The following is a 61,071-nucleotide window of genomic DNA, read 5'->3' as shown; positions in this document are numbered from 1 at the left end:
GGTGACTGACAATTTTATGATGTTGAATAACTTAATTCTGATGTATATCCCACAGTTCTTCTCTAATGTGTGACAGGGGATCGATAAGGTTTCATTTCTTCTCTATGTCTGGATGTTTGTCTCTGTATTCAAGTGAAAATATAGGATGATTCCTTTGGAGGGTTTAGGTCAAATTAAAGTCTTGTTTTGTAGCTTTATCTGTGGTCCACTGCATATCTATCTATGTGTGTATATAAATATATATATAACTATATATAGACTGCTATAAACATCATAGAAACAGAATAATAGCCAACATTTGATCTAATTTAGAGATATTGGATTTGTATTTGAAACACCAGTTATGATCTTTGACATTTAGTCTTTCTATGAATCAAATCACTACATTAATATCATGAAAAAGCACTAATTAAAAAAAAATCTATGTCTTATTTACAAATATCTACATTAGATAGCAACAAAACCCTTTAAATTAGTCACTGGGCAAGCTTCCCTCAATGAGGTTTTGTATCTTCAGTGGTGTGATGTCATGGTAACGTTCAAATGGTAATGTATTCTGAACTTGAGTGATAGTGCAGGTGATCTAGTCCTCATCTTGCTCCAGTAGTTGTCTTGGAACCAAAACAAATGGACATACTTTAGAGCACTTGAACTGCAGTTGCTCGAACCTGTCGTTTCAAACAAAGTGTTTTTTAAATTTATCAAGCATTACGTGCCTGAAAGATTTTTCTCAATCTAAACACTTTAATGTTTAGTATATTTTACATCCTGAAAACACTATTTTTCACCCTTACAGTTTGTAACATCGGGAAGTGCACCGAGGGTGTTGTCTGCTCCAGGAATGTTGCATGAGTCCTCAAGGACCCTTAAAAAAGGAGGTTTGGTGCACTCTCTTTTGTACCAACACGTCCTGACTTAACTCCCTCCTTGCACCGCACACTATAGTTTATTCAAGTAAATACACTTGTATTTCATAAAGCTGCAGTTGTTAACATTTCCTAGACAAGTAACATAGAACAGCCCCCCATGGGAAATAAATCATGTGTCTAATTTCATCATATAGTATGCCAGTAACCAGCACTCAAATTGCAGGGAATGGTGTCTGATGCCGGCTGGAAGGATGGAAGAGTTGTTTATGCATCCGTGCTCTCAATCTCATTTTTGTGTTCAACCCCATCACTCAACGTGAAGCATTCTTTTTATTCTCACTCTTTTATTTTGGATTCAATAAACAAGTCTTTTGCTTTATAAATACAGAGTGCAAGATCAAAAACGAAATGTTTGCTGTCAGGGCCGACTATTGGCTTTCTTTTGATTAGTCCGGGAAACCCCAAATTACTTCAGTGTTCGGTCAACACTGGGATGTTAGTGAAGTTCTGAAGTGGGATCCATTGTCCAAATCCATGTAGTCCTAGATGAATTTCCATCACAATGGTCGGAGGGGGCAGTCAGTGACAAGATAAAACCAAACCAAGTTATATTAACCGAGGTGGAGTTTACTTTGTCAGAGTTTTCAGAATGTTGACTTGGAAGGAACAATGTTTTTGACTGTTCTACTGTATTGTCCTTGTGTCATTTTGACCAATGTCTGGTAAAGAATACTCAAAATACTGCATTGATTTTTAACTGGAACCAGGATTTGCTAGGAACCAGTTAAACAAACATAGTTATATATATATATATATATATATATATATATATATATATATATATATATATATATATATATATATATATATATATATATATATATATATATATATAATGCTTTAACAATTAAAGTCATTTAGCAAACACTTTTATCCAAAGCGACTTACAAATGTGGACAAAAGGAGCTATCAAAACCAACAAAATAGCAATAATATGCAAGTGCAGAAATCTGTTCATCATCATCTATTCAGTCATATCTAATCTAGTTGTAGCCTACATTTTCTACAATTTTAAATATACTTTATTAATTGTAAATTATGTTATAAAGTCTAGAAGGGAAGTCCTCACAAATAAAATTTCAGCAGAATGTTAAAAAGTGTAAATATATAATATACTGATTTATAAAATTATAAATTATAATATATAATATACTGATAATATTTAGTTTTACATTTCATAAAATGTTCTAACCATCGTTGTAGCTCCAAACTAAAATCCACATCGTTCGTAAATTAGGCCTAATAGCAGAATGTCTTGTATTAAAATAAATGAGGTATTGGGAAAATTTGTTTCTCAGAGATCTTTAATAGATTTTTAACCAAAGTTGTCTCTATATTTATATTTTCAATGGAATGAATTAATGATGAATGAATGAATGAGTGGTCAATGAAACAAACATAAGGTTAACACCACAGATGTGTTAGCGCTACAGAAGCGTTAGTTCCATGTCAACAATAATTTGTCTTATATCGCCACCTTGTGGTTGTTCAATCCGCAGCCAAGATGTTTTTTTTTATCCATTTTCTAAATCCGTATATCATCATTAACCTACAAGCCATGAATCAAACAATAAACAAATCTGATTAGACTAAAGTCTAAAAGGATAAAAGAATGACATAAGACCTTGGCTCTTGAGAGTTGACTGAAAAGTGATAAGTGAAAAGAAAAAAACTCTGAATGCCACAAAGACAGACAACATCTCTACTAACATGATGGATATGCTGCTAATGAGCCCTTCAGCCCACAACCGGGAAACAACAGGTGGCGATTAGAGGAGATAGATGAGAGTGTTTGGAAGCCTGGCTCTGATAAGTGATTCATTACTGTTGCCGAGAATGGCAAGAGAAATTTAAAGAGACAAACAGGAGAGAGACGCCAATATATTTTAGTGATACTGCAAATTTAGGTCTAGAAGGGAAGTCTTCACAAATCACATTTGAATAGATTATTTTAAAAATGTATTAGCCTGTAATATACTGATGTAGATTATATATTGTGGTCTGTGGATGGCTGAGTGGAAATAGTTTGAAATAAAATGATAATAGATTTTTTTTTACACCAACATTTTTAAACCATTTATATCATGAAAACAAAATAAATGTAAAGTAAATAGGCAATCAAAAAACTTTTTTTCACTGTTTATTTAAAAATTAATAAGAAATCCCAAAGGTAGCATCTGTCTGTAATCATAACTCGCACATATTGTCAACATAGTAAAACAGGAGACTGATGAATGAAACTAATAATAATGCAAAACTGGTTTAAATGGAAATCTATTTCATTCAATTGTAATTTCATATATCAATTACAAACAAATGTAAAATCTAGAAAGTATTTATCCCTTTTCCTGCCCTCATAGTTTTCTATTTAATACTTATGTTTCATTTACATAAATTCTCACAGCATGTATCCTTTTAATCAAACAGAAATATAATAATGTGCTTCAGTAGTAGTATAGGTTTGTGTATCAGAGTGCTTAAGACACTTTAAAGCTGTCTTGATGTGACTAGTCCTCTCGTAAATATGCATCTGGCACGTCTTCATCCTCCATTGCAGTGCTGAGAGCATTTTGTAATCTCTCACTCTCTTCAGCTTTTGAGTCTTCGAGCTGTTTCTCAGCTTCCTGCATCTGCTGTCGAAGATGTTCCACCTGGGACTGTGTGAGCTGCAGATTGTTCTGTGCTATCACAGAAGCTTGGTCAGCCCCTGGTGAGGACAAGCATGGTTTAGCTTTTCTCCATATGGCTAAAAGTGCAACTAAACAAATGACCACCAAGTGGCAGCAGCTAGTGTAGATATCTACACTAAATCATACTTATTTCAAAGTAATATGATTTAAATTCATGTGCATTATGGCTCTATAATAACTGACAAGAAAACTTCTTGTTGGCATGCCCTGTGGTGACAATAAAAAATAAAAAAATCTGTATATTTGGTTCTAATATAAAGGTTAATGTGACACTGAAGACTGGAGTAATGTCTGCTGAAAATGTACAGGCCTTCCCATCACACGAATAAATTACATTTTAATATGCATTTAAAAAGATAAATTATTTTTAATGTAATATTTTATATATCATAATATTTTAATCAGTAAATATGACTTCTTAAAAAAATATATATATAATTTATAAAATAAAATTATATTAAATATGTGACCATAGACCACAAAACTAGGCTTAAGTGTCAATTTTTGGAAACTGAGCTTTATACATCATCTGAAAAATGAATAAATAAGCTTTCCATTGATGTATGGTTTATTAGCATTGGACAATATTTGGTCGGGATACAACTATTAAAAAAACGGAATCTAAAGGTACAAAAAATAATGCAAAAATCGCCTTTATAAATTGTCCATATGAATTCTTATTAATGCATATTACTAATCAAAAATGTAGTTTTGATATATTTGCGGTAGGAAATTTACTAAATATCTTCATGGAACATAATCTGTACTTATATCCTAATGATTTTTGGCATAAAAGAAAAAGGGTTAATTTTGACCCATACTATGTTTTTTTGGCTATTGCTAAAAATATACCGCAGCGACTTGAGAATGGTTTTCTGCTCCAGGGTCACATATTATATAATATAATAATAACACTGATATATTTTTTATTCCTATATATATTAACCAAAAAACTTGATGTTCAGAAGGGGGGAGTGGGTGGTTTAACAAAAAAGACTTAAATGCCTGTTCCAGAAAATGAAAGCTACCTGCATTGAAAGCCGCCTCTGCTGCCATCTTCGAGAGATCGATGGCAATCATCCAGCAGGATTCAAATCGTTTCAAATCATTTCTCCTCTCAGTTACCTAATTAAATGAAAAACAACTTTGCAATCAATTTAATTCAAAAGAATGTATATAACCAGTGTCACAAAAACACAACTACCACTAAATACAGCAAATGGTATTTCTAATTTGAAACCTTTTGAACAATAACTCTGTAACAATAACACTGTATTTTTCCAAGTCATTACCTCCTTACGCCTACTAAGAATGAGCTGCCAGATTGCATCCTCGTCTGCAGAAGAAAGTTGGCTGATGGAAGCCACATAGTGCTCGTGTAGCCTCACAAGATTGTTTACAGCCTAGAGAAGACAAGTATGTCGGTTTTGTTTTTGCAATTTTTAATTAATCAAGAAAATGAAAACAAATATTCCTATAGTTTTGATTACCTTAATATAACCTGTTAAGGAATCAAGCAGTGCTAATGCAGTTTGTGAGAGGTAAGTATTAGCACTGTCTGTAACAAGAGATGAGGCTCTCCGCACCAGATCTTCATGGGTCAACGTTTCTGGTTTCTAAACAAGACAAAGAGGAAAGAGTGGTTAAGAGGTTTGTCGGATAATAATTTAGTGAAAAGAGGATTTTAATTGTTTAATTGCAAAATTACTGACTTTGCACACACGTTGTAACAACTTTCCCAATTATAATTTTTTTTTAAATAATTTTTGTGTACTTTTGGGGGCATGTTATACTTGTTATAATAGTGGCATCATGACCAGCCTGCAAAATTGCTTATAAATTTCTCAATATGATTTTTATTTTCAAATAAAATTCAATCTTTTTGTGAACAAATTATTATTATTTTTTTAGCACAGGTATTGCATTTCTTATTAGAATAAATTGTTTGCAGGCCTCATCTGAGCTTAAGTGCCTCAGTTTGTGAGTAAACATATATTATTCAACAATATTATCCACAAAAAATACCTTTGTTTCGCTTAAAAACTAAGGTGCATAACCTCAGATCAGTGAGACCTACAAACAATCAATACCAAAAAATATTCTAAATTAAAATAAAACAAGCTAACAAAAACATAGAATCCAAGATTTGGTGGCAATAAAGCATAATGTGAGATATACAAGCACAATTTTAAAAGTGTATTTTTTGACAGGGAATATACTAAATTAGGTCTTTCAGTATAGCAAAAAGGTTGAAAATGTCAAACCTGAAATTTCTGCGCTTGTGTACTAAATATTAGCAGCTATCACTATTAAAAAGTTGTCAATATTCCAACCACAGTATTAATGGCGCAGACCTGGATGAAAGGAACCGCACACAGAGCACCGGTGACACTCAGGCTCATCCAGTTCTTCCGGAGGAGTCTGCGGCTGCTCGGACAGGAGCTTCCTCTCCTCAGGGAAGCTGCACAGCTACACAAAACACAATGACAAAGCGCATGTCAAAAACAACTCACTCAGTTCAAGGACAACACATCATATACACGACCGTTTAAACACATGAGGATTAAATAAAATAAGCTACAAAACGAAAATAAGAAAGTCATAATAAAACTAAAATAATAGGGTTAGGAAGTAACGTACAACAGCAGTCAAAGCATCTGAGCGAATCTAAAGACGTTTGTTTAACGCAACTGTTGTTGAGTTATTTATTGCGACGGATCAGAAACCACACATATACTACAATCAGGTTTCATGAAATTAAGTACGTACTGAAGAATGAGACAATTAAAAATATTACACACAACCTCAATCCAACAGCAAACAGTTTCCTTCTGTACGCCGCCATACTTGTTGAGATTAAGAAATGAAATTCTCCCTCTATCGGTGTTGACGGAGTATTGCACCCTCAGATCATGTTTAATAATAATGAGACTAATTTTTTAGAGATTTAAGAATATTTTATACATAGCGAATTACACTACTACTACTACTAGTAGTGCTGCTACTAGGCAGTATAATAATAATAATATTAATTATTATTATTGATTATGATGATACTGCTTAAATGATAACCTTAAGAGGCCTATTCATTCTAATAAAATTTTATTTTAGTCTGTGGTTATTAAAATGTTTTGTCAAAAGAACCTAATGGTAAACATTACAAGATCCAATTAAAATGTTGGGTTGTTTAAACCCAACTTTGGGTCAAATATGGTCTAACCCAACCCAAATTTATTTTTTTTATTTTTAAAAGCACTATTAGTATAATCTCATCTCTGTGGAAATGCCTATTCCCAAACAATCGTGTAAAAACAAACATATTTTTCAGCACATAAATAATGAATTAACTTTGAGGCAAAGGGGAGTTCCAGTGGGGGTGTTTGTATTGATACACCAGAGCTTTCAAGTCACAAAAAAATGCACTTCCTTTTCTTAAAAATCAGGGAAATATAAGGGAAATATAATGACGTGTTTTGAAAATGGCAATGACATTTCATGAATGTCATCATGGGGTGTTTTTTTTTTTGTTTTTTTTGGTAGTAATAGATCCTATCAAAACTTTTTGTCAATATTAATGACATTTCCAAAAAGGGAACTAAGTCTGTTCAAAGCTTACTTGCCAATTATGAAATACTCTTCAAAGCTCTGCATTGTTTGTTTGTATTTATAAATAATATATTCTAATGAATGTTCTTTTATTGTTAAGTTATGAACTATGAAAAAATAAGGCACAAATGTAAGGTCGATAGCACAAACAGAATTATAAATAAATGTTTTATTTAATTATGTACACTCTAAAAAAAAAAAATGCTGGGTTAATAACAACCCAACCTTGGTTATTTGGCAACACAGCGCTGGTTAAATATTGGACAGAATACATGCTGGTCAAGAATCAAATGTCGAATTAATCAATGAAACAAAGGCAGTGATAAGTAAGACATGTTCCTGGATCAACATCTTTTGTTGATCCTGGATCTACATTACTATTCAAAAATACAGACTTAACCTAATCCCTACCCCTAAACCAACCTTACTTATACGTTATTCGTAAAAAACAGTGGAAATGCTAGCTGATTAACACGGGTGTAGAAGCACCTAAACCTGATTATAAACCTACAACTGACATTTCCTGAAAAATAATCTCTCAGTTATGGGACTCTGTGATATCTTAGTTGGAGTTATCAAAGAAGTCATTTTATACCGATTATATGACTTCATTGAATGTGATGGAGTTTTTGCTTTTTATTGTTCATTCTCGCCAAATGTTTCGCCAAGTTCTCTTATATATGGTCTAGTACTGTACTGTATTCATTATAGTAATCCTACTAACAGCACATGCAAACAACACTACACTCATAAAAAGATGGAGAGCATAAAGCCAAAGCATGTGACCAAACAGAATGTAGTGGGATATCTTCTGAAAAACAGGAGGGTGAAAATCGCCCTGTTGACATAGAGGAAAATGACTTGGGATCACACACAGGAACACCTTCAAATGTGCATCTCGATCCACCAGTGGTACAGTCTGATTGAGAGTAGATTTAGATTCAATGACATTAGACTTTCAGAACAGTAGGATATAAATGTATTCACCATACAGTTGTTATAACACACTGACTGAATAATACTGCAGGCTACAGTGTTCTTCTAACTGCAAATCTCCAGGCTTGCATTTTCTTGAAGGCACAGAGAGAGAAAGATCAGAGAGCTGTCACAGCATCATACTTTCTGATGTTCATTCATGTTTAAACCAGTAATTATAACTGATAAATAGGAAGAGATGATCGGTTCACGTGCCACTTGAGGTGCTTCAGCGATCTGTCAGAAAGTGACAGTGAAATCTGGTTTGAAAAGAATGGTTTTATAGGAAAATAAGCCTATAAATTATTTTAATATGTAATAAAAATTATGTGCAAAAAATTATACAATACTGTCAATTGGGCAAAAGGTACTAATATGTAGGCCTATTTTAGATACTAATATGTACTATTAAAGTACTATATTTTTAAAGTTGCCACAAAAGTGATGCAAATCAATTAAAGCATCACACTGTCTATACAGGACTGGACATGCAGTCAGAGTATGATATAAAAGATGAGGTCTTATGTATTTGTAAACATCAACAAATGACACCACTTGTGTCCAATGCATTATAAGAGAATGTCAAATTCGTTTCTTGTGTATATAGTATTACATTCAATAAGGTTAAATATATGACTTCTATACATTTATCAATATGAATGTGTGTATAATGTATATGATCAATTCACAGTATGCCCATCTTAAATCAATACTACATCACTGCTGCAAAGTGTAGTGTGATCAAGGCCTAACAAAGGCTGAATTTAATCAAAATAAATCAAATGTATTCAAATCAGAAATATTACTAATAGGCTGATAGAATAAATTGCGCAAATGCATTGAAAAGGAGATACTGCAAAACATTGAGTTGCATTGAGTCAAACAGTATAGATCAACTCTTTTAACACACACAGACAAGAAACTGTTCATAGACCTTTACTGGTATAAAACAAAGTAATGATGGAAAGATGCAAGTAAAATACTATACAATATTACAGAGCATTGAGCAACAGCTATGGTGTAAACTCTCGTAATTGCATAAGATCAGTAAAAGAAAAAGCTGCAAAGCTTGCTCAAACACATTACATGAGTTTTGTTGATGAACATAATAAACATGCCGCATTAAAATGCTTTAATTGTTGCACATTTATTAGTTTGATTTTATCAGTCTAGACTGGAAGCTTGAAAGTAAACTGTAAAATTTCAAACAGTTTTCATAATACAGTACAAGATTAAACAAACAGACAACAAACATTTCAAATCTCATATATGTGGTCATTGCACTTGCAAATATTGTGACAGGTTAAATATGTTTGTATAATACATGCAATATTTTAGTGTGGTTGATCTCCAATATCTCATCACAATACAGAATCACATATTTAGCAATTCTAAAGATTTTTAGATAACATTCTAATAGATTTTATACAGTATTTAGGTTTTTTATTAGTCTCCTCCAACTAAGTGTATATCTGTATTACAACTATTGAGCTTTTTGAAACCAAAAGTGAAGTAGTATTTAAATAAACAGCTGAAGGCCTGGTCTCTCAGACCATATATAAGAGGACTTAAACATTTAGGGAAGATCAAAAACACTACAAAGCAAAAATACATTACATGTAATGAAGTTATATAGTCAGTATACACATAAATGACTTCTTGGATAACTCCAATTAATATAGAAGCAGCACAGAGTCCAAGTTGTATTAGATGCAGCAGAACAGTCTTGTTGGCTTTTTTGGCCGACGCTTTATCACTGGAGGCAGTTTTAGCCACAGCTGCTATAGAGGCGTAAGTAAAGATAATAACAAAACATACTAACACAAAAAATATACATGTGAAAGCTATTTCAAGTTTCTTATAGATCTGAAGTCGGAAAAGAGTGGTTCTTGAACAGAATAAATTCATCACTGTGTTTGTAGAATCAATAGCATAGAAAATAATAATCTCAGACAAGCACTGAATCAAACCCATCATCCATACAACACCGATAGCTATGTGAATTCTTCTGTAGCTGGTGATTTTTGGATGTCTGAGAGGAAAGCAGATGGCCACATACCTCTCCAGTGACATTAAAGCCAGATTTAGTAAGGCTACCTGATAGAGAGCTTGTGCAGCCGCAAGCAGAGTGATACAGAGATTTTTCATTATAGTAATCCTACTAACAGCACATACAAACAACACTACACTCATAAAAAGATAGAGAGTATCAAGCCAAAGCATGTGACCAAACAGAATATAACGTGAAGCCTCCTGAAAAACAGTCTTTTTCCTCAAGGTGAAGATCATGACCCCGTTGACATAGAGGAAAATGACACATGGAGTCACACACAAGAAAGTTTTCACCGGTGCATCTCGATCGAGCAGTGATACAATCTGAGAGAGGTTCAACGTAGAACCGTTAAAAGCCGACATATTTAAACAAAATAAGACATGAAGATGTTGACCAAAGATGTTGGTATAGCACACCCACTCAGAATAACACTGCAATCTACAGTGTCCTTGTAACCTCAGATCTCCAGGCTCGTGTGTTGCTGAAGCCACGGAGAGAGACTGATCAGAGTGCTGTCACAGCATCACAATTTAAAAATGGTTAAACTCATTAAATCATGTACGTGTTGAATCCCAGTGGCTGTTTAGTGTGTCTGTGGGGGCGGATGGAAAGGGGAGGGTTGTGTCTGTGTGTGTTCCAAAAAAATAAAAAATAAATAAATGAATAAAAAATATTACAAAAGCATGTGTTGTGTTATTTTAGAAACATTTACTTGTCTTGCACTAAAAAAAAACAAATATATATAAGTTTGGGTTGTGAGTGGCTACAAATTCATTACAAATACATTTTTTTTAAATAAACAACTTAAATATAATTAGTTAATAGTTACTTATTTCCATTAACTCAGTGTTGTTGGCTGAACATAATTTCAACATAAAAATGATTGATGCAAACTATTGCATTCATTTTGTTGAGTCCAAACATTTTTTTTAGAGTGCAGCACCCTGTTGCTATTATTTTAACAGTAAAAAGTTCTTAAAATTTTGACAAATTTGATTTGTTTTGGTCATTCTTCATTCTACCCATACAATAAATGATGCAAATATTTTTCATTTTTAAGCAAAACTCAGAAGAGCATGGATAAAGAGGGCATGAAGTGGAAATTGGTATCAACTTTTCATCGGGGATCCAAGTATAGAGCAATACTCTAATGGAATTAGACGGCTGAAATCAGTCACACCTCTACTTTCTTCCAAATAATGCACATTTCATTCATATTATTATAAATACAGGCCTATAGTTCCAGCACATTTTTGTTTATATTAATTATAATTTAAATCAGACTACTTTTCCAATTGTATTTCTTTAACCATCATCTCAGATGTTATGTCAAAATGTTATGGAGTTTAAAATCAAAAAATGACTTTCTGTTACAGAACAGGGCATTGATTTCATGTAGAGGACATCAGGACTTAAATCATGTTTATCAGGCATTTTAGGACACACAACAAGTGAATATGCAAATAAATTATACATCAATATTCCTATGAAATATTAGATATTAAAATGTTGACAATTCTTACTCCAATTATTACACTTCTTTTTTCATTAAATGTTGCTCCAACACATTAATATGCAAATTAGATACAATGTATAGATACATTGCATTGAATGGGAATATTAATTTATGGTCATTTTATCCACATATTGCATAAATTAAACGGTGTACTAATTAAATTCTGTTATATCTTTCATAACATAGTTGAAAATAATTTTGTGGGGTTTGAAGTAGGTCTCACCCAGGTGTAATTCAATGTAGAACCACCACTGGGGTGGGGTCAGGGGTCAGGTATAGGGCATCATTTTCACTACATGGTTTTCACTGAATGATTAAGAAACAGTAGTATAAAAAAGCCCATCATTTTAGAAAAGCCCACTTTTGTTCTGAGACCTCCTTCTCCATTGTATAGGCAAACAGCACTGTGGGTGACATGACCAAAGAAATCTTTAGAACTGGCTGTAAGGTGGTGTCTTTTGTGCTCCATTGGTTTCGAAAAAAAAAAAAAAAAAACAGGCAGTGGCTTGTAAAGTTCTGACGTGGCTTTAATGCACACACACACACACACACACACACACACACACACACACACACACACACACACACACACACAAAAACATGGTCCACTTGCCATATCATGTGTCAAACATGCACACAACCAGTTTATCTTTTTTACAGGTTTAAATGATTTAATTTACACCTTTCATGCAAAAGCTAGTTTGTAATGCTAGTATTGTAAATGTGTTGCCATCAAAAATGAAAAAAAAAAAAAATTATAAACTGAACTGCATATGAATTGCTTATAAAATGTATTACTATGTTAGCAAGAAAGAAATGTCTGATTAAGCTGTCAGTAATATTGACACAGTATTTTATTTTTCTTATTGTTAAACCTTCAAAAAGGCTGTTACTTCTGATCCCAGCTTGATGTTACATATGTTCCATAAAATGACAAACAAAATATCAATAGAACCTCAGAATTAACTGTGATTATGTTTGTCACGTGGCCAGAAAGGGTGCAAAACATTAACTATTAAAAACAATACTTGCAAAACCATATCTGTGGTCAGTGCACCGGCAAACATTATTTGTTAAATATACTTGCAAGTTATTTTTCTATTGCTGAACTTCTCGTGCTCATTGTATAAGCTAATGCTTTGCAATTATATAGTGACAAAAGATAGTGACAAAATAATATTTACTAAAACATTTTAGATAGCATTTCAATAGCCATCAGTTACATCTGCTATTTCTCAACCACCTGATACTAAATGTATTTCTGTTTTACAACTGTTTTTCCTTTTGAAACCAAAAGTGAAGTAGTATTTAAATAAACAGCTGAAAGCCTGATCTCTCAGACCATATATAAGAGGACTTAAACATCTTGGAAAAATCATAAACACTACAAAGCAAAAATACATCACATTAATTGAAGTCATATAGTCAGTATAAACGAAAATGGCATCTTGGATAACTCCAACTAAGATAGACGCAGCACAGAGTCCCAGTTGTATTAGATGCAGCAGAACAGTCTTGTTGGCTTTTTTGGCCGACGTTTTGTCACAGGCGGCTGTTTTAGCCACAGCTGCTATAGAGGCATAAGTAAAGATAATAACAAAACACACAGACATGAAAAACATACATGTGAAAGCTATACCAAGATTCTTGTAGATCTGCAGCCTGAAAAGAGTAGTTCTTGAGCAGAACAAATTCAGTGCTATGTTTGTGGTATCAATGGAATAAAAGACAATAATCTCGGACAGGGATTGAAGGGAGCTTATCATCCAAATGACACTGATGGCCACGTTAGTTCTTCCGTTAGTGGTGATTTCTGCATGTCTGAGAGGAAAGCAGATGGCCACATACCTCTCCAGTGACATTAATGCCAGATTCAAGGTAGAGACCTGATAGATAGCTGTCGCAGCAACGAGAAGCACAAGGCAGACGATTTTCATTACAAAAACCCTACAAACAGCGCACACAAACAGCACTACACTCATCACAAGATTAAACGTGTCAATCCAAAGCATGTGTCCAAACAGAATATAGCGGGATGCCTCCTGAAAAACAGTCTTTCTCTTTAAAGTGAAGATCATGACACCGTTGACATAGAGGAAAATAACACATGAGGACACAGACAAAAATGTTTTCAAATCTTGATGCAATGGCAGTACAATCTGAGTGATGTTAGATGCAGAATCATTAAACGAAGACATCATCAACAAGATTATAAAGCACTGAATAATACTGCAAAAGTCCTTAAAGTAGCAAATCTTCTAGCTTGTGTCAGTGCTGTTGTTGAAGACACAGAGAATGATCAGAGACCGTCCCACTTTTATTATCATTGCAAAGTAGCTGTCATTAACTACGTATGAAACCCCAGTGGCTGGTTTGTGTGCTTGTCAAAATGCCTGTTAAAAAAAAGAAAAGAAAAAGAAATGACCCTTTGTTTAGTGCCTGATTAATAGTATAAAGTAAAAATAGCCAACCTCAGTGGTTTATATTTCTTTGTTTGTTTCTGTCTTTGCAGTTATAATACAGGCTGTGTATTTACTTACATTTCTTCACGTTCACAATTGGGAAAAACACACTGTCACAGTGGTCAGAGAGCCACTTAATGGAATTAATATTTTGAATATCTTGTATATTAATAGAGTACTTTAACTCTTGGGCGGCCCTCATTTGGGACTCATACTTAGTTTTGTCATGGTCAAAAGTGACCGGACACCTGAAATGTAACTTTTTTGCCCCCCAGTAAAATCAATGGAATATATTTTTATTCAATAATATTTGTTCTTTTTTATTTAGTATTTTGAGAAAATTTGAAGGTATTAATGAATATTTTTGCAATGAAAATGTTTTTATCATTAAAAATAGTCATTTTTTTCTAATTGTTCAAAATTATCTTTAAATTAATGTTGTATTTCACATTAAAACAGAGGCTAGGCCTTTCAAATACATGTTTTTGAAGATTTCTTTGCACTAGCTGGTCAGAACAAAGAAAGAAAACGAAAAAAGTTTTTTTTGTTTTTGTTAACCTTTTTTGATTTTTAATTTAATTAAAATTTTTTTTGTAAAATGTCAATTAAAACTAACAAAAAGAAGGAATAGTAATTGTAAGGATCCACCCGCCAGCCCAAATATTAGAATCCAGCGGCCTGGTCAAAGGTTTCATGCGTATTCGTTCTTTTACTTGCACTTCTGAATTTATCAGGATTTAGTTTAAATCCTAGTCTAGCTCCAATGTTTTTATTTAAAAACTGATCACAAAGGTTGATTATGTATTAATTTTGATATGTGATTATTCCGGACTCACAATACTTTAAATTATCCAATCACTGGGGACCTAATGTCTCTTTTAAGTCTCACGCTAGCTTCACGTGGATCTTACGATCACAAACTCGCCAGTCTGATGCTAGTCAGAGGATGTAGGTATAATACATGTTTTGCCCGCCGCCTACTGCTTGCTTATGATAAAAGTGTAGTTTATTTAGTCATTACCCATACAACTTGCTAACAGCAGCGATAGACAGAAATCAGAAGGTCTCCGATTATGTGCCTACTGCTCCTATCATTCTCGAGCCTTCAGTTTGACCTATCCTAGCCATAGATTTGCGGTAACAGAAGCCTCCTCACAGTTTACTAGTCATAATGATTTCAGACGAGTTTAGGATAAATCAAAGATAACAATTTATTATTAGTCTGGTATAATTGTATCATGTCAATTACATAATGAAACAAATTACATAATGAAAAGCCAATTTAGAAAGAATAGTGCAATTGTGAATCACATTGTAACCGCGTGGCAACCTTGCTCCTGCAAAGACACTGTAGCCATATGGGGAACGGCCATGTGATCCATGCAGAAGACAAACAAATTAAACATAGTCACACATGTAACAGTCATTCTAATTTAAGACACATAGTCTAACCAATGTGCACAAGTAGTAGCACAAACAACTATACAATGTACTCTATGGGCACAATGTGTTCAACACAATTACATTTTTGAGTAAATAATAATATACCCGACTTCAGAAAGATACGTACATAGTATGGAGCATGTGAGATACACTCAACACTATGGGCTGATCTGACTACAGAATCGTCCCGTACTGTTTTGTCACTCTCCTTAAATACTCAGACCAGACGACAAAGAAATCTTCAAATCAGTTGTAAAAAACATAGCGGTCATTTTGGTTCATAGGTTCCCGCGGTCTCATAAGGGTCGAACCAGGTTTACCCGGACACACCTCCTTCTCAGCAGAACACAATTCTACAAAAGATCTTGATCTTTCTCATAATGTAAATGATGATTGTGAAATTGTGAAATTGAGACCATTTTACCAATCGCACAGAGACCTTTAAAATGATACTAAACATGAAGTGGAAAAAACAACATTTTCACAAGATATGACATGGCATATGGATATTCTTGCTTTTGGAGGAGAATAGTGAGAGTCAGAGGCAAGGAGGGGAGAGGAGAGGGAGGAAGGAGGTCGTAAATAGGTGTTGTTTGCACTCCTTGAAGATCTCTTTTCCAGATCAGTTTTATTGTTTTATTGCATGGCAGAATGGTATCTGTGCATGGCAGAATGGTATCTGTTTTCTGTGAGCTCCTGAGTTTTGGCTTGGGGAGTTAATTTCGTAAGGAATTTCATAATCAAAAGGAAACAACAATAACAAACAAGCTCAAGTAACAGGAAGCATTAAAAAAGGAAACGGTAAATAAAAAAAGAGAAATAATAAAATAAAATAAGAATTATAAATACTATTCTAACTTTATCCTTTGTGGGCTACGATGTAACTGCTGTGTATACTAACTACTATAAGTGTATATTACTTGCTAACAGAATCTCAGCCTTTAATCTTACTCTCTCTCTCTGTGTGTGTGTGTGTGTGTATGCAAAAGAGACAGAAAATGTCTATCTTTTGCACTCTGGATATGTAATTTTTGATCTAGTCATTTTATTTCACATTCTGAAAATGTTATACAGTTAATTTGTTTGTGTGTGTGTGGGAGAGAGATTGAGTGAGAGAGAGAGAGAGAGAGAGAGAGAGAGAGAGAGAGAGAGAGAGAGAGAGAGAGAGAGAGAGAGAGAGAGAGAGCATTCCATCAACTGTCAAGGGTTGTGAGATTTGATGAAAAGAGAACAAGGGCTGCAGGAAAGCATAATGACAAACAGACACCTGTCTGAGAGATTTGGGAGACTTACATTTATGTACAGTCCTTGGTCATGAGAAAACAAGCAAATAGTGAATGGAATGATGCATGGCCCTCAGGAACATATTGTACCATGCCTTTTTTTGTTTGTTAGTTTTTTTTTTTTTTTACTACTTATGCTCTTGGCACAGAGCTACTGCAAAATACACACAACTCTTGTCAGCTGATGAAGCATGATTGCTTTCAGTTTGATATACAGTTTCAGGTCAGAAAAGTCTTCATTTATGTAGTTAAACCACCATTAATATTATATGACTTAGTTTTTTTCCTTATTTAGGCCTATATTACAATGTATAACAAGGGGAAAAAAAGCCTGTTTTACATAGGCCAGATTATATATAACAACAGTGCGCAGGTGATTTGTACCATAGCACTATGCCAGCAATAAAGTGGTCAATAGCAACACTTTATTCTCTTTCATTTATTTTCTACAATAACAGGGAGTTTAACAGTAAGTCAGACAGTAAATGCATTAATATACACACTGCAGCGGTACACTTTCAAAAGGTAAGCGTACAGCATTAAAGGTGCCATCTGTAATGTTTGGCAAAAAAAATCAAGTCATACTCCACATTCCATAACAGATGGGGGCAGTATGCCTCAATAAAATGAATTGGTCTACTCTAGAGTAACAACCGAGAAACGGCATAGTCTCTATGCTCCGCCCCTACTTTCACAACAACACTACAGCCATAGCCGAAGCCTAACTGTGCGTTCACACCGCCGGCGTCTAGAGCGTCAAAAATCGCTCTTGCCGCTCTGCTCACGACGCTGCAGAAAGATTTGTGAGCGCTCAGACGCTCTAAAGTAGATTGAATGCTTATTTTGTATTTAAAGCGGCCGCAAAGCAAACAAGCTTGTTGATCTCGTGCAGACTAACCACAAGGAGTTAGAACCTCATTAAATATTGTTGTGGATGAAATATTAGGATCCTTTACTTAAAATGAACAATCTCAGACACCTTGGTCCACGTATCACTTTTAATTTTATTTTTTATGTCCCTGTACGCAAACAGGGACACATCATAGATTAATAGAAACGCTAAACAGCAATAATCAACCTGTCCTTTATTCTGCTTGAGAACTGATGTGCCAACTCTCAAGCATTCACCGTGAGACACACGCAATTGACTCTTTTCACACGCTTTCACACCACACATCAATTTTGTCACGCACAGAAAAACCACGAAGCAAAGAGGACACGGAGACCAACATACTAGACAGAGCAGGTTAGTTATGATATAATAAAATGGGTAACGTTAAGTTATAGCTAGCTAATTATCAAATGCAGCTACAGTTAGCCATCGCTAACATTAGCACGTTTATCAAACAGCCTTCGATACATTGCTATGTTATAACTTCCCGAAAACAAATACACAAACATATAAAACAAACTTCTAGCGAAATACTAACAGCATCTAACTTACTGTTAGAAATGTTGCAAGTTCGGAGTCAAGCCTCATTTCTTTGTGGTCCATCAGTTGTCTCCAGCGATTGAAAGCAGTGCCGATGTTTACTCTGATTCGGCTCCTTTTCATATTCGGATTTGATTTGTGATTCCGAGCGCGGTTGTTTCCCTGTAGCGGGTGGTGGTGGTAGGGGTCTCTTGCCAAGGGCTTGAGACATCATTTCTCTCTCTTCCCTGAACTGAAATGAAGTAGGGGGCTGTACTTTCCACACTATTGACATCAGGTTCGAGTACACGCCTACAAGCCGTGCGAGTTATTCGTGTATTGCAGGTTGGCTGGTGGTTGTGTTGCCCGCATACCGCCTCCCATGGCCGAAACTGGTATCACGACACCTGTCGGGCCGGGGCTAGTAATGCTAATGCTAATTAAGGTTGATATCTCTGCAGCACTATAACTTGATATTTTTTTTATGACATCATCGCCCTTATTTCTTCTCATTCTTTTGATGCGTGTAGGTCATGTTATGGATATTTTTACCTAAATTTTTGCATATGGCACCTTTAAGAGACTAATATATACCTTTTGGGGGTTAATAATGTACAAACTTTATACACTTGTATTTCGCTTCAGAATTTAAATTGAAAACCCTCGCAAAACTCTTTCCCATATATGTTTCCCATATCAGAGATTTGTTCTCTATGATTTGTGAATCTATGTTAGATTCAATTAATTTACTTCAGTATCTCATCACACACAAGATCATATTTTGCAGTTTTGGAAAATTATATTTTTGTCTCAATAAAATTAAAGACAATATTATCAACTAAAGCATTTTAAAGAACATTGTAACATCAATTAGATAGTAAGCTATATTTTACAACCTCCTGCTACTAAATGTATCTCTGTATTACATTTGTTTTGCCTTTTGAAACCCAATGTGAAGTAGTATTTAAATGACGAGCCAAAGGCCTTGTCTCTCAGGCCATATACAAGAGGACTTAAACATCTTGGGAAAATTATAAAGACAACAAAGAAAAAATACATTAAGTTTACCAAAGTATTATAGTCAACATGAACATACATAGCTTCAAAAATGGGTTCCAATAAAAGGGATATGAGACCAAGAACCAGCTGTAACAAATGCAGCAGAACAGTCTTGTTAGCTTTTTTGGCCGACGCTTTATCACTGGAGGCAGTTTTAGCCACAGCTGCTATAGAGGCATAAGTAAAAATAATAACAAAACTCACAGACACAAAAAATACACAAGTGATAGATATTTCAAGTTTCTTATAAATCTGAAGTCTGAAAAGAGTGGTTCTTGAGCAGAACAAATTCATAACTGCACTCGTAGAATCAATAGCATAGAAAGTAATCATATCAGAGAGGGGCTGAATCAAACCCATCATCCAAACAATAGCAATAGCCATTTTAGTTCTTTCAGAAGTGGTGATGTCTGCATGTCTGAGAGGAAAACAGATGACTATATACCTCTCCAGTGACATTAAAGACAGATTCAGCACAGAAACATGTAAGAGGGCTGTTGTAGAAATGAGAAGAAAAAGACAAATATTTTTCAGAATTGACATTCTACTGACAGCACATATATACAACACTAAACTCATAAATAGATTAAGCGTGTCGACCCAAAGCATGTGACCAAACAGCATGTAGCGAGGCATCTCCTGGAAAACAGTCTTTTTACTCAAGGTGAAGAGCATGACCCCATTGACATAAAGGAAAATAACACACGGGGTCCCAGACAAGAACATCTTCAGTGCATTTTGATCCATCACTACAGTCTGAGTGATGTTAGCTTTAGAGTCATTCAAATTAGACATCTTATATAAGGCATGGAGATTAAATTGACCCACAGATGCTGTTATTAAATACTGGTCCAGAATAATACTGTAATGCATTAAATCCTTCCTTCATGCTGCAGATCTTGAGTAGGGCTTTGCCACTGTTGTTGAAGTCACAGAGAGAATGATTGCTGAGTGCCACTAGAACATCACATTTGAAATACTTTCCAATATCTTGTCATAAGTTACGTATTGAGTCCCTCCGGCTGGTTTGTGTGTGTGTGTGTGTATGTGTGTGTGTGTATATGTGTGTGTGTGCATGCATGAGCTGTGAAAAGCTGTATGTTTGTAATAAACAAATTCATCCGTAAGAATTATAACTAAAACAATCTATCAACATTTGTTTAGAACTGTTTAGAATGCATTTGTTTTGTACAAACTTGAAGGTTTTCACTTCACAAGATGTTAATTGATTTTATTTGAGTATATTTTCAGCAAATTTAAACCATTTGAGGAAACTGGGAGCATTAAGAATATTTATGAATACTTATGTTCTTCACTGGTTAAAGGTTTTTTATGGAACCATTTAGACAGAAAAGATTCTTCTATGGCAACATAAAGCATCTTTCAAGAAGGCCAACTAAATTTTGTTCAGTCACTATAATGGCTTGTTTTCTAGGCCTCAGAACCGTGTCAATAGTCCTCCTGCAGGCCTCTTTCATTAGTACAGATGAGGCCGTTTAGTTAAAACTGACTGCACTTAGATCACTTACTGATGTACTAAACTTATGCTTGCCTAATAATTAGTAGTAATGGTAGAAGTAGAAACAAAGTACGAATGTGTCTGAGAGAAACATTTTTTAAGTCTTCAAGTTTTATTTGATTTGCCTAATGTAATATATCTACTAAAATGTATTTGAAATACATTTATTTCATGCTAATATACTACAAATACATTTACATAGTTATGCACTTTATAAAAATACCCTGCAGTTGTATTTTTTTTTTTAAACTGGTGTATGTAAAGTCTCCTAAATTGGAACAACTTATTTTGTACTTAATGCACTTTAATTGTGTAGATATAGTTTTGAAGTCCAACTACAGATATACTGGGCTATATTTGATTGTGTTAAAGAGGAACTATTGCAAGTATACTTTAGGTACACTTTAAATATCATGCATTTAAAGACAGATATACAATCCTTAGTAATAATGGCATTAAAACACATTTTAGACTTAATATTAAGAAATGTGCATTGTGAACAAGTTTAACTGTGATTTTTATATCAGTAAGTCCTGACCGATAAGTCAACAAATGTTAATACATTTGAATACAATACTCTTATATTATATTTATAATACGCTAATGTGCTTCAAAATAGGATATGCACTTATGGTGTTGGTGTGAACTATCATAACCACATCATGTCAGTCTTAGAGGTTACATCAGAATCCACTCACACACAGTCCCTTGTGTTTCCATTAAGAGTCTCATTAAATATTTACTATTTGTCTGTGTTTTTGTACAAATGTGGTCTCTGAGGCTTTGAGATGTGGCGTTGATGTCTACCTGAGGTGGATACTTTGTGCCACAGAGAGAAGAGAAGCTTATGTTTTGCACATGTTGTTATTGAGTACGCCGTGTAAACATCAAAGTATTAAAAAAACATGACATCTTCAGGGGACGTTCTAAGAAGGTGATGTGCAGTGACAGACATGCAATGAAATGCATTTAACTCTCCAAACAAAAAACAAAATACTAATGTTAAGAGCTAAGTAACAACGTTTTCAAAAAGATAAACATGATCTATAAAAGACTTGAAATTAAACCTTTTTTTTCTTCACTATGCACATGAACATGCTATGCATATAACTATTCTTACATGTGAAGCATTCTAGCCTACTTTAGCTAACAGAAAGAAAAAATAAATGAACATTTAAACAGTTATAATGTTAATGTTAAAATGAACTGTCAAGTCAGGTCACCTTTATTTATATAGCACTTTAAACAAAAAAGATTGTGTCAAAGCAACTGAACAACATTAATTAGAGGAAAACAGTGTGTCAATAATGCAAAATGACAGTTAAAGGCAGTTCATCATTGAATGCATCTCAGTTCAGTTTAAATAGTATCTGTGCAATCATTTGCAATATCGCTGTACATGAAGTGACCCCAGCAAGCCAGAGGCGACAGCGGCATGGAACCAAAACTCCATCGGTGACAGAATGGAGAAAAAACCTTGGGAGAAACCAGTCCCCCAGTTGCCCAAGGCAATTCCTGGCATATCAATGCATATATGTGCTTTCAAAAACAGTATCATAGCTATTAAATATCTAATGATTTTAAATCTGTATTCAAGGCAAAAAGAGGTCATAAAGTGGTGTCTTTGCTTTAAAATCAAATTAGTATCATCTTAATTAAAGCGATGAAGGATTTTGAGAAGTCTGACTGTAATCAATGCTGGGTACTACTGGAAGGTTAACCCTGCCTGCTTTAACAACTGAAGAGCGATGACAATACGGTGCTTCTTCCTCGTTGCTTGCAATGCAACACAAGCAGGGGCCTCTAGATGGCAGCAACAAACCTTGTCAAACTAAAACTATCCACCAGCACAGAGCACGAGGAAGTGAGTTGCTAAGGAAATCCCTTTCTTTTACTGTCTATGGGAAATCCTCCCTGACGACAGGAAGGCGCTGTAAACAAGGAACAAGGCTGGATCAGCGTTATCAGCTCATTGTCGCGTTGCCGATCAATGACTCGAATGTGGTGATTGTGGTACGCGTGTGAATTGAAACTGTTCTGCTTTGTTAAACGAGTGCAGATGGGTCGCTAGTGAGCTCCCGTTAGCGATCTGCTAGTTTGAATTTACACTAGTTACCATGTATCTGCAGAAAGACTCAACTTAAACCTTAAGGCTGTTATCTAAACCTGTTTAAATACATCTAACTTACAGACTCTGTTACGAGTTTTCAAAGTGTATGTATAGCTGAGACGTATGATATTTATGATGTTTGTCAATGATAAAGACGATACAGTATGAATTATCAATCACAAACATGTAACGTTAACTTATACAGAAACGTTTAAGATATATGTTGGCGCAGAAAAGAACGATTTGTCAGAAAATGTATGAATCTAAATATATATGAATAGTGTTGTATGCTAATAGAGTGTATGACATTGGTTATATAGTCATTTGGACTGATGGATGTGATAACTAACATACTACATATTGATATTTCAGAACTCTTATGGCAGAATTGCATGTAATTGGACAGATCATCGGGGCCACTGGATTCCCACAGAACAGCCTCTTCTGCAAATGGGGTGTACACGCAGGTATCCTTTTTATTTTCGTATAAAATATTTTATACTCTTTTAAAAAAAAAAAAAAATAATAATAATAATGTACACACCCCTACAGGGATGTCGTGTTAATAAAAAAGTAGATGAAATAGAGGGAAATTTTATGTATGCAAAATCATTGCATTTGAATAATTTTGCATTCTCTCCCAAAAGAATTGCTCTCAAAAAAAAAAAAAGAGAGAGAGAGTTTTGTGAGAGAACACAATGTTTCATGGGGAACACACTTTCAAAAGGTAACACAATTATTTGGTGAGAGAACATGATCACTTTGAGAAAAAAAAATCATCCCATCTCATAGGTATTTTTTTTTTTCATCTCCATATTCACTTATGGGGTTTGTACAGTGGTGACTGAAAAATACTGGTCTTATAGATAATTATTGTGTTTGTCTTGCATTTCAAGGTGTGAAGAATTATTTATGTTTTTAATTTTGTGAATTTAAATTTAATTTGAGACATCTCAAAGGTTGCATTAATATGAATTACTAAAACCTTTTTCACCTTTTTTTGCCATTTAGGAGGAGCATGGAGACTTCTTTCTGGTCTGAAGGAAGGCCAGACTCAGGTGGACATGCCTCAAACTGGGGACATGGCATACTGGAGTCATCCCATTGATTTGCACTACACTACTAAGGGCCTACAAGGTATTCATCTTGTATTTTAGTGACAAAGAAAGAGTTTATAATCACTTAAGCATGATTTAAAATATAGAGGTGTTTTTCCACCTGTAGGATGGCCAAAGCTTCATCTCCAGGTGTGGCATCAGGACTCTTTTGGCCGTTGCCAACTGTATGGTTATGGTTATATCCACATACCATCAAGCCCAGGACAGCATCGTCTGCAGTGCGTGACATGGCGACCGCTGGGATCCTGGCAGGATCAACTTGCTGAGATGTTTGTTGGAGGAGGTCCACAGCTGCGCTCGCCAGATCTCATTTACAGCGGCGCAGACAGATACAGACTCCACACTGTTGGCATGGGCACAGTTGAACTAGAGCTGTGTGTTATTCTGCGCCACTTTGACAGATACGGTGTGGAGAGCTGAGAACGGACAACAGGTTGTCATATATTTCAGGTCTATGATATATGGAGTGGAAAAGCAGGTAAAGTATTTTGTTATATTGAGCAGGAGGTAGTAATATAGGGTGTGTATTAATGTAAGTGTTACATGTCATACAAAGAGTTGAGTGAAATGGTGATTGATAGATTTATCTCTACAGACTGATAAAGTGTTTTTGTGCTTTGGATCTCAAAGAATACTTTTGTATTTCATTTTGTACACTTTGTATGTTTTATAGAATTCTATTTTGTTTTGATGCAATTCAGTTTATTGGCAGTTTTCAAAACTTAATTTTTTTTAAGTCATTCATCAAGAATTGATATGCAAAAACCCCTCTCCTTAAATTTTAAAAAATAAAAAAAATAAACCTGACGCAGTTCATGCCATCAGTACGGTTTTATTTCTTCATAGATGTAGACACATCTTTCAGTAATATTTTGTAGCAGGCTCTGTGTTACGTAGATAGTGAGAATCAGCTCTTTGTCACATTTTGCTCATTTCCTGTGTGGAGTTTCAAACTGTTTTAGTGAGACTTAAAAAAAGACAAGGGCGTGTAAGATCACAGCTCATTTTTGACACACACTCTGTATAAATCAACTTTTCTAAAAGGGTGAAATAGTTTTTACCGTCCCATTTCAGAATTGTTTTGAAAGGGCGTTAAAGAGTATTTTACTGCACTGTTTTGCATCTTGCTTCTATTGAGGTTCATCAGTTCCTCTATAAAACTCTTGTTTCTTAATATAGAAGAAAGAAGGATGGGGGAGGGTGTTTTTTTTAAGTTGATGAAAGTGTAGATGTCCTAATTTTTAGTACCTCTGCTAATTTGTTGTTTAAAAACTTTCTGTTTTCTTCTAAGGGTTGAAAGTAGGATACCTCCTTTGGGATTTGAGTCATCATTCTGTAAACACGAGATGTGGAAGATATTCTAACAGATGAACTGCAGCCCTAGCATAATTTCGAAATTGTGCCATTTAACTGTTAGCTTAACATACCCAACTAACCTCATTAATTACTTGGTCATTAAAATTACTTAACATACAAAACTTTTGAAAAATAAATTTTAAATCATGAATAATAACACATAACATAGCAGTATCCTAAAGGCCACAATGTACATGTGTCGAAGATTAGCACAACAGCAGAAAACATTTCCATGTCATAGCAGCTGAAGTCCCAGAGCACACCCACCTATTACACTATATAGTTATCGTTACAGTTATTGACCTTGAAGTATATAGTATAAATCGTTCTAATTCTTTGAAAATGGTGAATCCATGAATTCAAACTACAACGATAATGATGCAGAAGATCAATATAATTGGAAGCACTTTCAGAACTTTTTACTTTTTTCTAGCTGATTAGCAATACGAACACTGATCTAAAGGAAATTTTTTCATAACATCTTTTTTTGTTTTGTTCTAAATGTTTAATTCTTCAGTGGATAGCAATAACCAGCTGACTCCAGGCATATGAATCCATCATGAGATAAACTAAACCCCTTTGACTCACATATTGTCCACCGTTTGGGTTAAATCTACAGGGGAAACTACTGTGATGCAAAGGAAGTGTTGTGTCATTTGGTTAAACTGTGCTGCTTCCTTTTCCCTTTTTTGTCATTCCTTGAGTTGAGAGCAAACTAAGTGTTTTCAGAACAAGGGTACGGCAAACGAAAATAACTACTACCTTGAACCTCAAATACTTGTATTTGTTTGTTCCTGTTGAACGGGACCCAAGGAACCGTTGAAGTTATTGAATGGAAACTGTACTGTAAATGGAGCATGGTGGCTTGCAAGGACATTTATTGTGTACTTTCGGTGGACTTCTGACTTCTTAGGTGAGTTTTGTTTGTTTTATTTCAGATCGATTGAGTCTGTTTTGCCAATATGGGCATCAGTATCTCTATGATGTTTGGGTTCTGATTCAGGCCGTTGGGTTTGAGGTAAAGAAGACACCCCACACTCACGCTGTAGCAATGCTAAATAGACGCCAGCATTGTATCTAGAAGTGCTCAAGACCTCTAATTTCAGTAAGCATCTAGTGCCACATTCAAAGACTCAACGTAAATTCCAGCGAAGCTGACCATGAGAGCGGAGTGTTTATTACTGGCATTGCAATGCCTGTTGGGATTTGTGCACTATTGCAGAGCATTGTCAACATGCAGTCCTTTAGACCTGGAACTAATAAAGAGAAAGCGCATCGAAGCCATTCGAGGACAGATTCTCAGTAAGCTACGACTGTCTAAAGAACCAGAAATTAGTGAGGAAGAGGTGATAGATATCATCCCAGCAGAACTCATCTCGGTATACAACAGCACTGTGGAGCTAAATGAGGAGCAGGCGGCGAATCCTGTACACCAACCTATAGAAGATCCTGTAGAGGAGGAATACTATGCTAAGGAAGTTCACAAGTTCACCACGTTAACAAGTGAGTGGGTCTGTTCTTTCTCTATTGTCTAGTCTGCTGATTATTGAATGATTAACAGTCTCTTACTTTGTGTTATGGCTTAAATGCCATGTGCCTGATGATTTCCTCAGAGAATTGAGGGCGTGTGCAAATTATCTGACCATAAACAGGAAGGAAGGCTGCTAAGTGAATGCTAATGAAGTTACTCAGATCCTGGACTTAGAGTTCCTTGGTAAACTACCGTATCGCTTGATTCCAAACATCTCTTAAAACCTTATTTGGATGCAAATGACACCAGTTGTTTAGGGAGATTTTGTTGTTTGGTGTCTCAAACAAACTTGCAAAACCACAGACAATGACAACAGTCACTCATTTTGAGGTTTCCCACGCCTACAGCAAACATTTAAATTCACACACACACACACACACACACACACACACACACACACACACACACACACACACACACACACACACACACACACACACACACATTTACCTAGCTATCTAAATGGGGACATTCCATAGACGTAATGTTTTTTATACTGTACAAACTGTAAATTCTATTGGCCATATATTCTACGCCAACCATACACCTAAACCTACACCTTACAGAAAACCTTCTGAATTTTTAAAATAATAAAAAAAGAACGTGTGTTTACTTTATTTTTAAACCAGTTTTACAAGCGAGGATGTCCCTAAAGGGAGGTTTTTGGAGGTTTATTGAAGTTTTGCTCTCTTTTGGGTGCACATTTGTCCCCAAAATATGGTTAAGTAGGTAAACACACACACACACACACAAATAGTCCTTTGTTCTTTCTTTCTGTGCTCCATTCAAACAGTGTCTTGTAAAATATAAAAGGACATCAAATTCATATTTACAAACATATTTCCAACATTTTTGCTTTCTATCTCAGCATCATTGGACGGAACCCCAAACAAGCTTCGGTTCAACATCACAGATATAAGCCACAAATTGGGTTTAAACAACACAGTCTCCCAGGTGGAGCTCCGTATGCAACTCCAGGTTGTTTCAATAGATCCTGGTTCAGAGCAGAGACTGGAGCTTTATCAGGTCACTAGGAACATATCACGCTACCTGGAATCACGTTTCATTTCCAGTCAAATGTCTGATAAGTGGCTGTCGTTTGATGTCACACAGACCTTGAAGGACTGGCTGCAAAGGAATGGTGAGAAACAGTTTTTGCACCCCCCCTCCCCACCACACACAATTTGAATTGACTGCATACATCAGTTAAGAATCAAATAATGATGAAACATTTTTATTTATTGTATGTCTATTAATAAATAAAAACCAGTGTTGTTATTAACTACAACTAAAACTTGTATTTAAAATTTGCCAGTAATTGAAATAAATTGACATTACAATCAATCTTTCAAAAAATTTTAAAAGTGTAAATATAAAATTTTCATAATACTATTAATAGATTTAGTTAAATTAATTTAAAATATTAATAAACAGTACATAAATATACAAAAATAACACTGCTGCGATCCAACATCTGCAGAATGTACAAACTTGTTACCCTTTCTGGTGTGGTTATTTTTTTATTTGCACTTTAATTCTAATTTTGATTTAATTTTAATTCTAATTCGATTTTATCTGTTTAGTTTTCATGCTGATGTAATGTTTATATGACAGAAGATAACAAACACACAAGTCAGGTTTCTAAGCGAATGTCCTAAAACTTTTCTTACAGAGTTGAAAATTGCTAATGTTATATAATGTAATATATATATATATATATATATATAGTGACAGTAAAGACATTAAGACATTAAGACAAAACATGGTTTTCCACAAAGATTAAGTAAATAAAACGGTACAGTACACAATAATTTTTACATCATTTTCAGCTAGTTAATCTGTAAATCTTCAGTTGATCTTTTCTCTTTTTATATTACTGATGCTCTAACTAATGTATCAGTTTAAAGAAGTGGTTATTACACATATGCATTATTTGCATCATTAATAAAACTTTCTCTAAAATTCGATTCATAGAGGCAGAGCAAGAATTTCAATTGAAGATGGCTGATAGTTGTAATCCTCAGAAGCAGTTTCCAATCAAAATAAAAGGTTAGTGAATTAAAAATAAAATCCTGTATGTCTTGATGTCGATAGGACAAGCTAACATTACTCTTTGTGTCTGCAGGTTTGTTTCGTCCAAGAGGTGATAAAGCCCCATTAGCAGAAAATATGCCTAAGCCTCACATTTTGGTAATGTCACTTCCTCTTGATGGCCAAGGCTCATCAAAATCTCGCAGAAAACGTCAAACAGAAACAGATCGAGTTTGTACTGAGTGAGCCTTTTATGAGTCAACATAAAATTAAATTGACATTCTTTATCCCTACTATACACCTACAAACGCCTCACCGTGTGCCATCTTCATGTTACATGCAGTAAATCTGAGGGCTGCTGTGTGAGGAGTCTGTACATTGACTTCCGCAAAGACCTGGGCTGGAAGTGGATACATGAACCTTCTGGTTATTATGCCAACTATTGCACTGGCTCTTGCTCGTTCGTATGGGCTTCAGAAAATAAGTATTCACAGGTAGCATTCTGGACTGTCGTATGCATGATAATGTTTTACAACTGGACTGTTAATGAAAATATGGCTCTGAAATGGTCTGGTTTTCTTTACCTGCAGGTTCTTGCGCTGTATAGACATCACAATCCTGGAGCATCTGCTCAACCCTGCTGTGTACCGCAGGTTCTAGACCCACTGCCCATCGTTTACTATGTGGGCCGCCAACATAAGGTCAGAATTAAACTCAATGATGTTTTTAATATCACTTCCATCAGAGGTCAACAGATTATTTCATCAAAATAATGTTAAAACTTTCCACAGGTAGAACAGCTGTCAAATATGATTGTGAAGACCTGCAAGTGTTGCTAAAGGCTCTGTCACCGTTCGGTCCCGATGAGCAAAATCAAGAGAGGAACATCTTGAGGCAATTGTAATGCATTATTTTTCAAGGGGAATTATTTTATTCCTTTTCCTTTTTTTTTTTTTTACTCCAGTCACACTTAGATGTATTGATTGTTTTATACTGTTGTACATTTATTTTGTGTATAAGACTCTACATATGCTGTTCATGTTGTCATAAAAGTGGTCATATTCATTGTTTGATATTAAGGTGCCCAAAGTGTTTAGCTACAATTTTTTAGCAGAAAAAACTTAAAATGTTCATCACAGTTCAGGTTTAGATTATTATGTCTCTTTTGTCAGAAACAACTGACTATTGGACATATGTGTACTGTACAGGATGTATTAAATGGAATATAACAATTGTCCTTGATATCTGTACTTCTAGGTCAACAAGCATTGCCTACTTATTACTTAGGCTAATTATGCTGTTGATATTGAAAATATTATTTTTTAAATACATGCTTGAAGAAATTATTTTAAATATATATTTTTGTAATTAATCCATCTGAAAACAAAGAATACACTGTTTTAATACCATGAGGTATTAGCTCCAGCACTGTTTTAGCACTGTTGCAACAATGTAGATCAGAGTTTTGCAAGTCTGTGCTGTTGTTGTAATTGTATTGTGGTATACCGTATTTGTGATCACCACTGATTGTTTTTTTTTAGTTCATGTTGTTCTGTTTTTTCCAGAATTCACATTTGTTACAGGTGTTCAGGAAAGACGATTTCCTGCCTGCTATTTTGTTGTGGCTTCAGAGCTGGCAAGGCAATCTGTTTCTTGTTTATTTTTATAAATTATATGAATTTAAAGTTTTTTCACCACATTTTATGTCATTTATTTTACTCTTTCTAAAATATAACAGAATTAGAGACAGCTAATTCTGTAGAATTATGTTTATCTACCAATTTGTTGTTTACATTGTCTCCTTGGCCTCAGAAACTATACAGCCATTCCTGATTAAAGTGCTGCCAACACAGGCATGGATATAGACAAATACATTTGTATACATTGCATACATACAAGTAAAAACGCTAAACAGACTTTAAACGTGGTACCAGCACACTTTAATAAAATTAATAATAAAATGAATTATGAATGAACAACCAATACAACAGAAGCTGTAGATATTCCATAGGTTTTTGTCATATGCTTCCATCTAGTGGAGCAAGTGGGATGACGATATTTTAGTATTATTTGCACTTTCCACACAAACGAATGTAGATGAATACTCGTTCTTCGACATGTTTCTAAAATGATTAGATGTTTGTTGTTAAAATATATTCTGACATTCTGATCTTTTAGCGTGGAATCTCAGTTCCAATAATTATTATACTTGCAATGGAATGTGTTTTACGGCTTTCCAGCCCTCATGTTAATTTACAAATTATCTATGGCGCCTTCTACTGGATAGAAATGTACCATTTGTTATTTTAATGTCACTTAACGAATAAAATCTAAAAAAACAAAAACACACAAGATGAGTGGGGATTTGATTACCAGAGTGGATCACAGTGTTTTATCACATACACCAAACTTTAATCTACCAGTTGGTGGAGTAATCAAATACATTAATATATATATGTATATGTATTATATTCTCTGCATTGATAACTGCTTTTTGTTGACCATTAAGGTTTAGATACTGCACATTTTATTACCAGTTTCTCAGCTAGATTGCTTTATGATGGCTTTGATTTCTCAAGAGCAGAGGTTGCACAAACCTTGCAAAACATGACAGTTGTTTTACTTCATGTCTTGAGCCGGGTATAACTGTGGATGAATTGCAAGGCACAAAAGTCAGAATTCTATAATACAGTAACTATTTCTCTATCTAATGCTTTGAGTATCCTAAAATAAGCACATGACTTAAGCAGCAATAACCTTTGAGCATGAAGAATGCGAAGGCAGTCAAGCTTACAACAAATCATTTTAATGGTTACAATTAAAGATCACACATGTTTTGGCAAACTAAATATGCATTTTGCTTCACAAAATAGGAATGTATATAGAGATTTTGGTTTGTACAGATGGTTAAATCTGTTCTGTGGAAGAACCATTCAAGGCCAAAATTGGTTTATCTTCTGTTTATCTGCTAGATAAACAAAATGACCCTAGAAACTGAACAGATACTGAAAATAAGATATTGTGAGCTGATATCTATAAATCATAAATCACGCAATTACTTTCAAGAAAAGTGAAGCAATTACAAATGTAATTTAATGTGGTAGAAGTTTACAGTATTCTTTTCATGTCAGCATATTTTGGAAAAGTTATTTATTATCAGATGTAACCATGACATTCTTTTCAGATGGAATGAACTGATGACGCCTCCTTTCTTCACGCTACCATTCATGTACAGTCTTGTCCCACACTAGCTGTCCGTGTGGCTCTTTGACTCCTTCAGGCAGCGTTGCCAGATAAACAGGAGTTTCCGCCCCTTCCTCTGGACTCTTGGCGGCATTTTGTCCAGCCATGTCTGTTCGCACCCATCCTGGACAGCAAGCATTCAGGAGGATACCATCACCTGGCCTTGTCTCGGTAAGAACTTTAGCCTGGATCCTTGATAGCACAGTCACACCAATCTAAAACAGACAGTAAACAAATACAGGTTTAGTCTGGGCGTGCTTATTGCTAACATGCACTGCCAAACAAACCAGACACCTTTTGTCAGATAAAAAAACGGCTGTTTGTTACCTTGGTGGTACCATAGGCAGTGTTTGGCCAGCCCTGAGCCGTATGATCCCCTGCCTGTGCAGCCTGAACAAACTCTCCCATCAGCAGGCACAACTCCTCCTCAGATAAATCTTTATTTCGGAATCTGATCAAAGGTAAACAAAATCAAAATAAATATTCTACATGCTAAGGTACTTTAACTAATCACTACTATGAAAACTGAGTCACGCACTTTGCCTGTAGTTCAGGACTGCACTGGTCAAGGGATTTCTTGCTAACAAAGCTGGACACGTTGACCACCCGAGCATTGGGTCGAAGTATCGGCAGAAGAGCATGGCACACCCACAGTGTTCCCCAGAAGTTGGTGCGCATGGTCACCTCAGCCTGTTCTCCAAATGGCTCTGTTGCTGAATCTAGATAAAGAATATTTCAAATGAGTGAAGTGAAAAGTGTGAAGTGACATTCAGCCAAGTATGGTGACCCATACTCAGAATTTGTGCTCTGCATTTAACCCATCCAAAATGCACACACACAGAGCAGTGAACACACACACACACACACTGTGAGCACACACCCGGAGCAGTGGGCAGCCATTTATGCTGCGGTGCCCGGGGAGCAGTTGGGGGTTCGATGCCTTGCTCAAGGGCACCTAAGTCGTGGTATTGAAGGTGGAGAGAGAACTGTACATGCACTCCCCCCACCCATAATTCCGTCCGGCCCGAGACTAGAACTCACAACCCTTCGATTGGGAGTCCAACCCTCTAACCATTAGGCCACGACTTCCCCTAAATGGCTGTAATACCAAATATACCAAATAAAATGGCTGTAATACCAAATATATAATATATAATATAATAAAAGTACTTTTTTAAAAAGCTTATGTTATTAAACCAAATGGTATCCTTCCACTAGAAGATATAGTCCCTAAGGAGTCATTCACACAGAACATGTTTTTAAAATGTTGAAGTCCTTGGATCTTGAGTGGTGCAACTTGCAAAAGACTCATGTATACTTCAAACAATCTGTCTAGCACAGTTCCATAGAAAAATAATTAAAATGCTACACAGTGAAAAGCTAAATAATAATAATAATTTTAAATTATTAAGCCAATTCCTAAATCTTTTAGCCAATATCTTCATTTGGTGGAAGATATCCTTCCGCTAGAACAGGGATGGGCAGATTGGACACCTCCAGTCGGGGCCACTGTTCTGCAGAGTGTAGCTCCATCCCTGAGCTTACCTGAGCCCCATTCCTGAAGTTTGATTAATTAGGGATTAAGACAAACTCTGTCTAGTGCATGTTTAAACACAAAAACAACTAGGAAGCATTGCAGTGGAATGGAACAGGCTTTCTGTGTGAGCCTTACATAACAGAATCTTAAAAGATGTTTAGCACAGAATGCTGAATTACCAAAATAATGTAATGTAATGAAATTTAGGATACTGAGCAAAGATCATGATCCATAAAGATATTTTGTAAATTCCCTACCGTAAAGTTATTTAAACTTATTTTTTTATTAGTATTATGCATTAAGAACTTAAATTGGACAGATTTAAAGGTGATTTTCGCACTATTTAACGTTAGATTTTTTTTGCACCCTCAGATTCCAGATTTTGTATCTCGGCCAATGGACCTGTCCTAACCAAATATCAACTGAAATCTAATTTATTCAGCTTTCAGATGATCCAACTTATAAAATTGACCCTTATGACTGGTTTTGTGGTCCAGGGTAATGTAATGTAATGTAATATAATATAATATAATATTAAAAACTATGTTTTATTAAGCCAATTACTAAAGTGGTATCCATTCCACAAAAACGATATATGTTGCAGTTGAATAAAAAAACCTTATGGTCCAAAGTAGATATCAAAACTTGAGCGGCGCTGTTTTAGAACTCTATCATGAGCAAAACGCTGCAAAAGACGTAAGTGCGAGCCTATTACAAAAATATTATATTATAACGTAATAATTTACTGTAATATATTATATAACATCTATTACATGTTGAATGTTCTATTGTCGAATGTGTTAATAGTTCTTTGACACTTCTCCATTGAAAAACAAGTTATTCAACACTAACGTTTGAAGGCCATTCCCGCGTTGTTAATAAGAACATCCAGGCCGCCGTACTTCTCCTCCAGAAACTTCTTCAGTTTCAGAGAGCTTCCTTGGTCGCATATATCAAGTTGGTGGAAGATTACGTTTTTGCATCCTTCAGATTTCAGTCCAGCAACCGCATCTTGTCCCAGTTTCTCATTCCGTGCAGTAAGGAGTATATCACCAATGAAACCTGCTTTGCACAACCCTTTCACAATCGCCAGTCCAATGCCTTTATTTGCCCCTGTAACTACAGCTACTCTTTTAGACATTGTGGGTTTCTATAGTATGCCCTAAAGTCACGAAATATCAAATCTGTTGTAGAGCTTTCGAAATGTTAGGTTCTGAAACGTTCCGCGTTTGCACAGCGCGCGCAGCTCCTCCTTTAAACCGACAACAACAAAAGAAAGTGCAAGTCATGCTTACTGTCGATAAATATGCTGATAAACTTTATTGATAGTTTATCGACCTCGGGTGATTTAAATGAACTTTATACTAAATGTTATAAAATATTAGATTATAGACAGTTATCAGCAGGTTGATAGTAATCGCGATCAGTAGACCGAAGTAAAATTGACGCAAAACGGAGAAACACATTCAAACAGGGCCCTATGGCATTACATTGAAATAACATTTGTCCCTTTTTGTACTGGCTAATTGTCATGGGGTAATAAAACGTAGATAATCCATATGTTAAAGAATAAATTAATAATAAATTGAATTAGTAACTTTCGAGATGGGTCATTTATTATTATTATTAATAGGGTTCTACAAGAAATATATTTTCAGTATTTCCTGTTACAATTTTAATGTTTAATTATATGTGTTGCTTGCTGTTTATTTGTGCGTAGTTATGAAAATTATTAACATTTTTGAGTGAAAATTGTTTCTACACCAGTTTTTTTTTTTTTTTTTTACCAGTTTTTCTATCTTGTTTAGAATTGATGCAAAACAAATTTAATGTCAAGAAACATTACCAACTCGACAGGTTAGTCGTCAGAAACTGTGAGTGTGGGTCAAGAGGGCATGTGGTGAAAGCATTTCAAATCTAACTTGTTTATTGTGATTTGTCTTTTGCTGCCATCTGCTGTTCAAAAAATGTTATGCCAAAATAATGTAGCCTACACTTTGCACATCAGGGCAGCAGGTGGTGCTGTAAAAGCATGTATTGTTTTGAAAGTACTGTGGAAAAGTACATTGGAAAAGCATGGTCATATCCAAAACTGGTTATTTACATTTTGTATAAATTCAATTTTTATTTTCTGGCTTTATTGCTTATCTAAGTAATGTGATTTAAATGCAGAGGTATATTAAGCAAACAAATAAACATCAGATCTCTCCAGATTCAACTTTGGAATGTGGATTTGCTGATAGGATTTTCTGGAGCATCAACATTTAACCTTTAAGGAAATTCTCTAAAATGAGTCTGAAACAAGTAATTAATAGAAAACTGCAGGGAACTTAGTTGAATTACTTTTTTCTTCAATGGAGACAGAGTGTTTACTGACTACCACTTTCTGAAGGCAACAAATGCCATTGACAAAAAACAAAATATAGAAGAGTATAGAAACAGAATAACCTAATTAAAACTTTTAGGTCGCATAACTGTATAAAATGTTTATTATAAATAGAATAACACTGATAAAAAATAGGCATTTGTTATAAGTAGCACTAATGTATGACACAAAGTGTGTTCAGAGCCAGGGCCTAAATTGTTTTGGAGGCCTGTAAAGAGCACATCTTGTTATGGTGATGCATTAGAGAACAGCACATGGTCTAACATTAGATATGTTTATCTTTTTTTTTATTATTTTATCCACATTTATTACAAATAATTTACATTCTATCCATCATTATTGACCAAATGAAATATGACAGGTCTATTCTGACTATTTAATAATCTCATGAAAAAAAAAATGCAAATCCAGTTGCATGCACAGTTGTGCATTTTAAATGCAACGCATACTGTATATTATAAGTACAAGATGCTCTTATTTGGAAAGCATGAGGGGTTCTTTCATGTCTTCGGATGTCAAATTTACATTAGTATTTCAATTAGTATTCAGTTTAAATAAAAAACACAATTTAAAGTCACATACACAGTTAACATCAGACTGGCTTGCTTCTCATACTGAGAACAGTATTGCATTTTTTTTACACTCTCACTTGTGTTCCAAAGATCCTACTTTAAAAATGATAACCTTTTTTTTTTTTTTTTTTTAGAGCTAACCAGTCTAAAAATATTGTCTCTTAATGTTTTAACACTCATCCCATAGATGACTGGTTTAGAATGGGAGAAAATATCAAGGAATAAAGTGACATAAACATTTGTGTTTCAAAGGAAAGATAACTTGTGTCAAAGCGACTTTGTACAATTTCAACAAAACATCCCACACTATAGTTCAGTATTGCAAATAAGTGTGGACTGCAGGTCTTCAGTGCTTTTATTTTAGACTCCTTAGTGGCAGTAAAGCATATTTTCAGAATATGTGCGTATGAAAAGAAAGTCATTGCAAGCTGAGGAAAAGAGTTTATAACAAGAAAAATCAGTCCCAAAATGCTCTCAATATATGTGGTCCCACAGGACATTTTGACCAGATAAAAGTTGAGGCAGTAAACCCTCCCCAGGCGGTTTTGACAGATTGTTAAGCGCAGGGTCATACTAAAAAACATAATGAATGTCACTAAAGGATACCCCCATGAGAATGCAATCAGTTTATACACTTTTGTGATTGTCATAATACTGTGATACTGCAGCGGGTAGCAGATGGCCACATACCGATCGTAGCACATCACAGACAGGATGGTGAACTCTATGATAGCATATGTGTGCAGAAAGTAGACCTGAGCCTTACAACATGCCAAAGATACCTCATGAGAAGGAGACATTAAAGTACCCAACAAGGGGGGAAGCAAAGCTGTGCCACCGTAGATGCCATTTACAGCCAAGTTACATAGAAAGTAATTCATAGGATTATGAAGCACTTTGTTGATAATTATGACAAAAATCACAATGGCGTTAGCAAAGAGTATAAGCATGTATAGCATGAAAAAGATCACAAAGTAAAGGTATTTAAGGTCCTCCATTCTGTAAAAAGCTTCCAATACAATCGTTGACACGGCGGATGAATTTTTCATCTTAAAATGTTCAGTACACTGTAAAAAAAAATTGATACATTCGATTTTTGTCAGATTAACAGGTGCTTTTTTTCAGGATTTAGTCTCTATTGTTTCTAGGTGCTGGCAGCTTTGCAGTCCATCTGTAAAGTGAAGATACCTGCAAACAGTGATCCTGATAGTTCAAATAATAACAGATGGATGACACAACATGACTTTTACCTTACAGTGCATTTATGCTGTTTATATAGAGTATTGTGTATGGCTTGTGTATGTGGATGGCTGTCTAGGGGTTTCAGATCACATGATCATTGAATCTTTAGATAATATCTAATAAGAAATGTGCAAAACAAAATTGCATATGTGTTTTCCCACTGAGCTTAATATTTAATAGTCACCTTTATTTATATAGCGCTTTAAACAAAATACATTGCGTCAAAGCAACTGAACAACATTCATTAGGAAAACAGTGTGTAAATAATGCAAAATGAAAGTTAAAGGCAGTTCATCATTGAATTCAGTGATGTCATCTCTGTTCAGTTAAATAGTGTCTGTGCATTTGTTTGCAATCAAGTCAATGATATCGCTGTAGATGAAGTGACCCCAACTAAGCAAGCCAGAGGCGACAGCGGCAAGGAACCGAAACTCCATCGGTGACAGAATGGAGAAAAAAACCTTGGGAAAAACCAGGCTCAGTTGGGGGGATTGGGATATTGACGCCAGACAGTGGAGCATCCTCTCCAAATTATCTCGCTCGAACTGCCCACTGGTCTGCGGATTAAATCCATGAATCCTGAAGACGTGATCGACTACCACCAGAGCAGCTTCCTTGGCAGAGGGCAATTTGCCCAGGGGAATAAAGTGTGCTGCCTTAGAAAAGCGGTCCACAACTGTCAAAATCATGGTATTACCACTGGAAGGGTACTGGGAAGCCAGTAACAAAGTCTAGAGCAATATGGGCCAAGGGTGGGTGGGTATGGGCAAAGACTGTAGCAGACCAATAGGAGACTTGTTAGAAGTCTTGTTCTGGGTGCAAACCGAGCAAGCAGCCATGAATTGTCAGACATCATGGGGCTGTGAAGGCCACCAAAAGTGCTGGCAGCCAGAAGCCAGCATCCTCCGCACACCAGGATGGCAGACGAGCCTAGAAGAATGGCTCCACTCAAGGACCAAAGGGTGCAACAGATACAGAACAAACAGACTAGTAGGGCAGCCTCTTGGGTCCTCAACCCCTCACAAGGCCTCCCTGACCCACCTCTCAATACCCCAGGAAACAGTGCCACCACGACATCCCGGGGTAAAATGGTGTTGGGCTGTGCCGTGCTCTCTGGACCAGCAAAGAGACAAGACAGAGCATCCAGCTTGATATTCTTGGACCCAGGCTTGTACGAGAATATGAACCGGAACAGATCATTGAAGAGGGCCTAAACGGACATATTCAAGGTTCTTATGATCTGTCCAGACCAAAAAGGGCTCTGCCGCCCCCTCCAGCCAGTGTCGCCACATGATTTAAAGTTTCGGAAAAATTGTGGATGTCCAACTTTGTGAAGACTTGCGCTCCCTGCAGCAGCTCGGGCGCTGAGGACATCAATGGCAGGGGATACCTATTCTTTACAGAAATGTCATTCAGCCCACGATAATCAAAGCAGGGGTGCAAGGAACCATCTTTCTTCTCCACAAAGAACCCCTCAACTGCAGGAGAAGAGGAAGAATGGATGAGGCCAGCTGCCAATGACTCCTGGATATACTTATCCATAGCCTCTCTCTCCGGCGCCGAGAGAGAGTGAAGGTGGCCACAAGGCGGAAAAGTGCCTGGGAGAATGTTGTTGTCATAGTCATAGGGTCTGTGGAAGAGATGCCGCTCGAGACTTGCTAAAGAATCTCTGAAGATCGAGGTACTCAGCAGGAACACCGGTCAGATCTGCAGTTTGCTCCTCCTGAAACATAGAAGAAAAACCAGCAGACGAGGCAACACTCAGACAAAAGTTGTGACAAAAGGAGCTCCATGCCAAAACAGAATTCTCAGCCCAACCAATGTGACGGGTTGTGTCTCACCAGACATGGGTTCCCCAGTACAATAGGTGTGCCAGGAGACTCAAGGAGGTAAAACAATCTTCTCACAATGGTTGCTGGAAACAGTTAATCTTATGGGGAACTGACATGAGTGAGGTGAGGATGGTGCCATTGAGAGCCCTGGCAATTAGTTTTTTCTTGAAAGGGGTAGTAGGAATACCCCACCGAGCCACCAGGGTAGCATCAAGGACATTTCCCTCAGTCCACCAGGGCGGAGCATGGCCTTGAAAAAGGTCCCCACTTGACAATGCCAGACAGCTGGGTAAGAGATACAGGGGAATCAGATACAGGAGTGATGCTCATCAATACTCCCCCATCTACTGGTGAGCTTTGGCTTTTAAAGGACATGCTGCAGCAAAATGCCCAGATTTCCCACAGTATAAGCAAAGTCGTTGGTTGAGGAAACACTGCTTTTCCTCCGCTGCCAGACAGGTATGCCCCACCTGCATGGGTTTCACTTCAGTAAGTGACTCATGGCAAACAGTAGCGGCTTCAGAAACAGAACGTGGGAGGATTGGCCAAGAAGAGTGAGCCCTGACCCGTTGACAGCATTGATTGATACGGGTCTCAACAACAGTGCCAGATCCACCAGGTCATCAAAAGCTGCTGAAAGGTAATTGATAGCAGTCTCATCCTGAATCTCAGAATTGAGCACCTCTCTTAAAACATCCCATAAAGCTGCTTCATTCCAACCTCAAAGCACAGCCAATGTCCTGAATGGAATGGAAAAGTTGGTGATTGATGACTCGCCCTGCCTCAGTCTCACCAGCTGACTGGCTTCCTCCTTTTCAGCGACTGAGCGATCAAACATCCTGATCATCTCCTGATGAAACAGATTAAATGTAGCACAGTAAGGGGCTTGCTTCTCCCAGACTGTAGTTCTCACACAAAACAGGAACTAAGCCACAGTCTGAGTGGATAACTAGAAAAAAATTCCAGTCAATTCCAAGAATGTGAATGTCGGCTCAGCAGGAGGCATCTAGAAGAGAGGTTCCTGAGCAAATGGCAGAGAGTCACAGTCCAAGGGCAACAAAGCAGTCCAGCTCTTCAATGAACACCAGGGGCCCGAGAACAGTGAGGGATGGGAGGGAGGAGGCAGGCAGTAGGGAGTCCAACAGCCAGAGCCGAAGGGGTAGCTGGTGAGCAAAAGGGGTAGTGGAAAAGACAAATAAACTAAAAGGCAGAAGCTCAAAATCAAGGAACTAGCTAGAACTAAACAAAATCAAAAGGAACCCATAATATCAAAAGGTATAACATGCAAAAGGAAACCAAACAAGACTAGGCTAGATAGTAGCATGAACAAGCTCAAACAACAGAGACAAGTGCCAGGTTAACTCAGCAGAGCAGAGATTCGATCTGGCACAGGACAGAAAACAGAGTGGAATATAAAAGGTGAGTAACGATCTAAAACAAATGTAACCCTAAGAAAAGGACACACATAAAGCATCATAATATAAATTCACTTACCTGTCCTATAACCTGAAACTGTCACAGTTGGTAGAACCATCATCTCAGTTGATCAATATGTAGGTGGAGTTATGTGTGTCTCTCGTCTGCACTGATCGTTTCATGTGGGTGTCCCCTTTAATTGTTCCATTGGTGACAGCTGCCACTCATTACCTGCTTCCTTTTATTTTATTTATTTTTACAGTTCCAGCTCTACTCCCTGGCCACCAGTGACTTTACTCTTCTCCATCTGGTTGTCCTGTCTGTAATTCTCAGATTTGTTTTTGTGGTACTACCAATTAAATCATACTTACACTTGCAATTGTTTCCTTGCCTATTTCTTCCATTACAGAATGATCTGACCATTGATGTCTTCAGCCTTCGAGAGGTTGCAGGGAGTATCCATTTTCGCAAAATTGGATTTACGTAACGCTTATCATTTGGTCCGCATCAGGAAGGGCTCTCAACACCCTCAGAGGGCACTTTGAATATTTGGTAATGTCGTTTGGGCTTTCCAATTCTCCAGCAGTTTTCCAAGCTCTCATGAATGAAGTGTTAAAAGACATGGTAGATCAATTCATATATGTTTACCTGGATGACATGTTAATCAGGAACACGTTCGGCACGTCAGGTTTTTCATGCACAGTCTGTTTCTTTCCTAGGTTACATTGTCTCTTCTAAGGGAGTATGTATGGATCCTTACAAAGTTACGGGTGTGACAGATTGGCCAAGGCCAGATTCCCATAAGGCCCTACAGCAGTTTCTGGGGTTTGCTCATTTTTGTTTTATTCGCAACTTCAGCAAACTAGTCACACCACTGACCGCCTTGACCTCTCCCAGAAAGATGTTCAGGTGGTCCGATACAGCTGAGGCTGTATTCACCAACCTAAAATGCTTATGGGGACCTACAGGAACCTGGGGGTAGGACAGACGAGGCGAGAGAAAAGGAGATGGAAGGATGAGGAGCGACAGAGACGAGAGAGGGGAGAGAGGAGAAAAGAAAAGAAAAACCCTTCCACATCACAGGCGGCCGGCAGCGAGCTTGCCCGTCACCGGCAACTCACTCCAGCCCACCGCCTCGTGCGTCCATGGCGGCACACTTCCTCGCCTGATCGATGGCACCGCGGATTCACCACACCAGTGAGGGATCTTCAGCAGCACGTCCCTCCTTCTCCCGGGCTTCGGCACCACTGTAACGGATTAAAACTCCATGATCACGGGAAGAAGGAGGCGGGAACCGGCAGACAATCAAATTATATTTTGATTACAAAGTAAACACAAAACAGCACAAATAAAAACCAAACACAACTAAAGTCCAGGCCTGGTCCTCTCTCGTCCGTCACTGTCGTCGCTCCTGTTTTATATCCTTCCTTCTCCTCCGTGGGACTCGAGACCGGTGGGTCGAACCAGTGTCGCTCTTTTCCAATCACTTCACCGGCCTCTCTCCTGTTCCCATGGCTCTTGGCCCCCCCTCACTCATCACAGTACTGTAAGCTGTTTTGTATAACATGGTCTACCAAATGCATAAATGTTTTCCTACCACACTTCTTCCTTCTAGTCAACTTTCTATGAACATATTGTGATACAGCACTCTGTGAACAGCCAGCCCTTTCAGAAATGACCTTTTGTGGCTTACCCTCTTTGTGGAGGATGTCGATATATGTCTTGTGGACAGCTGTCAAATCAGTAATCTTTCCCATAATTAGCCCAAGAGGTACCCTGTATTTATTCTCAAAATTAATCAAACTAATCAAACTCAAAGTGGAATATTCAAATTTTTTGAGAGACTGAATGTTTAATTTTCCTAAGCTGAAAGTCATCACCATCAGAATTAAAACATACAAACTCTTGAAATATTTCAGTTTGTGTGCAATGAATCTAGAATATAAGAAAGTTAAAATAAAAAATTAAGACCTTTTCCATTATATATATATATATATATATATATATATATATATATATATATATATATATATTTTTTTTTTTTTTTTTTTTTTTTTTAGATGCACCTGTAGAGCAAAATCAGGCAATATTGTTAAAGTCATACAATGTACAGTAGGTCACTTAATATTAACTTTCTGTTTATTGAACTATTGTATTAATTTAATATAACATTTGCAAACTCTTAAAACTTGTTACTCCAGTTCGTTGCGATCTCTCAAAGTTCCATTTATAAACAATGAAGCTCTCTACACTGTACAACAAATCTCTTATTTACACCCTGTCTACAATTTGTTTGTTAGCCTATAACAAGAGGATATGTGAGCTTGTTTAAATCAGCAATGAACAAAACTATAGTATTTTGAACAGTAAGTGCATAAAATGGTCGCATTGTAGAGCCCTGGCTATGTGCCGTGATAGTTTATTTTATTTTTATTTTCTTCATGTTTCACACAACCGCTAAACTGATGCTGCCTATCCTTTGTGAATTTACTAAATTATCTGGTTCGACTCTGACTGGGGGGAGGGGAAAAATACACTGTGACCTGACCTGTTTTTATAAAATTATGTATCTATTTTATCAGTAACTGTTCATTTTGTATCTAGCTGCATCTCTCCAAAAAATAGTATATATACAAAACATGAAAAATGTTTTAAAGGTCTAGCAGTCATCTTAACCACTTGGTGCCCCCATATTGGCTGTTGCCTCAGACAGGGCACTCAACCAATCCCCTCTATGGATAATCTGGCCCTGATCAGTACTTATATTATGATTTAGGTGAATACGGAGTTCATTCTAGGGGAGTCTTTTTTTTATTTATTTTTTTTATTCAAGAGGCCAAAACTACACAAAAACATGTGATTTGGTGCAGCTGTTGATATTTATATGGACAAAAACCAAGTTGAAATTCAGCTTGTCAAGTAAATCAATGCAATAACAGTATAGAAGATACCTCAAAAAAAAAATTGCTAAGCTATTTAATTGCTTAGTTTTATGATCAAAGCTTTGAATGCTTTCTGAAGGCAACAAATCATCTTGCATTGAGAGCTAAACTGAGATATTATTGTTAGTAACGTCAGCTGTGTATTGCCACAAATAAATATTTATGGACATTTGGACATGGAAATTTTTTTTTCACCTTGAAAATAACAAAGATCCTACTTTAAAGGCAGTAACTTATTCCCAGAGCCACAAAGTCGAAAAATATTGTCTCTCAGAGCCTGAACACTCAGCCCATAGATGACTGGATTTAGAATCGGAGGAAATATCAAGAAATAAAGAGACATAAACATTTGTGTTTCAAAGGAAAGATAACTTGTGTCAAAGCGACTTTGTACAATTTCAAAAAAACATCCCACACTATAGTTCATTATTGCAAATAAGTGTGGACTGCAGGTCTTCAGTGCTTTTATTTTAGACTCCTTAGTGGCAGTAAAGCATATTTTCAGAATATGCCTGTATGAATAGAAAGTCATTGCAAGCTGAGGAAAAGAGTTTGCAACAACAAAAATCAGTCCCAAAATGTTCTCAATATATGTGTTCACACAAGACATTTTGAACAGATAAAAGTTGAGGCAGTAAACCCTCCCAAGGCGGTTTTGACAGATTGTTAGGCGCAGAGTCAAACTAAAAAACATAACGAATGCCACTAAAGGATACCCCCATGAGAAGGCAATCAGTTTATACACTTTTGTGATTGTCATAATACTGTGATACTGCAGTGGGTAGCAGATGGCCACATACCGATCGTAGCACATCACAGACAGGATGGTGAACTCTATCATAGAATATGTGTGAAGGAAGTAGACCTGAGCCTTACAACATGCCAAAGATACCTCATGAGAAGGAGACATTAAAGTACCCAACAAGGGGGGAAGCAAAGCTGTGCCACCGTAGATGCCATTTACAGCCAAGTTACATAGAAAGTAATTCATAGGATTATGAAGCACTTTGTTGATAATTATGACAAAAATCACAATGGCATTAGCAAAGAGTATAAGCATGTATAACATAATAAAGACCACAAAGTAAAGGTATTTAAGGTCCTCCATTCTGTAAAAAGCTTCCAATACAATCATTGAAACAGTAGATGAGTTTTTCATCTTAAAATGTTCAATACACTGTAAATATTGGTACATTTGATTTGTGTCAAATATCCTTTTTTTTTTTTTTTAAGATTAACAGGTGGCTTTTTTCAGGATTCAGTCTCCATTGTTTCTAGTTGCTGGAATCTTTCCAGTCCATCTGTAAAGTGAAGATACCTGCAAACAGTGATCCAGATAGTTCAAATCATTACAAATGGATGACACAACATGACTCTTACCTTACAGTGTATTTATGCTGTTTATATAGAGTATTGAGTATGGCTTGTTTATGGCTTTTGTATGTGGATGGCTATCAAGGGATTTCAGATCACATGATCATTGAATCTTTAGATAATCTCTAAGAAAATAAAAATGTGCAAAACAAAATTACATATGTCTTTTCCCACTGAGTTCCATATTTGATATTGTTCTTATATTATGATTTAGGCAAGGGTTCCCATTATTTTTCACAGAGTTCAGAATTCTTCCAACAATACTAAGCCAAGGGCTTATATAATAATTATAATAATAGTAATTATTATTATTACAGTTATTATATTATTGTTGCTTTTGTTAAATATGAAAAAGATGTTTCACAAGATAAATATTTTTCCCCCAGTAGTTTGGTCTAATCAAGCAATTCTGAACATTTTTGCATTTAAATACAAAGAACTTTGCCTACTGAATATTAAAAACAAATAAACAAACAAAAAACTGTTCCTGCGACCTTGCAGCAGGAATAACATACAACATATAACAGTGATAATCTAAGGTAATGATTATGTGCTTTATTCAATGTTAAAAGTGTCTAATGTGAGTTTTAATGTTATTTTGTTTGTAGCCATATCTTATATAGCCATAGTGAAAGCAGCAATAGATATTTTACATCAGATCTTGAAAATAAATAAATTAGGCTAAAGCACACTTACATTAAAACTGCGAAAACCGACATCCATAACGTAGATTGTATTACTCACTCACTCACTCACTCACTCACTCAAAACTTCAGTCCATTCACTGCAATTTTTAGCGTCCACTTTTCTTTACTTCACACTTTCCATGTTTTTGCTGTTACATCGTATCTACACTGGATGAGACAGCATTGATAATGATTGGAACTTTCTGTCAGCACGTCATAAATAGAACGAGTCAACAGTTTTCTGTCGGGGAATTGTCGTGCTGTGCCACATCCAGTGTAGAGAGAATCACTAATTATAATAAGTTCTATTGTATTTTGTTGCATCACACCACACTGTTCACATCCAGTGTAGACACAATGTAAATTAGTGTCCCTTTCTGATGCTGCATTAGAATTTTCATGTACATTATTTGAAATAAGAATGGGTCAAACTGGCTGGATGTGGCCTCCGGGCATCCTATTGAGGAAACATGATTTAGGCCGTGTTTGGAATTAACGCAGTAGTAACGAACTACTTTAAAGGGGGGGTGAAATGCTCGTTTTCACTCAATATCATGTTAATCTTGAGTACTTATAGAGTAGTACTGCATCCTTCATAACTCCAAAAAGTATTTAGTTTTATTATATTCATAAGAGAAAGATAGTCTGTACCGATTTTTCCCGGAAAAACACGAGCGCCTGGAGGCGTGACGTGTGGGCGGAGCTAAAGAATCACGAGCGCCAGTTGCTTTGAGAGCGTTTGGAAGCTGTGACAGCTGTGAAGGCTGAAACTGAACGAGAGCAGCAGCAGCAAGGACTCGCTCCGAGCGGGGCTCGAATCCGGGTCTCCGATGGGAGGCGGACGCACTAACAAGGAGGCAGAGATATTTTAAACAGTTTTACTCACCGCCTGTGGTTCCAACACACCATCGTGACCCTTTTTCGTTGGGATTGCATCATCCTTAAGAAATAAACGATACGCAAATCCATCGTCAAACTGGGCTTTGTTTGTAAAACAAGCATTTTAGAAATGCAGGGAACAAACACAAACACTTGCACAACTCCGTTGATGCTCTGTAAAAATAAACTCCATCCACTGGTCCCTTGATGCTGTTTTTTCTTTGGTAATCTGTGCAGGGTTGTCTTGCCCTGGCAACCAAAAACACACTCCTTTTTTGTGACTTTTCGCGACGCTCTCGCTCTGATCAGGCTGTGCTCAGCCTCTCAGTGCTCTGCTATATGGGAGCGCGCGCTCTTCCGGCAAACGTGCCCTCAGGACCCATATAAGGAAATTCCGCTCCATCTAACGTCACACAGAGCCATACTCGAAAAAAACTTTCTGAAACTTGTGACAAACCGGAAGGAGTATTTTTGGAACAGAAATACTCCTTCAAACGTACAACTTAATTTTTGAAACTTTGTCCATGTTTAGCATGGGAATCCAACTCTTTAACAGTGTAAAAAACTCAGTATGCATGAAATAGCATTTCACCCCCCCCCCCCCTTTAATTTCATAACTTTTTCCAGTAAAGGAGTAATTTAATGTGTAATTAGAGTAATTAGAATATAGTTACCAGTCAAGGTCTCTACATTACATTGCTGAAAGAATGCAGTGTTTTATAATATAGAGCAGCGGTTCTCAATTCCAGTCCTTGCGCCCCCCTGCTCTGAACATTTTGTATGTTTCTCTTATGGTTCAGACGTTTGTTCTTTTCATATGTACAGTAAGTGCCCTGCGAAGTGGACATCACAGGATATTCCGCAATGATTCCATTTCGAAGCAAACATATACATTTCATTCAAAGTGCATTGAAGTGTACAAAACGTGAATTTAAATTTAATTTATTTACAAAGGTATATATTGTGTAGCATTTAGACCAATCAGACGCACAACTATTTGCTATATTTAACAAATAATATCTAACACTCCCTCATCTAACCAAAGGGTCTATAGATCCTTGCCCCAAAATGCAACTATATCCTCAAAAAAGGCAGAACCATAGCAACCAAAGGCACACTATCTGATAACACTAGGATTTTGGCTAGCCAACAATGTGGCAAAGCAACTCTTAACTCAAGTCTCTCAAAAACAGACACACAATGCATATAAAAAGTGACTCTTCTCCTATTAATTAATAGAAACACCTTTCTATGAATTAATACACATGTACTTTAGGGCATTGTGTATGCTCTTACTGTTCTTGTATATTGCCATTTGTGTATTGTACATGTTTTCTGCATGCTTATGATGGATCACAAGTTAATATAACCTCATCTAAATGATGTTTGGTATCTACTGTATGAGTTTGTATTTTTATGATCTAAATAATTGTATATTATATGTTGATACCTATGCAACACATTCGTTTTATAAGAAATCTTAAAGATTCTTCTCTTGAACCCCCCAATCTAACTTCATATGCAAGACACCATACTAGAAACAGAGTTGTAAAACTTCCCTCCAAAAGGTACCATTCCTCACTGGCACAATAAAATCCTGAGGGTGTGACAATGTCACCCTATAGTTCACTGATCACCAGATCAGGGTGGTTCTTTTTAGATTCAGGAATTCCTGGAGAAGATGCTGAGCTTATCTAGCAATCTCAGGATGTTCTGTAATTGGCATACAAAGTTAAATCTTTTGTATTTTTCTTTCTTTATTTTTCTTACTCCAATTCTTCTTATTGTATTTTTCTAGTCCTCAAATAAATCACTTTTATGATGTCTTAGATTCTGTCTATTGTTTCATAGTAACCTGCTCCAGTAACCTGGGACATCATGGAGGAACTACAACGGGAACAATGTGTTCCTCTACCTACTCAGTGCCCCACAAACAAACAGTACGTTCCTAACAACTTACGTCAATGTATTATGCAGTGGGTCCATGTATCCATTAGTACCGGCTATCCTGGAATCTCTCAAACACTCGGCCTGCTCCAAAAATCATTATGGTGGCCAGCCGTGCCAAGGGCCGTTACCTCCAAATGTAAAGTCATGTCAAGTTTGTGCACAATCCAAAACCCCTAAAGAACTGCCATCAGGCCTTCTGCACCCACTGCTTATTCCTAAACACCCTCAGTCCCATCTCTCCATCGACTTTGTGACAGGAAGGTACCTACAGACCTACAGCAGTCGGGAAGAGTTTCGATGGTCTGAGTTCTTACCCTGGGCAGAGTATGCCCAAAATTCCATTACACATACATCCATGGGCCTCCCTTCAAATGTGTCTTGGGGTTCAAACCTCCATTGTTTCTGTGGTCAGGTGAACCTTCTTCAGTCCCAGCCATGGACGATTGGATCAAGCATAGTGAGAGGGTGTGGGACAGCACGCTCATTCGCCTTCAACTAGCAGTCAGAACACAGGAGTTCCAAGCTCACAGGCGACACCACCAACATCATCCCTACCAACCTGGACAACAGGACTGGTTCTCCACAAGAGACCTCAAATTGCGGCTACCAAGCAAAAAGCTAAGAAAAAGGTATGTTGGCCCTTTTAAGATTCTTAGAAGAATACATGAGGTCACTTACCAGCTGGAGCTCCCAACTAACTACCGCATTTCTCCCTCCTTTCATGTCTCTCTCCTCAAACTGTTCCACCTGTATGCTGACTCCAGAGCAAATGTCTCAGAGCCACCGCCACCATTGGATATTGACGGGACTCCCGCCTATAGGGTGAACGTGCTACTGGACTCCTGGAGAAGATGGGGTCAGCTCCAATATCTAGTGGACTGGGAGGGCTATGGGCCAGAGGAGAGGTCCTGGGTAGCTGCCCCCGACATCTTGGAACCATCTCTCTTGGAGGAATTTCACAGAGCCAGACCCGACCGACCTGCACCTCGACCACGGGGATGGCCACGACGAGCGCCAGGAGTTGCTCTTAGAGGGGGGGTTCTGTAATATCCCACCAGCAGAGGGAGCCCTCACCTGTATACAGACACAGCCCCACCTCCTCTGCTTCTGTACTCATTTCCTGTTTTTAGCACTTATTAACAGGCTTAGCCTCTCAGACCATGCAAAGTATTGCCAGTTCATCTGCCTTACCAAATGTTTCTAAAAGTTCTCTGTTTGCCTGTTCTGTTTATGACTCTGCCTGTTTGTTTGACTACTGTTTCCTGCTAATGGATTCTCACTCTGCCTCAGCCCAATCATTACACATAACTAGTTATGATTGATTATTCATATTTCCACTTTGAGCTGATTCACTACAGATGTCACATTTGTCCATGTGTTACGACACAAATCAATGTATGAATCTTCCAAAGTGAGGTAAACTTCAACAAATTTACCCTGCCCAGGGAGTAGGGAGCAATGAACATTGTATAGGGACAATGTCAATGGGAACACAGTTCATGCACAGAGCTCACTTCTAACAAGCTCATTATGTGAATCATGTGTGTTAACAAAGAGACATGCAAAATGTGCAGAGCAATGGGTTGTCAGGACTGGGATGGAGAACCGCTGATCTAGAGATTGTAAAAAGGATGAAGCATGCACTGTCGAGTCAAGTGCCTTAGATTAGAGACCTGCTCCCACGTGACCCAACGCAACAGAGTGCAGCACAGGAGAAGATGGGCAAGTGCTGGTGCGGGTGGGTAGACACTCGCGTGTGAGGAATGCGGTAGAATAAAATGATTCACAGGACTCCTGCAAAATAGAAATATCTAATCATAAAATATCTAAAAGTGAAGTGAATGGTTCAGTTTAGTTTTCTCCCACACAGTACATAGGACCACTATTTTCAAAATGATAGCTACTTAGCATAACGTTTAGTTTGGTGGTATGGTTCTGTTCTGGGCAAAAACTCCCTGCTCATTCATGCTGCCTGTCAAGTGGAAAAAGCTGCTAAATAATACTGTTTAGAGCTTAAATTGGAATGCTGTGATAGGTGTCGTATTTCTTTAGGTAGATGTTATCAGCTGAGATGATGAGACCATTTTGAGTTGAAAATGGGAGGAGGACAATTAATAAAGTTCACAATTAATTTCAGTTCATGTTTCAAAATGTTTTTGTTGGAAACCGCAAATTTTCTTTTGCAAATGTGCTGAATCTGCTGAAGTAATTACAGTTGCTAGGTGATAGAGAAGGAAAGGGGGAGGTCAGGGTAGAACTGAACTCTCATGCCTGAGTTAATAAAAAAAATTTGCCAAACATCATTTAGTGTTCACCTTTCAGTGCTGAGGAGTGTTAAGAAAAGAAACCTAGCCTCCTTTCTGGTATATCAACAAATGATCATTGAGATGTAAATTACACGATATTAATTTGAACATCTCCAGCTGTGCTGATAATGTACCAAGTACTTATGATGAGCAGTGACTAGTGATATTGAATATTTGTTCGACAGCAAATTTACCAAGCTGTCATTCAAACATAAATAAGGGGAGAACATGCCTAAGCTGTATATAGGCTACAACAGTCAGCTTAATTAAATAGCACAACAGGCAGCTCTCTTTTAACACAGAATTTTAAGAAGGGATGGATGTTTGTTTCAAGTGATAGTAAGTGAAGTTATATTATCTTACTGTATGTGTGTTGTTTTCTTTACTTGTTCTGACTAAAATCAACCAAAATAATCCCCAGTCCAATACAATTAGTGTGCCTCCTCTATTTTAAAACGCACGAACCACGACTGGCTAGAAGCCTAGAATGAGCGCTGTGTGCCTATATTAACGTGCTAGAGTCCTGTATCCAGCCCGGGCCTGATGGTCCCTAACATTTTATGCCCCTTGGGCCGAGCTTCAGGCCAATGTATATGTCATAGTTCAGATGCGGACGTGCCTAGGGCCTGTTTAAGGCTTCCAATTATTTTTATATTTAAGACATCCATCAATAAGTGATGAATTCTTTGAGTTTCGGTTCATTTTGGGAAGTGCTCCTATTCAAGACGAGATGGCAGAAAGCACATCATGTTTGTTTTCTGTATTTTATAAAAGCAAAATTTTTTTGTTGATATTTTGAGTGCACACAAATACAAGCAGACCCTTTACAGTTACAAATAATGTATTACTCTTACCTTTATGGGCAAAAACAATGGCGTATCCACTGAAAAAAATGCAAGTGAACACGCTGGTGCTTCCATGTCCTTCAAAGCGCGCTCAAGCTTCCACTCTCCACACAAACTAATGGATACAGCGAACATTTATATACAGTAGGTTTAACTTTTATACATTGTTATATGCTTGAACTCTTTTTTTTAATATCTATAGATTTTATTTTAGGCAAATCGTGCTGATTTGAGAAGGCTAAATTGATCAAACATAGGCTATGATCAGCTCACTGTCTGCCGATGGCCGCTTGGCCATTACTTAAAAAAGCTAAAACTTACATTTAACAAAAAATTTTTTTGACTTCATTAAATTAACTTCACAACAATTAACTTTGTTTCGGGAGGGGGAAATGGGCTCGGGACTAATTCTGACAAATGGCGCTCACGGCCCATGCTCTGCAACGTGCAGCTTAACGAGTAAGACAACGCTGCTGTGTGAAAGGAACTGCACTGGACATCATATGTCATACAGTGCGACTTCAGTCATTTACAAATGTGTGTATATAATCTGTGTGTCAGCTGAAGGTTTTAGGTTCAGTCACTGTGTTCCATCAGAGGTTCAAAGTCTCATTTTTAAATCCGGGGATGGAAAAATAGTAACCTTATTGCTTAAATTGAATCATTATACTTTAAATTGCTATGATTAAATTAATCAAACATGAGCACAGCATGTTTTAAAATAAAATCCCAGTTAGCAATCACCAAATAGCTCCAATATGTGCCAACTTTTGTTTTAATCTACTGATGATGAATAATGTTTTTTTTTTTTTGTTAACTGAAAGCAAAAAAAAAATAAATAAAAAAAAAATTAAAAAAAATAATATATATATATATATATATATATATATATATATATATATATATATATATATATATATATATATATATATATATATATATATATATATAAAAATCTAGAGGGGGCGGGGGGTGGCTACCATAATGCTATAGCCCAGGGGCCTCTGGATATCCTAAGGTGCCCCTGGTTATAACAGAGATTTGTGAGAAAGACAATGTCTTTTAGAGATTACAAATGCAGCACTCCTTGCTGAAATTCTGCTATGCCAAACCATGCAGGCAGCAGCTGCTTGCTTTAGTTAAAGTAACAGTGTTCTGTGAATGTTGATGCTTTAATAAATATTTATCAAGAGCATGTAGGCTGGGATTTCATACATTTAATGGAGAAAAAAGTTATGTAATTAGTAATAATACTAATTACTTTAGAGTAATCAGAACATTAACTTGATTACTTTTAAAAGGAGTAATGAGTAATCAGTCATTTGATTATTTTAAGAGTAACTTGCCTATCACTGGATTAAGATGAACATGGATGATATTTAATTGCTTAGTTTTGTTCAAAGCTTTGTGTGATTTCTAAAGGCAACAAATCATCTTGCATGGAGACCTCAACATAATTGAGATAATATTGTTAGGAAAGCCAGCTATTTATTGACACAAATAAATATTTGAAAACATTGACATTCTTTTTTCACCTAGAAAATAACAAAGATCCTACTTTAAAGGCAGTAATTTATTCCCAAAGCCACAAAGTCGAAACATATTGGCTCTCAGAGCCTGAACACTCAGCCCATAGATGACTGGATTTAGAATTGGAGGAAATATCAAGAAATAAATAGACATAAACATTTGTGTTTCAAAGGAAAGATAACTTGTGTCAAAGCGACTTTGTAAAATTTCAAAAAAGCATCCCACACTGTAGTTCATTATTGCAAATAAGTGTGGACTGCATGTCTTCAGTGCTTTTATTTTAGACTCCTTAGTGGCAGTAAAGCATATTTTCAGAATATGTCCATATGAATAGAAAGTCATTGCAAGCTGAGGAAAAGAGTATACTACAACAAAAAACAATCCTAAAATGCTCTCAATATATGTGGTCCCACAAGACATTTTGACCAGATAAAAGTTGAGGCAGTAAACCCTCCCCAGGCGGTTTTGACAGATTGTTAAGCGCAGGGTCATACTAAAAAACATAACAAATGTCACTAAAGGATACCCCCATGAGAATGCAATCAGTTTATACACTTTTGTGATTGTCATAATACTGTGATACTGCAGTGGGTAGCAGATGGCCACATACCGGTCGTAGCACATCACAGACAGGATGGTGAACTCTATGATAGCATATGTGTGCAGAAAGTAGACCTGAGCCTTACAACATGCCAAAGATACCTCATGAGAAGGAGACATTAAAGTACCCAGCAAGGGGGGAAGCAAAGCTGTGCCACCATAGATGCCATTTACAGCCAAGTTACATAGAAAGTAATTCATAGGATTATGAAGCACTTTGTTGATAATTATGACAAAAATCACAATGGTGTTAGCAAAGAGTATAAGCATGTATAACATAAGAAAGATCACAAAGTAAAGGTATTTAAGGTCCTCCATTCTGTAAAAAGCTTCCAATACAATTGTTGACATGAAGGATGAGTTTTTCATCTTAAAATTTTCAATACGCTGTAAAAACAAAATTGGTACATTAGAGTTTTGTCATATATATATATATATTTTATATTAATGTGTCTTTTTCTTAGAATTCAATCTCCATCGCTTCTAGGTGCTGGAAGCTTTCCAGTCCATCTGTAAAGTGAAGATACCTGCAAACAGTGATCCTGATAGTTCAAACAATAACAGATGGATGACGACTCTTACAGTGTATTTATGCTGTTTATATAGAGTTTTGTGTATGGCTTGTGTGTGTGGATGGCTGTCTAGGGGTTTCAGATCACATGATCATTGGATCTTTAGATAATATCTAATAGAAACATTGTGCAAAACAAAATTGCATGTGTTTTTCTGTTGAAAGTCATTTAATACATCAATACTTATATTATGATTTAGGTGAATATGGAGCTCATTTAATCCCTTTAGGGGATTAAAGAGTTAGTTCACCAAAAATTAAAATTATGTAATTAATGACTCACCCTCATGTCGTTCCAAACCCGTAAGACCTCCGTTCATCTTCGGAACACAGTTTAAGATATTTTAGATTTAGTTCGAGAGCTTTCTGTCCCTCCTTTGAAACTGTGTGTACGGTATACTGTCCATGTCCAGAAAGTTAATAAAAACATCATCAAAGTAGTCCATGTGACATCAGAGGGTCAGTTAGAATTTGTTGAAGCATCGAAAATACATTATGGTCCAAAAATAATGACTTTATTCAGCATTGTCTTCTCTTCCATGTCTGTTGTGAGCAGTGTTTGGAATAACGACGTTTAAAAGAACGGCGTTAGGTAACGACGTAATTTTTTCAGTAACAGGGTAATCTAACTAATTAATTTTCCCGTTGTTACAATGCCGTTAACATTACTGGACGTTAAATGCGGTGCGTTACTGTGCATTGATTTAATAAACTATGCAATCCGAACGCACCCCTGGCTTACACAGCGAGTGAGGAGGTAGGTTAATAACAAGTTAAGCCAATCAGAGCCAGTGTTTTTACGCCAGCGGTGCCAAACACACACACACACACGCACGCACCCAACAGCTAAACAGAGATTCGCAGCAGCAGCAGAGATGGCGAGTTAGGAGCAATCCGATGAAAGTTGGCATTTTCAAGGTGGAAATATAAGCACTACTTCAAATTCATTGTGGTCAAAGACAAGAAAGTGCATGGAATGTGTACATGTAATGTGTACATGTAATGTGCGACACACGCATCTACAAAGCTATAGTGGCCAAAAACTATTTTCTTACAAAGATAATACTTTAAGTAAGTTATGTACGAATGCCTATCTGTTCTACTCATTTTAACTGACTCGTGAAAACGTTTTTTTACAGTAACGCAAATAGTTACTTTGCCTGTTAACAAGTTACTTTTATTATAGAATAATTCAGTTACTAACTCTGGAACAAGTAGTGAGTAACTATAACTAATTACTTTTTTAAATTAACGTTCCCAACAGTGGTTGTGAGTGCAGCTGCTGTGACTGTTGAGTACGATGCTGCTAATGTGTTTTCTGGTGCACCCAATAACAAAGATAACACGTCAGCAGCGTCATACATCATTAGCGTCAAAGCAGGATCGTGAACGCACTCACAACAGCCCCGGAAGAGAAGACAATGCTTATTAAAGTCGAAATCTTTGTTACTTTTGGACCAAAATTTATTTTTGATGCTTCAACAAATTCTAAAAGACCCTCTGATGTCACATGGACTACTTTTATGATGTTTTTATTACCTTTCTGGACATGGACAGTAGACCTTACAACAGTGGTTCCCAAACTTTTCAACTCACGGCCCACACAACCGACCCAGCTATTATTGGGTTAATAACGTAGTACTCAGAAGCTAGATTGTTAACTGTATTTATTGAATGAACTAGGGCTGTGCGATATGGCCAAAAAAAAAAAAAAACCTGTCGAGATTTATTTGATCAATTTTGCGATTTCAATTTTAATCACAATTTTGACACACAGCTATGCTTACACTCATAAATGCATTCAGGATGAATTTGAACATATTTCCAAAAGAAAACCAATTAGAGCTTTATCAAAAAGTTGTAATGTCTCTAGAACAGACATAAGCTAAAATAATCACTATAGTAAAGGTATAACAAAAATGTATAGACTTATGGCAAAAAAAATATATATATATAGAAATCCCGTGTCCAGGGACTTTTTTTATTTTTTTGCCATGCATTGTTTATAGAGCTCATTAATTGTAGCGGTGCCTCAGGTGTTGAAATAGATTTGTTATACATTATACAGGTTCACATGTACTCCGTTTGCAGTGTGTATACAGTATGGGTGAGTGGTGCAGAAGCAGCAGAGAGAGTGCGTTATTGTAACGTGAAAGCACATTAAAATAATGTGCGAGCGCAAATCTCTCTGTTGCACGCGGATTTCCTTTGCTCTGTCACAAAATTAGATGTGCTTGCTCAGATACATGCTGCTCTCGCCCGGAGAGAGTGTGCACACTTAAAACGTGTCTTCTCTCACTTAAACTGCATCCTGTGCACTCACAACTCTCTATGCTCATGCGCTGTAGATATAAATTATTTTCACACGTTTTTATTTCTAGCCTTTTACCGAAATTCCCTCTGTAAACACATTTGATTCTAATGTCAAAAAAAAAAATTAAACAAGAATTTTGAAATTGACTTCATCCAGTGTTCAGATTTTTGTACAAGAAATATAAGCAAATTAGCGCATATTTCATTAAATAATGCCTCATTAGCATATTTAAACATAACATTTTAGAAAACTTGAAATATAAAAAAAAAAAAAAAGTTTGCAATTATCAATGTAATCAATGAGCTTAGTAAGTAAGGTGATAACTATTAGTTTTTTTTTTTTTTACCCTATTCGCTGCAGGACATGGAGGTTCCAGCACAATCACTTGCATTTTTTCAGTCGTATACATCGTCATTTTTGCTCATGAAGGTAAGAGTAATCATTCGTAACTGCAAGGGTCTACTTTTATTTGTGTGCGCTCACAATATCAACAAAACATTGTGTTTTTATAAAATAAAGAGAAAAAAACATGATGTGCTCTCTGCCGTCTCGTCTTTAACAGTTTTTTAAAAATGAACTGAAACTCAGCAAATACATGCATCACAGTCATGATAAATATATCTATAGAAAGCTGTAAACGACTACTTAAAATAAATTGAAAACAAAAACTCTTTCATTATAATCATATGCCATAAAGATGCACTTCTCTCTAAAGGTGCTTCTAATGAGGAGATGACGAGTCAAGCTTGGCAACTGCATTCTTGCAACACAGACTTAGAAAACACTAGTTTAGTAGGAAATAATTCTAATATCTCCTTACTATTTCCCCCCGTCACATTCATGGTAATTACAGTACTTTTGCTGGTGCTTTGTGGCAAGCTTTAGCCTATTGTGTGCACTTGAATGCAAACCTGTTGAGCCGATGACACGCACCATAAATTCAAGCCACTCTTGACAGCTATGGGTGCACGGTCTCTTGTTCTTTCCGCCAGGGCAGCAATTTCTCTTCATCACTTATCAATGGATGTCTAAAATGTAAAAATAAGGAGAAGCATAAAACAGACCTGAGGCCCGGCTCGCATCTGAACTAAGACAAAAATTGGCCCGAAGCGTGTAAAAAAAAAAATGCAAGGTTCTAATAGGAACACGAGACACCCCACAACCGGAGCCTCTACCCACCACACAATTTATTTATTTATTATTATTTATGTATGCAGGACATTTACAAGACTGTACTCGGGGCCAGGAGCAGGCACTTGAGGGCACTCTGGAGGAACAGGATTGAATCAGGAACTGGGCAGAGGGCTATTGTGGCGCACTGGAGGATCCAGTGGTATTTGGGGCTGAGCAGGCTGTTCAAACTCTTGGTGTGGTATGTGGGGGTTCCAAGCATGGAGTGAGCTGACAAGACACAGTGTGCCTCAGAGGGGACTGGACAACAAGACTGAAACTTTTCCTCTTTCTTCAACTTCATCATTGGAGCCATTTAAATAGAGCAAGATTAATCAGCTTGACCAGAGAATAACTACACATGAGGAGATCACAGCAGATCACCATCAGCTCAGGTGGTTTGCAAGATCAAGGAAATCCTCCTCATACCACTCCAACCAGCCTGCTATGAACCCCACAGCTTGTCCTCAGCTGTCATCTGTTTCAGGCTGGTCTTATGTCACACTTCTCTCTGGCAGGGAATGAGACAAGGAATTCTTCAAATAACACAAACTTTATTGCTCCAAACACATACTAGAAACCCAAAAAGACATTCAAGACTAAATACAGGTAACACTATTTATACACTGAACAGGATAATAGGAACACAAGACACACCTGGAATCAATAGAAATTACACAGGGAACGCCTGGGATGAAATCAAGATAATCAGGACAGGAATAGGAAACTAACCAAATATGGACATAGGAAACACATGGGGGGAAAAACAGCAAAAAGACATGCTTATGAGCTGAATGTGGAAATTAACATTTTTAATTATATTAAAAGGCCTTTTACTTGCATCAGAAGCAAACTGTCATTGATTGCATATTTGCAGCCTTTTGCAGGTTCTCCTGGTTAATTAAAGATACTTTTGTATTCATTTTGTTTCGTGCCTGGAAGTAATAAACTGGGACAGATACAAAGTATCTTGTATTATTTAGGAAACACAGTAACACTCACATTTGTTTGTCCTCTCATTACATGTTATCTTGCTTGGAAGCTATGACATTCTGGTAGCCTTGTATGTCAAGTTGGCTTGAAATGAAAATTCACCTCTTTTTTTTTATGCACGTTATACGTAGATCTTATTGTGAATGATTCATCCATGTACAGTATTGTTCAAAATAATAGCAGTACAATGTGACTAACCAGAATAATCAAGGTTTTTCGTATATTTTTTTATTGCTACGTGGCAAACAAGTTACCAGTAGGTTCAGTAGATTCTCAGAAAACAAATGAGACCCAGCATTCATGATATGCACGCTCTTAAGGCTGTGCAATTGGGCAATTAGTTGAATTAGTTGAAAGGGGTGTGTTAAAAAAAATAGCAGTGTGGCATTCAATCACTGAGGTCATCAATTTTGTGAAGAAACAGGTGTGAATCAGGTGGCCCCTATTTAAGGATGAAGCCAACACTTGTTGAACATGCATTTGAAAGCTGAGGAAAATGGGTCGTTCAAGACATTGTTCAGAAGAACAGCGTACTTTGATTAAAAAGTTGATTAGAGAGGGGAAAACCTATAAAGAGGTGCAAAAAATGATAGGCTGTTCAGCTAAAATGATCTCCAATGCCTTAAAATGGAGAGCAAAACCAGAGAGACGTGGAAGAAAACGGAAGACAACCATCAAAATGGATAGAAGAATAACCAGAATGGCAAAGGCTCAGCCAATGATCACCTCCAGGATGATCAAAGACAGTCTGAAGTTACCTGTAAGTACTGTGACAGTCAGAAGACGTCTGTGTGAAGCTAATCTATTTTCAAGAATCCCCCGCAAAGTCCCTCTGTTAAAAAAAAGGCATGTGCAGAAGAGGTTACAATTTGCCAAAGAACACATCAACTGGCCTAAAGAGAAATGGAGGAACATTTTGTGGACTGATGAGAGTAAAATTGTTCTTTTTGGGTCCAAGGGCCACAGGCAGTTTGTGAGACGACCCCAAAACTCTGAATTCAAGCCACAGTACACAGTGAAGACAGTGAAGCATGGAGGTGCAAGCATCATGATATGGGCATGTTTCTCCTACTATGGTGTTGGGCCTATTTATCGCATACCAGGGATCATGGATCAGTTTGCATATGTTAAAATACATGAAGAGGTCATGTTGCCCTATGCTGAAGAGGACATGCCCTTGAAATGGTTGTTTCAACAAGACAATGACCCAAAACACACTAGTAAACGGGCAAAGTCTTGGTTCCAAACCAACAAAATAAATGTTATGGAGTGGCCAGCCCAATCTCCAGACCTTAATCCAATTGAGAACTTGTGATATCAAAAATGCTGTTTCTGAAGCAAAACCAAGAAATGTGAATGAATTGTGGAATGTTGTTAAAGAATCATGGAGTGGAATAACAGCTGAGAGGTGCCACAAGTTGGTTGACTCCATGCCACACAGATGTCAAGCAGTTTTAAAAAACTGTGGTCATACAACTAAATATTAGTTTAGTGATTCACAGGATTGCTAAATCCCAGAAAAAAAAAATGTTTGTACAAAATAGTTTTGAGTTTGTACAGTCAAAGGTAGACACTGCTATTTTTTTGAACA

The 61,071-nt window shown here is 36.7% G+C and overlaps 9 protein-coding genes across 11 annotated transcripts; 2 read left to right on the top strand and 7 right to left on the bottom strand.

The window, feature by feature from the left end:
* Positions 1 to 3,170: 3,170 nt before the first annotated feature.
* Positions 3,171 to 6,520, bottom strand: LOC127985944 (diablo IAP-binding mitochondrial protein). Of its 2 annotated transcripts, none has more exons than XM_052588157.1 (6): positions 6,424 to 6,520; positions 5,974 to 6,088; positions 5,110 to 5,235; positions 4,912 to 5,022; positions 4,648 to 4,744; positions 3,171 to 3,636 (listed from the first exon to the last, which is right to left on the bottom strand). In XM_052588157.1, exons 1-6 carry the CDS (start codon positions 6,462 to 6,464, stop codon positions 3,437 to 3,439), a joined length of 690 nt encoding a protein of 229 aa, XP_052444117.1. In that variant the 5' UTR covers positions 6,465 to 6,520; the 3' UTR covers positions 3,171 to 3,436. The 2 variants fall into 2 exon arrangements, with proteins under 2 accessions (XP_052444117.1, XP_052444118.1); XM_052588158.1 differs by having other exon boundaries at positions 6,389 to 6,463.
* Positions 6,521 to 9,646: 3,126 nt separating this feature from the next.
* LOC127985602 (odorant receptor 131-2-like) lies at positions 9,647 to 10,615 on the bottom strand. The gene has a single exon (XM_052587636.1). The coding sequence runs from the start codon at positions 10,613 to 10,615 to the stop codon at positions 9,647 to 9,649; it is 969 nt and encodes a 322-aa protein (XP_052443596.1).
* A 2,291-nt stretch (positions 10,616 to 12,906) lies between these two features.
* On the bottom strand, positions 12,907 to 13,967 carry LOC127985942 (odorant receptor 131-2-like). Its single transcript, XM_052588155.1, has one exon. It carries the CDS (start codon positions 13,965 to 13,967, stop codon positions 13,005 to 13,007), a length of 963 nt encoding a protein of 320 aa, XP_052444115.1. The 3' UTR covers positions 12,907 to 13,004.
* Positions 13,968 to 19,250: 5,283 nt separating this feature from the next.
* Positions 19,251 to 20,222, bottom strand: LOC127985601 (odorant receptor 131-2-like). Its single transcript, XM_052587635.1, has one exon. It carries the CDS (start codon positions 20,220 to 20,222, stop codon positions 19,251 to 19,253), a length of 972 nt encoding a protein of 323 aa, XP_052443595.1.
* A 2,576-nt stretch (positions 20,223 to 22,798) lies between these two features.
* On the top strand, positions 22,799 to 26,614 carry LOC127985946 (B9 domain-containing protein 2). Of its 2 annotated transcripts, XR_008160705.1 has the most exons (5): positions 22,799 to 22,959; positions 23,429 to 23,523; positions 24,068 to 24,193; positions 24,281 to 24,652; positions 26,469 to 26,614. XR_008160705.1 is itself a non-coding variant. In XM_052588160.1 (4 exons), the coding sequence occupies exons 2-4, from the start codon at positions 23,436 to 23,438 to the stop codon at positions 24,592 to 24,594; spliced, it is 528 nt and encodes a 175-aa protein (XP_052444120.1). In that variant the 5' UTR covers positions 22,799 to 22,959; positions 23,429 to 23,435; the 3' UTR covers positions 24,595 to 24,998. The 2 variants fall into 2 exon arrangements, 1 of the variants encoding a protein (XP_052444120.1); XM_052588160.1 differs by lacking the exon at positions 26,469 to 26,614 and having other exon boundaries at positions 24,281 to 24,998.
* On the top strand, positions 25,481 to 31,436 carry tgfb1b (transforming growth factor, beta 1b). The gene is made up of 7 exons (XM_052588154.1): positions 25,481 to 27,033; positions 27,930 to 28,202; positions 29,036 to 29,110; positions 29,187 to 29,334; positions 29,436 to 29,586; positions 29,683 to 29,793; positions 29,884 to 31,436. The coding sequence occupies exons 1-7, from the start codon at positions 26,691 to 26,693 to the stop codon at positions 29,929 to 29,931; spliced, it is 1,149 nt and encodes a 382-aa protein (XP_052444114.1). The 5' UTR covers positions 25,481 to 26,690; the 3' UTR covers positions 29,932 to 31,436.
* A 446-nt stretch (positions 31,437 to 31,882) lies between these two features.
* On the bottom strand, positions 31,883 to 35,137 carry cbr1l (carbonyl reductase 1-like). Its single transcript, XM_052588156.1, has 4 exons — positions 34,725 to 35,137; positions 32,874 to 33,054; positions 32,663 to 32,786; positions 31,883 to 32,550 (listed from the first exon to the last, which is right to left on the bottom strand). The coding sequence occupies exons 1-4, from the start codon at positions 35,011 to 35,013 to the stop codon at positions 32,311 to 32,313; spliced, it is 834 nt and encodes a 277-aa protein (XP_052444116.1). The 5' UTR covers positions 35,014 to 35,137; the 3' UTR covers positions 31,883 to 32,310.
* A 9,339-nt stretch (positions 35,138 to 44,476) lies between these two features.
* LOC127985600 (olfactory receptor 142-like) lies at positions 44,477 to 45,421 on the bottom strand. Its single transcript, XM_052587634.1, has one exon. It carries the CDS (start codon positions 45,419 to 45,421, stop codon positions 44,477 to 44,479), a length of 945 nt encoding a protein of 314 aa, XP_052443594.1.
* An 8,352-nt stretch (positions 45,422 to 53,773) lies between these two features.
* LOC127985599 (olfactory receptor 142-like) lies at positions 53,774 to 54,801 on the bottom strand. The gene is made up of 2 exons (XM_052587633.1): positions 53,911 to 54,801; positions 53,774 to 53,827 (listed from the first exon to the last, which is right to left on the bottom strand). The coding sequence occupies exons 1-2, from the start codon at positions 54,799 to 54,801 to the stop codon at positions 53,774 to 53,776; spliced, it is 945 nt and encodes a 314-aa protein (XP_052443593.1).
* Between the last annotated feature and the right edge of the window lie 6,270 nt (positions 54,802 to 61,071).

This window comes from Carassius gibelio, chromosome B21 (genome assembly GCF_023724105.1).
Source record: "Carassius gibelio isolate Cgi1373 ecotype wild population from Czech Republic chromosome B21, carGib1.2-hapl.c, whole genome shotgun sequence".
Taxonomy (NCBI): Eukaryota; Metazoa; Chordata; class Actinopteri; order Cypriniformes; family Cyprinidae; genus Carassius; species Carassius gibelio.
Note: the sequence above shows the minus strand (reverse complement) of the source record. Positions and strands in the feature narration are given on the sequence as shown.

Coding starts and splice junctions, on each gene's coding strand:
- LOC127985944 (XM_052588157.1), bottom strand. CDS start 6,464: ATGGCGGCGTACAGAAGGAAACTGTTTGCTGTTGGATTGAG. Junction 5,023..5,109: donor CCTTAACAGGTTATATTAAG/GTAATCAAAACT, acceptor TGTCTTCTCTAG/GCTGTAAACAATCTTGTGAG. Junction 4,745..4,911: donor TTCTTAGTAGGCGTAAGGAG/GTAATGACTTGG, acceptor TCATTTAATTAG/GTAACTGAGAGGAGAAATGA.
- LOC127985602 (XM_052587636.1), bottom strand. CDS start 10,615: ATGTCGGCTTTTAACGGTTCTACGTTGAACCTCTCTCAGATTGTATCA.
- LOC127985942 (XM_052588155.1), bottom strand. CDS start 13,967: ATGTCTTCGTTTAATGATTCTGCATCTAACATCACTCAGATTGTACTG.
- LOC127985601 (XM_052587635.1), bottom strand. CDS start 20,222: ATGTCTAATTTGAATGACTCTAAAGCTAACATCACTCAGACTGTAGTG.
- LOC127985946 (XM_052588160.1), top strand. CDS start 23,436: ATGGCAGAATTGCATGTAATTGGACAGATCATCGGGGCCACTGGATTC. Junction 23,524..24,067: donor CAAATGGGGTGTACACGCAG/GTATCCTTTTTA, acceptor TTTGCCATTTAG/GAGGAGCATGGAGACTTCTT. Junction 24,194..24,280: donor CACTACTAAGGGCCTACAAG/GTATTCATCTTG, acceptor TTCCACCTGTAG/GATGGCCAAAGCTTCATCTC.
- tgfb1b (XM_052588154.1), top strand. CDS start 26,691: ATGAGAGCGGAGTGTTTATTACTGGCATTGCAATGCCTGTTGGGATTT. Junction 27,034..27,929: donor CAAGTTCACCACGTTAACAA/GTGAGTGGGTCT, acceptor TTTCTATCTCAG/CATCATTGGACGGAACCCCA. Junction 29,335..29,435: donor ACAGATCGAGTTTGTACTGA/GTGAGCCTTTTA, acceptor TGTTACATGCAG/TAAATCTGAGGGCTGCTGTG.
- cbr1l (XM_052588156.1), bottom strand. CDS start 35,013: ATGTCTAAAAGAGTAGCTGTAGTTACAGGGGCAAATAAAGGCATTGGA. Junction 33,055..34,724: donor CGCGGGAATGGCCTTCAAAC/GTTAGTGTTGAA, acceptor TTCTTTATCTAG/ATTCAGCAACAGAGCCATTT. Junction 32,787..32,873: donor AGTCCTGAACTACAGGCAAA/GTGCGTGACTCA, acceptor ACCTTTGATCAG/ATTCCGAAATAAAGATTTAT.
- LOC127985600 (XM_052587634.1), bottom strand. CDS start 45,421: ATGAAAAACTCATCTACTGTTTCAATGATTGTATTGGAAGCTTTTTAC.
- LOC127985599 (XM_052587633.1), bottom strand. CDS start 54,801: ATGAAAAACTCATCCTTCATGTCAACAATTGTATTGGAAGCTTTTTAC. Junction 53,828..53,910: donor TGAGTGTTCAGGCTCTGAGA/GCCAATATGTTT, acceptor AGGTGAAAAAAG/AATGTCAATGTTTTCAAATA.